This window comes from Chiloscyllium punctatum, chromosome 28 (assembly GCF_047496795.1).
Source record: "Chiloscyllium punctatum isolate Juve2018m chromosome 28, sChiPun1.3, whole genome shotgun sequence".
In the NCBI taxonomy this organism is placed as follows: domain Eukaryota; kingdom Metazoa; phylum Chordata; class Chondrichthyes; order Orectolobiformes; family Hemiscylliidae; genus Chiloscyllium; species Chiloscyllium punctatum.
Window position 1 is genome coordinate 54,421,332 of NC_092766.1, and position 72,089 is coordinate 54,493,420.

Here is a 72,089-nt window from a genome sequence, read left to right on the forward strand (position 1 = left end):
GTTACAGGTGGAGTTCTGCAGGGATTAGTTCTGGGTCCTCTGCTGTTTGTAATTTTTATTAATGACTTGGATGAGGGAGTCGAAGGGTGGGTCAGTAGATTTGCAGATGATACGAAGATAGGTGGAGTTGTGGACAGTGAGGAGGGCATTTGTCGTTTGCAAAGGGACTTAGATATGATGCAGGGCTGGGCTAAGGAGTGGCAGATGGAGTTCAACCCTGCCAAGTGTGAGGTTGTCCATTTTGGAAGAACAAATAAGAATGCGGAATACAGGGTTAATGGTAGGGTTCTTAGTCAGGTGGAGGAACAGAGGGATCTTGGGTTCTATGTACATAGATCTTTGAAAGTTGCCACTCAGGTGGATAGAGTTTGTAAGAAGGACTATGGTGTATTATCGTTCATTAGCAGAGTGATTGAATTCAAGAGTCGTGAAGTGATGTTGCAGCTGGACAGGACTTGGGTTAGGCCACATTCGGAGTACTGTGTGCAGTTCTGGTCGCCTTAATTTAGGAAAGATGTGGAAGCTTTGGAGAGGGTGCAGAGAAGATTTACCAGGATGTTGCCTGGAATGGAGAATAGGTGGTACGAGGATAGGTTGTGAGTTCTCGGCCTTTTCTCGTTGGAACGGCGAAGGATGAGGGGTGACTTGATAGAGGTTTATAAGATGATCAGACGAGACAGTCAGAAACGTTTCCCCCGGGTACAACAGAGTGTTACAAGGGGACATAAATTTAAGGTGAAGGGTGGAAGGTATAGAGGCGATGTCAGGGGTGGGTTCTTTACTCAGAGAGTGGTGGGGGCATGGAATGCGCTGCCCGTGGGAGTGGTAGAGTCAGAATCTTTGGCGACCTTTAAGCGGCATTTGTATAGGTACATGGATGGGAGCTTAATCTAGGATAGACGTTCGGCACAACATCGTGGGCCGAAGGGCCTGTTCTGAGCTGTATTTTTCTATGTTCTATGTTCTATGTTTTTCCCCTTTTACTGTGATTCTGCAGGTTCACATATTCTGTGAGTCAATAATGTTCAGTAACTGAACATTGATCGATTTTGTCTCGAACAGAGCAGTGGCCTTGTTTTCAGCTAAGTATTCACTTTCCATTTCCTGGTTGTATTGAATGTTCCAGAACCAGACTCTGAGCAATGTTTCCATTCACTTGTGTTGGATTCACTGCCAGCCACATGGTCAGTCAGTTTCAGCAGTTTGAATTCTATAATCATCTAGAATTATGGGTCTATTGATGAAATTATTCTCGATTGTCAGGAAACATCCAACTCGGTCACTGATGTCCTTTAGGGAATGAAGCTGCCATCCTTACCTGATCTAGTCTACATGTGACCCCTGACCCACAGCAATGTGGTTGACTCTTACCTGCCCTCTGGGTAATAAATGCTGCCCATAGCCAGTGGCATCTACATCCAGTGAATGAATTTTCAACAAAGCTCTTAGTCCTGTGTCATGTGAGAAAGAAACAGAAGGTGAAGTTTCAGCCCCTCAAGTCCACTCCATCATTCAATAAGGCCAGGCCTGATCTGTTAGTGATTTGTGTTCCATCTTCCCCCAACGTCCCTTAACAAGAACCTATCAACCTGAATCTTAAAATACTCAGTGAGCCCACCTTCTGGGGCAGAGAGTTCCAAAGTTGCACAGCCCTCTGAGAGGAAATAAATCTCCTCATCTCTGTCCTGAAAGGGTGAATCTAATTTTAAAGCAGTTCTCTCGAGTTCACGTATGACCCACAAGAGGAAACATCCTTTCCACATCCTCTTTAACAAACCATTCAGGAACTTAGACACTTCAGTCATGTCACCCCTCATTCTCCCAAACTCCGGCTGAAACAAATCCAGCCTGTCCAACCGATCCACATTTTATTACTGTCACACCGGGTTGAAATGTTGTGTTGTGTTTATTATGCAGTGAATGTGTTGTCCCACTGTGTGGGGTCTAAGAGTCAACGTGAGCCATACTAGCTTTCCTGTCTCACTGTGTTACATATATCTTACATCACTGTGGTGATCCAATCCCTCCCTACCTCATATAACCAAAAAGAATGGCAGAGAGAGATCAAGAAAAGTTGTTCGAAAATTTGTTGTTGCCTAAAATGTCCTTGGTCTATTTGTAGAGATTGCATTGTAATTGAAGTAACCAGTTAATGAAAAGTTACTGACAAAATATTTTAAGCGGAGTTGCTGCTGGTTATGGAAATGCTGCTGGTTGGTATAAGAGAGGGCTGGGGTGAATACTGTACTGATGAGAAAGTTGAGCAAGGTTACCTTTTATCTTTGTCAATAAGAAGAGGCAGAGATTGCAGCTCGGACAGCGTTGGAGCTGTTTTGATCTTGCAGACATTATTTTAATATTTATTTGATGTGATTTGGTTGTCACTGGCTGGGCCCAGCATTTATTGCCCGTCCCGAGTTACCCTTGAGAAATTGGTGATGAGTTGTCTTCTTGAACCGCTGCAGTCTACCTGCTGTGGGTTGACCCACGATGCCATTGGAGGGGGGATTTCCAGAACATTCCCCCACCGACAGTGAAGGAATGGCAATATTTTCCCAAGTCAGGGTGGGTTAGTACCTTGGAGGGGAACTTGAAGGTTGTTGTATTTCCATCTAGCTGCTGCCTTTGTCCTTCGAGATGGAAGTGGCCATGGGTTCCTTGAGTGTTGTTAGGGCTGCACTAATCCAGGCAAGTGGGGAGAATTCCATCACACTCCTGACTTGTGCCTGGGAGCTGTTGGGCAGGCTTTCAGGAGCCAGGAGTTGAATTACTCTTGTAACCACTGTGTTTGTGTGGTGAGACCAATTCAGTTTCTGATAAATGATATCCCCAGGATAATGTTGATAGTGGGTGTTCAGTGATGGTAACAGCATTGAATGTCAAGTGATGGTAGTTATGTCATTTCTTATACGTGATGGTCGCAACCTGCATTTGTGTGGCATGTATGTTACTTGCTCCTTGTCAGCCCAAACCTGGATATTGTCCAGATCTTGTTGTTCTTGGGGTTGGACTGCTTCAGTACCTGAGCAGTTAATTGGTTAACAATGTTTAATAAATTAAAAATTATGCAAATTCCTTTTTCTATCAAATGTCATGGACTGTATCTTGTGGTCACTCTGATATTAACTTTCGTTATCTCCTTATTTTCTTCCTAATTCAGACACAAATGTTTGAACATCGATCGGGATAAAATTAAATAATTTAAAAACATACGTTTCTACATGTAAACCAATTGAATGAAATACATTCCTTCTGTATTGTCTGCATTTTGAGCAAAAGTCATTTATTTTCAATAATTAATGAATGGCTCATTTATTGTCCTCAATCCATCAATCCAGCTCTTATATTTTAGTCTTCAGTTTACCGATCTTAATAATATCTAATCAACATCAGAGCAAAGTGCTTTTAAAATGTTGAGTCAACTTATTTGTTCTGATTACAACATTTATTATGAATTCATTATCCTTATAATAATTACATTTTTTTTGTCTTTCTAACATGTATAGTCAGATCCATATTTTAATTTAATCCATTGTTTCATTTAATCCTTTGTAACAATACTATTGTTTTCAGGTCAAGTATCGCACAATGGAACCAATGATTTTGTACCCAACATGCTTTGAAAACTGACGTTTGCTCATTTGAATAATCACAGTAATCTCAGCCTTATAAATTCAGAGAACTGTAATTACTTTTCACTGCAATGATTGTTGTTCATGTCTACACATTGCACAGTCACATAGTAACATTAAATATCTCCTTCTTTGAAGTGCACTGATATATTTTCAAAAGTCTATGTGTTGCTAATATGTAACTATTGTTCAGTTCAGTAAGGGGTATAAATGTGCAATAATAGCTCAGTAAGTGAACTGATGTGTATATATTGCAGTGTACCAACTCACAATCATTGTGAAAATCAATTTTTATTTTAACCATCGAAACACAGTTGAATTAATTCAATTATATTTCACTTTAGTGCTCGCATTCATTGTATTTCTAATCACAATAAGAGTGAACTATTTAATGTGACACAATTATTTAAAATTCATGTCACTTTTTCATGGACACAAAATAGCATTAATACCCGTTTTTGCTTTCCTTTACCTATCAAAGTCAAGTTTGAATTGTAGAAAGTTAGACTGATATAGCATGGAAACAGGCCATTCAGCCCAACTTGGCATTCCGGCCAGGTTTCCGAAACTAAACTAGTCCCATTTTCCTGTGTTTGTCCCATATCCCTCTTGATGTTTTCTATCCATGTAACTGTCCGAAAGTCTTTTAGATGTTGTAATTGTACCAGCCGCTGACTTTCCTGTCACAGCTCATCTCAATATGCCAAACACACGTTGTGAAAAGAGTTGCCCCTCAGATCCCTTTTAAAACTTTCCCCCTCACCTTAATAACATTCATACTTTAATCAGTGACCTGAAGCAAATAAATTCAAGATATTGTGACCATTATAATCAACAACAGATACAAGTTGAGAAAATGTTGGATTGAAAAGTAATTCAATTGACACTTAGATATTTTCTAATCAACTCTGAGGTGCTTTGACACATCTCTGTTTAAGGTAGGAATTGAACGCCTGCCTCATGGTCTATTAGTACAGACATTACCGGAAACCTCCATATTGTTCCCATGCAGGAATGGCAGGACTATAATCACATACTTACTGTGGTTACTAACAGGGAGAACTGCTCAGATATTTATCGTGATAATTTGACTAGGATTATATTAAACACTTCCAGTGTGGAATGGATAAAAAGAATTCCTAATTTCTAATAATGATGGAACGAAGCGACAATGATCTTAAATAAATATGTCTCATGCTAATCAAATAATTTAATATGTTTGAAGCAGTTTTCATATACATAAATTAACATTGACCTGCTTTGTAACGCACATGAATTGGAAATAAAGCATTCGCCATTCAACGTGACTACTCAGCGAAAGACAACTTTCCTCAGTTTCACAAAATTGTGATTTCCAAGAATTCAAGATTTATTGTAAAAGAATAGATCAAACATTTGTTAATTCAGGTTTGTGTACACAAGAAACACATGAAATTTAAATAATGTTTAATGTGAAAAATAGTTAGCTCTTTTGTAATAATCAAAAATATAGAAATGTTAACATTGAAGTGAAATACAATCAGTACAAGAACGCAAAAAAACTGTGGATGCTGGAACTCAGAAACAAAATCAGTAATTGCTGGAAAACAACACAGCAGGTCTGGCAGCATCTGTGGGAAGCATTCAGTGTTAATACTTTGGGTCCAGTGACCCTTCTTCAGAATGTATTTTTGCTCACAGCCAATTCAATCCAACTAAGCTTCCATACTGAAAATTATTTTGCTAAGATTAAGAGATTGTAGAGTGCAATATTGTTTGTCCGTTGATGTATTGAGCCATTGTTCCACATCGACAGCTGGATATATTGCATTTAAACAATGATTACCAGTTAGACATTAGCAATAATTAGTTTTTAAAATGGCTGAAACCAAATTTAAGGTTGATAAGAAAATCCTTATTGCAATGTAATTGTGCAGTACATCTGAAAAAACTGAAATATTGAAGTAAAAAATAATTAGCCATCTCTTAATTGATAAGGCTGATTAATAATCCTTCCATTAATACGAGAATTCAAATGAAAGAGAATGAGATAGTTACTATGAGTGTTGGGTGAGAAAACTCTGGTTGATTGCAGGTGTGTTGACCTGAAAAGAATGTTAATATTTCATTGTGATACTGGCACTAAGAAGTAATGGATTCAACTAAAATGTGAATCTCATGATGGTGTGAGAATTGAAATGACAATCAAATAATAATTAATGTTAGAACTCAACACTTAAAATGATTCAATGTATTCAAAGTACTGGATTTTCATTAAGATCAGTAAACTGAGAATTAAAATATTGGGTTAATTTAAAACAAAAATCACAACTTCAGAGATGATTCATCAGAATTGTTTTGTAATTGAAAAAACACATTTATTCAAGAAATTTCCCTTATTTTCTGTCTTTTTTCCACAGGGATCTGTACTGGAACTCTTCTGGTTACGATACAAATATATAGAAGTGACATGATTTAAAACCTAATTGGGTGAGTTAATAAGCTTGCAGATGATACAAAGTTCAGTGCTGTTGTGAATAATATAGAAGGTTTTCAAAGAATGCAGCAAGGAAAAAGATAAACTGCAGCTATGGGCAGAGAAATTAAAGGTAAAGCTTAATCCATACAAGTGTGAGGTGTCACACTTAGGGAGCTCAAATATTAAGGAAAAGTAGATAGTTAATGGCAGGACCCTGAACAGCTTTGTTGTTCAAAGGGATGTTGGTTTTGAAGACCATGGCTCCCTGAAAGTGTCCATGCAAGTTGATAGGGTGGTAAGGAAGGCAAATGGCATGCTTGCCTTTATTGGTCAGGGAACTGGTTACAAGAGTCAGAATATCATTTTGCAACTTTGTAAGACTTTGGTTAAGGCATATTAAAGTATTGTATTCACTTCTGTTCACCACATTACAGGAAGGGTATGGAGGCTTTGGAGATGGCACAGAGGGCGTTTACCAGGATGCTTTTTTGGAGAGGCTGCTTTTTTGTGGAGTGGCGGTGGCTGAGGGGAAGGATTGATTGAAGTCTATGCAATCAGGAGATACTTAGGTAGTGTTGTCAGTCAGGGTTTCTTCCCAGAGTTGAAACGTCAAAACTATGAGGCATGCATTTAAGGTTGTGGGGGGAAGTTCAAGGGGCATGTGAGGGGCATTTACTTTTTACACAGGGAGTGGTAGGTGTCTGGAATGAACTTCAAGGGTTGGTGGTGGAGAAAGATACATTAAGGCTATTTAATGTTCATTTAGATAAGTTGGACGGATATGGACCAAGGATAGGCAGAAGGGATGAGTTTCTTTTGCATTATATTCAGCACAACATTACAGGCCATAGGACCCATTCCTGAGCTGCACACATCTTTCAGAGAAAACTAATACCTCACTCATGTGACATTTAATCTAATCAATATTTAGCCACTGGTGTCAGAAATAGGAAGAAAATAAGTAGAGAACAAACTTGACTATAATCTAAAGATAGAGTCATTGACATTTACACAGGTAATTTTTTGATTTTTGTTAATTATAAGATTAATAACTTTGGAGATGTGTTGAAAATGTTTGCAGTTACTGATGTGCTGAGCCAAAATTACCCTTTTTAAATTGAAGATTGGACTAGAAACCTGTTAGAAAACTTGAAAATATTCAGTAAGGTGTGATGCGCATCATAATTTAATCCATTGATTTTTACTGCCAATACTACGTTAAAAAGAATTCAGCTCTACACCAAAAAGCATCGATTTTCCATCCCATGCTTATTGGAAATATTGTAATACTACTCATTTCATCAATCAAAGTAATCACAGCCTCATCGAGTAAGAGATATCTAATGACATTTCACCAATAATTACTGTTTATTTTGACACATTGCTCGTTCAAACGGCAATGTGATGTTTCTCATTAATATTCAGTTCACTGACAGCATATTAATAAATTAGTTATTGCTAATATCTAACCATTGATCAATCCAGTCAGGGATAGAAAAGTGGAAATATGGCTCAGTACGTCCACTGATGGAAAGATATTGCAGTGTTCACTCTGCCAATTATTGTGAATATCGATCTATATTTTGATTTGATTTGATTATATTTTTCTTCAACACAAAGATTTATTGTAATTCTGATCACAGTAAGATTATTTAAATTTGTGACTTTTTTGTAGACAAAAAAATAGAATTTACAGGTGTTTGCTCTTTCCTTTATCAATCAGAAAACATTTGGAATTGTTGCAAGTTATACATTTGTGGAAGGAAGAGAAGATGTCAGCAGCTGAATAGTCACAGTGAATGACCTTTTCTTCCGATTCCGTCCGACTGCTAAACATTCTCATTATCTTTTTCTTGATAAGAAAAAAACTGCTTTAAACGTATTCAGCAGTTTTATTTTTTATGAATTCACAATAAGGTCATGATATGTCGATTTATCTTTCTTCCAATTATTCTGATATTAATTTGTAAGTAAGAGCATATGTGCTTAGTACCATTATTATAGTGAATTACTATTTCATTCTCAGTCCATTACACAGAAACAGTCTAATTAATTCCCAGCCCAATTATCGGAATGAACACTGGTTAGTTTTCATTTGAGTAATCCCAATTGATTATAATCCCACCCTTCGTTGTTGGGAAGATAATGAAAGGAACTTGTGTATCTCGAGTCGTGTCTCTCCGAAGAGACCAGATCACCTGATGCAGAGCCACAGCCTTTAAAGCTAGTGCTTATAAATAAACCTGTTGGACTATAACCTGGTGTCATGTGATTTTTAACTTTGTCCACTCTAGTCCAAGACCGAGATCTCCAAATTATTGTTGCAGAAAGGAATTCTCGTAAGTTTTAAAAGAAAATATGACTTTAATTAAGATCTTTAACACACGATTATTAATCCCTTCCTATATTCTTAAAATATAGTTGTAATTGAAACAAAGTGCTCACTGAACACGTCACACACAGCTACACAAATGTCTTCCTGGTCATCTAATTACTGCTCCAGAGAAAAACCTGAGTAAGTATCTTATTGTTTATGAGAACATGCACCACAATAAACATTTGGTGAGCAGTTCCATCCAATAAATGCACTTGATTTCTCACATTTCACTTCAGTAATTGCACACGAAATATTTCACTAAAACCAATTACAATGCTTTATTACAAATGAGCGAGGACGCTAATGTCAGCATACATAGCAGATTTCCAATCCAGTTGAAGTATCGCAAAATAAAATGATGTATTTTGGCTTAGTACAACGGTAGGTGAAAACACATTGAGCTTGCACCTTAAAAATCTTTATCTGCTTATTCAGAGAAAATAATGAAAGATGGCACTGTAAATTTATTTTGACTTTCACTCATGAAAATACTCATGTGAATCGCTTCTCATTTTATTCCTAGTTCTGATACAAATGTCGAAATATTTATGATAATAAAATTTTAGGAAAAATAAGAGTGTTCTTTGCAAGAACGACATGAAGATGTTCAAGGTCCTTGAATTACTGTTGAGAAGAATACCCTTCACAAGGGTCTTATTGTCTTGTGCCGATGTTTTTTGTGACTGGTGACTGATGCATTTTCAAATCATGTGCACTGCAGAAGGATTTTTTTAATTTTAAATTTGTTATGAGCAAAAAAACTGCTTTGAACATGTTGATTTACTTTTTTTACTCCAAAGTTATTTATCAATGTACAATCATCACAAAATTATGGAAGTTCCCTGTATCTTACGTTCACTGTCATACGCTTCTACTTATTAACTTCTACTTATTAACTTCCTGCTTCCGACAGGAATGTCGAAACATTGGTCATGATCAAAAGTATATAAATTAAAAGTACATGTCAAGAAGCAAAACAATGGATGGTAACATGTCATTCTTGTAATCCTGCATGTTTGACCCAAAAACAATTCTGCTGAATAAGAACTGAATGGATCATTTTTTGTGAATCCATAAAGCTAGCCATTATATTGTATTCCTCAGTTTATCGATCTTAATGAATATCCAATAATCATCACAGCAAAGTGCTTTTAGAATATTAAATCAATTTATTTTTTCAGATTATACTGTTATTTTTCTAGTCACTGCTTTTACGATAATTGCACAATTATTGGAGTTAATCTTTCTAACAAATGTAGTGAGATTCGCATTTTAATTGCATCAATTGTTTCTCAGTACGAACCCTACAATATAAAAATCAATTTACTGTTCAGCTGAACGATCCCATAACGGAACCAATGACTTCCCATCCAATGCCTCATTGTAAATATTTGATGATTGCTCATTTGAATGATCACGGTAATCTCAGCCTGAAGCGTTCAGAAAACTGTAATTACTTTTCATTAGAATAATTCCTGGTCATTTCTCCACATTGTTCAGTGAAATAATCAACTAAGATTTCTCAGTATTCTTAAATTAACTGATAGAATTTTGACAATCCAATTGCTGCTATTATCTAATCATTGTTCAATATAGTTCGGGGTATATCTGTGGAATTATGGCTCATGCATGAAATAATGTAAAGATTTGCAGTGTGTGTTGTTAGTATCAATTTTTATTTTAACCCTAGCAAAAGTTGAATTGATTTAATTATGTTTCACTTACATGTTAACATTTACTGTATTTATAAACACGATACAAGTTAATCATTTTTCATGCAACAAAATAATTTAAAATTCTTGTGATGTTTTGAAGTACAACAAAAGGAGCTAACATCTCTATTGTTCCATGAAATAGTCACAGTACATTTTGAACTTTGGGAATTTGAAAATTTTGGGAAAGAAGGGAAGTTGTCTTCAGATGAATAGTCGTATTGTGTGACTAATTCATTTATTTTCCTATTCATTTATGTTGCAAAAGCATTTTAATTTTCTTTTCATTTTGTGAAAACTTGCGTTGAACATATGGAACTATTTTATTGATTTTTGTTCATCAGTGTACAATGATCAAATGATTAGGCTGTTTTTCCTATCATGGATCTTCATGAGATTCATATTTAATTAAAGTCATTATTGCTTTGTTACAACTTTAATGTAAATTACTAATTCATTTTGTCAGTTCATTACACACAGAAAATATGTAATTAATTCCCATACAAATTATTACAATAAACATGTGATTCGTTTTCATTTGTGTTGCCACAGTAAGCATGTGACTATGGTCCTACCCTTCCGGGGGTGGGGACATTATGAAGGGTCCGTGTGGAGCTCTGACAGTGTCTCTACGACAAGATTAGGAGGAATGATTTCAATTCCCACCTTCAGCAGAGATGTGTCAGAGCAGCTCCAAATATTCATGAGAAAATACCGGGCATAGATTGAACTGCTTTTCAAAACAACATGAAATATACTTCAATCTGCTGTGCATTTCAACCGTCACCATATCTACTACTTATTTTCTTCAGGTCACTAATAAAACGTATCATATCTGCTAGTTCAACATTCCTTGAAAAAGTAACTGAGAATGTTGCAATCTTAAAGTTGGAAGAGTCTAAGAAATGATACTCACTGATCTGTTTTTCTCTGTTTGAAAGAACCGAGTTCAGACATTTCAAGCACAAGAATCCTTATTCTCCAGGATTATAAAGATGAAAAAATAAACAGTTAAAATTCCTCTTCAGCAAAATAACCAAATGCAACTTCATATTATTCATTGGTCTGTTGATCACCTACAATTGTAACTAAATATTGCAATTCATCTAAATATTGTTATGTGCTTTGAACAAAATAAATTTCTTATTACTAATCATTCTTGAATTGTCAGGAATTTGTTTTTATTTTCCATCCACCAATTCATAAGATTAAGATGCTTTCAAAATATCGACGTGTTCATTTGAACATTTAATTTGTCTCTCTCTCTCACTTATCTCACTTCATGCACGATAGCTTCAATGCATTTTGCTAATTAACTCTACGAAACTTAAAAATGTTGTTGACTTTACTTCTTTTGGACGGAAGAAAACAATGCAGGTACACCCATTTGATCTTTAGCTCAAATAACACTAAATTTTAAATTATTGAAAAGACTACACTGGGGGGAAAAGAACGATTCTTCATCTCAAATATCACATTAAATAACACTTTTTCAAATCAATACAAAATGATTTGTATTTTAATTTCATTATAAGAAAAAAAACCTGCTTTGGAAATGTTAGAATCTGTTTCTTTTACTTCCAGCATTAGTTGTCAACGAACAATAATCACGTAATTATCAGTCATTTTGTGCAAAATAATTTTCTATACCAAATGTCATTTATTTGACCTTTTGTTCACAATAGTACTCACTTTACCGGTCTAATTATTTTCTTCCTTATTCTGACATAGATGTCTAAACATTTATCACGATAAAAATTTAAAAAATAAACATGACTCAACAAAAAAACCCAATGTTGAACTGTGTCAATTGTTGCTGAGTATTTTTTAGAATTATTAAAGCGACTTTTTATATATTAATTTTCTGTTTATCAATCTTAATTATGACGCAATCGATGTCAGAGCAAAGTGCTTTCAAAATATTAATTTAATTTATCTATCAATATTCTAGAAACAATTAACAAGTACAATAATTACACAGCACTTTGTGCTTGTTATGAAGTCTAAGTTAATGTGTTATTAATATTTTCCATATTTCTTATTGTGAATGCTACAATATAAAAACCTGTTTGGTCGGGCCAATACACCCAGAAAAGACCAATAACTGCCCTTGCGACATCCTTTGTAAATATCTGACTTTTGCTCATTTGAACGATCACAATCATCACAGTCATTGATATTCAGAGAACACCAGTTACTTTACACTGCAATATTTCTCTTCATTTCTGCACATTACTCAGTGGAATAGCAAGATGAGATACCTCATTATTCTTAAATTCATTAATAGTAGTTTTAAAATCAATTTGTTGCTAATATCAAATAATTGTTCAGTTTGGCAAAGGATGTAAGTGTGGAATTATGGTTCCATGTAATAACTATTGCAAGAACTTAGCAATGTAGAATCTCACAATCATTGTGAATATTGCTTTTCATTTTAAACTTGGAAACACTTCTGAAATGATTTGATTGTAATTCACTTCAATGTTAACATTTATTGTGCTTCTAATCACTATAATAGTTTAATATTTTTCTTGTGCACAATTATTTAAATTCCAATGAATTTTTTTTGAAGTACACAAAAAAGGATTGACATCTTTCTTGTTTCATTAAACACTCACGGGAAATGGTGACTTCTTAGAAATCATACATTTTCAGAAACAATGAAAGTTGTCTTCAGCTGAATAGTAACATTGACTGACCAATTCATCATTTTGTTCCAATTTACGTGTAGAACAAACAAAATTTACGTTGCATTTTATAAAATGAGAAACTATTATGAACATGTAGAATTATTGTATTCATTTTTATTTATCAATTTACAGTAATCACACAAATCTGTCAAGTTGTCATTCCACAAATTATCATAAAAATCATATTTAATTAAGACATCTGTTAACTCCCATAATTATTGTAAATTACTATCTAATTTTAAGTACATTACACACAGGATCCATCCATTTTATTCCAATCCAATTATCACAATAAACATCTGATTAATTTTTACTTGAGTAACCACAGTGAGCATGTGATTATAGACCTGCCCAGCCTCGTTGGGAACATTATGAAGGAATGTTGTGCAGCTCTGATAGTGTCTCTGTTACCAGACCAGGAGGTACAGTTTCAATTCCCACTTTGCACAGAGTTGTGCCAGAGCAGCTCTGAATGTTGATTAGAAAATATCTAAGAATCAATTGAATTGCCTTTCAATTCAATATTTGATATGTTTCCATCTGTTGTTCATTCGAATAATCACAGTATTTGCTATTAATTTTCTTCAGGTCACTAATAACAGAATGTATCTAATTCCACTCATTCAATATTCGTTGAAAAATATTTGAGAATGTTGCAGTCATACAGATGAAATATACAAAGTAATGATATCAATTTATTTTCTTCTGTTCTGAAGAGCTGAGTTCAAACAGTACATAGACCTTGATGCTCCAGTGCTATAAAAATGAGGAGAAAAAATACATTTCTTGTTCAGTCAAATAAACAAATGCCAATTCTTTTTATTTATCACTTTTTAATTATTGATGTTTATGAATTGTGTGAAATTTGTTTTTCATTTTCCACTCACCTATTTATATTGAATGTGAGATTGAACTGCTGTGAAAATATGGAAGTGCATTCATTTGAAATTTGACTTTGCACATGTGGGATATATATAAAGCAGTGTTACTTCTGCAATCATAATTGTTTATTCAAGGTAGATGAACTCGCACCAGTGTATAATTGTTTCAGCCAAGAGCTGAGTTAACAAGAATAAAAACTATGTGAAGGAAATATATTATTGCTTTTGTATTAGCTAAAATTTGCGTACAAGAATGAAATGTGTCTGCAAATAATGGTAGATGTTATAGACAAATAGTTAAGGTGCTGTGAATGGAGGGTGGTAGGTTAAGCTAGATATGCCTGTACAAACAGTTACAAGCATCTGTTTCCCGCTTCAGCAGGAACAAAATAACACCATCAAAAGGTCATAAGGCTCGGTGTAAATAAAGAATAAAAAGAAATTATGCTTTGGTTAGCAAGGAAATAGATGGCAGTGTAGAAGGACAAATAACAATAAGAACACAGAGGGAGGTGGTCAAATGGCCTTGTGAGGCCAGACATAAACATTATGTCAGGGACGACGCTGGATGAGTTCAGAGATAAACAGCCGGTTTAGATTAGAAATAGTTGTAAACAGTGAAGGAGCAATGGGAGGAGGGACGAGTAACGAATTACATAAATATTGTGTACTCGTTAAATTCAGTGTGTGTGTGTGCGTGTGCCTTGTGGACAGTGGACACCACACCCCTCTTGCAACAGCGTAATAAATGATATTACTGATTCAGGTCTTGTTCCGGACTGAAGTTATTGAAGTGACTGAACTTCATTTCACACAATCACTTATCTCATTTATTGCATGATGTCTGAAGTGTGTTTTGCTCAGCAATTCTATCAACTATTTAAAAAGTCTAATCTTAAATAAGATCCTTAACACCCAATTACCAATTTGTTGCTAATTCATGTAAATATCTCAATTTTCTTGAAGTCAATGTTCACACAAAACAGTGCACATAAAGCGACACAAAGATATTCATCATCAGCTGATTACTGTTCAGTGGAATAACCTGAGTATCTTATTGTTCCTGAGACTAATGACAACAGTAAGCATTTGTTTACTCGTCCATACAGTAAGTGCATTTGATATCTTATATTTCAGTTCAGTTGTTAACGGCGATTTATGTTGTTTAAAACAATAATTCTAATTTGTCATGGATATTGACTGTAGTACAATAACACTGGAAACATTTAAAAAAATATTCTAACAATCTTTAAGCTCCTCTTCTGTTGTGTGTGTGCAAGAGACAATTCAAATTATAACCATTTTTGTTGCAAATTCAACAAACGCTACGTTTTGAGTTTATGAACTTCTTACAGTTTTGCAAAAAGGTTAGTCTTCACTGTATGTCATATTAAAAGACTGCTTTTTCCAATCATGCATGCTACAAAATGATTATTGCTTTCATTGCATTGTAAGAAAAGAAGTGTTGAATTTTTTGTTGTTTCAATTCCAACATTATCCATCATTGTAGAATAATGACACAATTATTACAATCGCTTCATATACCACCCAGCAGTGACTTCATTGTTTGTTTATTTTCATGCTCATTTTCATGATCTATTAATTCTCTTCCTAATTCTGACACTTTGATTATAATAGTAATCAACGTACCATCTCTACAAGGAATCCAGTGGAAAGAAATTCGCAATTTGTATATTGCATAAATTTTTAAGTTCAGAAAAGAATTTTGTTCAATAATTACTGAATGTCTCATTTTTTCTTTAATACGTAAAGCTAGCTACTATGTTTTATTCCTTAGTTCACTGATCTTAATAAATACTCAATCGACATCACAGTAAAGTGCTTTTGAAATATTGAATCATGTTAATTCTTCATATGTATTGCTGTGTACAATCTCTCAATCATTGTAACAATCAATATTTATTTTACCTGTTGAAACATAGTTGTATTAATGTAAATATATTTATCTTCAATGCTAACACTTAAGACTTAAGCATTTTTCATGCAACAAAATCCAATGAAAAAGCATCAGCATCTCTTTATCACTTCATTAAACAATGACAATAAATTTTGAATTTTTGAAAGTTGAACATTTTTTAGGAAGAAGGAATGTTGTCTTCAGTTGAATGTTCGCATTGAATGACTCCTTCACAGTATCTGCTGTTTATTCTCTTCTTCGGGTTCCCAAGAAAAGAAATTAACTAGTTCTGCTGGTTCTAAATTCCTGAAAAATATTTGAGAATGTTGTGGTCTTAAAGGTGAAAAGGCTAACTGATCGTAAGTGATTAGTTTTTTGTTCGAAAGAGCTTGATTCAAACATTTCGGACATTCACATTGTTATTCTGCCGTGTTACAAGGAGAGAAAACAAGTCGCTTTCTTCGTCTGTAAAGTAAACATATGACACTTCCAATTATTCATTAGTCAGCTAATTACCTACATTTGTTATTAAAAATTGCAATTCATCTAAATATTGGAATTACATTTGATCAAATTAAATTTCTAATTATTTTTCATTCGTGAATTGTTGGAGTTTTCTTTTGTTTTCCATTCATCTATTCGTATTGAATGTAAATTTTATGTGCTTTGACAATAGCAGAGGGTGTTTATTTGAAATTTGTCTTTGCACACCTCTCACTGATTTTACTTATTGCATATAGTTGCACAGTGGCTCAGTCATTAACAATGCTACCTCACAGTGTCAGGGATCTCAGTTTGATCCCATCCTCGGGTAACAGTCTTTGTGTACTTTGCCCATTCTCTCCAAGTCTATGTGACTTTGCTGTGGTTTCCTCCCACAATCCAAAGACGTGCAGGTTAGGTGAGCTGGCCATGCTAAATAGCACATTGTGTTCAGGGATGTGTATATGAGTCAGCAGTAAATGTAGAGGGATATGGTTGGGAAAGTGTTTGTCTGGGTTACTCTTTGGAGGGTCACTTTATTCAACGAAATGACCTGTTACCACACTGTGCTAACAGGGATTCTACAGTAGTTTAATTGCGTTTCTCTAAGCAATTCTAACTTTTTTAAAGTTGACTTTAGTTAATACCTTTAACACTTGATTATCAGTGTTCCTAAATCTTGTAAAATATCTCAATATTTTTAAAATCATTGTTCACACAAAACACTAAACATGAGGCCACACAAAGGTCTTCATGACCATCTAATTACTGTTCAGTGGAATAATCAGAATAACTATCGGATTGTTCCTGAGATCAATCCCCACTGCCACAGTAAGGATCTGGTTATCATTCCCTCCAATAAATGCAGAAGTTGTCCTCTGGTATTTCAGTTCAGTAATTACAAACGATACTGGTTGTTCAAAGCAGTGGTTATTCTTTATTATGAATGGCAAAGGATTCTAACGGAAGAGGTGTTCATATGTCCTAATGTGTTGCATGATCACAAACAATTTTCAGTCCAAATATTGCACAAAAAAGTGTAAATTTGGTTTTGTTCAACTGCCGAGGCTAAAATTTTCAGTTCATGTTCATTACAAATATTTGGAGAAAGTGAGGAAAGTAGATGCTGGAGATCAGAGTCAAGAATGTGGTGCTGGAATAGCACAGAATGTCAGGCAGCATCTGAGGAGCAGGAGAAACCATGTTTCAGGCATAAGCCTTCATCGGGAATCTCCGGCTCTATGGATGCTGCCTGGTCTGCTGTGCTTTTCCACCACCACACTTTCGACACAAAAAAATATTTGCTTATTTGGAGCAAATACTCTCTGTTTCCTCTGTAATTTAAATGTACTGTGCTTTCTATTCACTCAAGTTCTCATTTTAATAGCTCCTCGTTTTCTTCTTAATCTGACACAAATCTCAAAACTCCGGCACAATAAAAGCGATATGAATTATAAATTAGCATCTGGACAAGAGAACCAATGAACAGCTACATAGACCTCTTGAACAACAAAGATATTAGAATGAAAAAGCAATGCCTTCCAAAAAGATCTCTGTACGTCTGTATCCTTTTTCAATTCAATAATCCTGCAAATAGCTTACAATTATCAGTTGATCTCTCTTAATGACTATCTACTCAATGTCATTGTAAACGACTGATAAAATTGAAACATTGAAACGAATTCTTTCTCAATTCGTTATTACAACAATAAGTGAACCATATTTTATCTGTCCGCTAAGGTCAAGTGACCTGTGGCCCAAAATGTAACATTCTAAATATTTCTACAGCTGGGGAAAGCAGAGCTAAAAAGGTCAAACTAAAGGAAACAGTAGACAAAGTAAGCAGCTCCAGAAAACAGTGGAAAGCCCGGTCAAAGAGCTCACAAAGGTTCGGGAGACTCTGTGACAACCAGCCCAAGAGCTGTGTTTTGGAGAGGTTGAAGCAGACTTCCTGGCACCTTGACTTGCAGCCAGTGCCTGAGCATTAGACACCTCACTTGAGAATGACGACAAGTGAAGGGTGTTTGCACGAAACCCATTGAATGCTTAGAATCCAGAATTTTGGTAAAATGTTGTGAAACATTTCCCAGGTCATGGAAATCAGCTCAACATTATTGAAATCAAAGTACTTTTAACGGTCTTCAAGACCACCTAATTACTGTTCGGTGAAAAACACTTTGTACGTGCCTTATTGTTCTCAGGATGAATAATCATAGCAAACATCACAGTCTCACCAGATCCAAACAGATGGAGGAGACACCTTATTATAATTTACACACTACATCTTTACCAGATCAATGATAAAACCTTATTACTTATGCCTGAGGATACTACGTGTAACATGTATCGAGATGAAGCAAGTCCTGAATATAGGATTTTTTTTTCTGATTGATTTCCAAACCAAAAATTATGACAAAAATGATATTGTGGTTCATTACATTGTCAACAGATCCCCATTAAACGTATTTAACCGTTTATTCAGAGACAATATTGAAACAAATACATTGATAAATGCTGTTGACTGTATGCTTCTGTGAAAATAAATCTTCCTTATTGACTTATTTTCATTATAATTCTGACTCAAATGTCTAAATATGAAAATATCCATGAATTAAATACAATGCAGAATTTGTGCTTATTATATATTATATTTCTCCACAAGAAAAGTAGAGAAACCAAGTATAGAAATCTTGAAGATCTGAGAATTTTGAATGACAAACCATTTCTGATCAACGTTCACTGAATGTCTAATGTCTTTCCATGTCATCATGCCAGAATTTGCATTCTCAGCTGACAGATGAAGAAATATCTCGTCAACATCAGAGCAAATCCATTTGGAAATATTGAATCATTTATTTTGCCAAAGTTCTAAAATTAATTATCAATTCATTGCCATTACAAAAATCACATAGTAATTCAGTTTAGGTTTTGTAACAAACATCGTCAAATTCACATTTTAATTTAATCCATTATTTCTTAGAGTCAATATTAAAAGAAGAATAATAGTTTTCTTATTCCAAGATAACACAAACACAAACTAATTAATGATTCCCTATCCAACACTCACAGATAATATCTGTTGCCTTCTCATTTGAACGTATACAGAAATCATTGGATTAATATTCGGCCTTACATATTAAGAGACGTCTGATTATTTTACACTCCAATAAGTGCTGCTCATTTTTACACAAGACGGGCAGCTATATGAGATTTCTAATCATTTTAAAGTTTGCTATGAAATGTTTTTAAGATTAATTGTTGCTTATATCTAATATTGAAGAATTGATCAAATACAGTATATCTAGTTTTTAAGTGTGAAATTAAGGCTCAGTGACGTAAACGTATTGCATTGTACTGAAACCAATGGTAGCGAATGGTGATTTTTATTTCAATACTTGAATCTTAGTTGATTTGCTGTTCTGGGCATGACTTGCCCCCACCTGGAATAGAATGGTCCATATTGGCTCATACAAAATGCCTGACAATCAAAAACAGGCAGCCTACCTTAGAACTAAAATACAAGGTGTCAGGGGGGTGATAAACTAGACTAACATTCTGTTCCAGCCTTAAATTAAAATAAATCACACTACCAATGGACCTACTCCAACGCCAGGACTACAGCATTCCTGACATTTCTTGATAAGAGCATGCTGACATACAGACAAATGACCAATCCTGATCTTCATAAATGAAAGGATAATTGTCCCAGTAAATGAATAAACAGCAGCTGCAGGGTGCAGCCCAGTTAACTCACTAAGCAGCAATCATGACAACAGAAGAGCTCATTTGTCAGATATAGTTATTATTTTACAGTTACTCAGAATATTAAACAAAGGTGCTAATTACAGATTATTGAGTATAATAGGGGAAATCTGCAACATAAGTTTGATATATGTAACCAATGCCTACTAAAAGCATTATACAAAAGCATTTCGACAGAGATTTGAAGTTAGCTAGTTTTAACTTCACGGTATGATGTTGATTGCTCATCAAGAGTAGCTGTATAATTTTACACAATATAACAAACTTTATAACACAAGTCATATTACTAATCTTATAGCAAGTAAGCTAAAATTAACTGTCTTTTCTATTTCTTTGTACATATATAATTAAGATAGTGAATGATATGAGGGGTAATTGGCTTTGATAAAATATAATGAATAGCAGAGCGCAAAATGTCCCAGCTGATAAGGTATCCTGAGAGGCCCGAGGGAGTTCAGGAATAACTTTGGAATCTAAGTCAATAAGATGCATGGAAAGATCCCAATAGGAATCTGAGGATGTCCATTACAATGCCCATCTGCGATTATGTGTTTCAATCGGGTGGCTGGATGAGGAGGGAAGGGCTGTAACCACATTGCATGTGGCCATTGAGATGCAGAAAGTCCATAAAAATGCTGCTTTTTACTGTACATGTTAGAGTGTGTTATGGATCTCCCTTCCGAGATTGGTCTCGGGGGACGATCCCTTCATTAACTGATTGCTGCATGAGTAAACATCTTCCACATGCCTGAGCTCAGATTGCCTCCTTTGTCCTCATTCCCTGCCAGGTGAAAACAATTCTACAGCTATGATGACATTTCAATTCAACCATACATTTATTGTGTGTGAAATGATTACATTCAGAGCGATATAATTTTCATGATAAAATTGCTTTACATTTACTTTTTTTGGTGTACAAGGAAACATTTCGATTATATCCATTTGTTCTTTCGTTCAACCAACACTAAGTTTTAAATGATTGTGAAGACTACAATGGGGGAAACGGGAACGAGTCTTCAGCTCAAATGTCATATGAAATGACTGTTTCCTTCTTTCAAACAAATTGCCCTACAAAATTATTTTTATTTTCATTTCATTAGAAGAAAAAAATTGCTTGGAAATGTTGACAATTCTCCTTTTCCTCCCATATTAGATGGCAGTGAACAATAATCACACAATTATGAGAATACCTTTCCGTATCAAATGTCAGTGACCCTGCATTTTGTTCACAATAATAGTCACTTTGATGGCCTAATTCTTTTCCTCCTAATTCTGAAATAAGTATTGGAACATTTATTGTGGTAAAAATTACATCAACAAAATTGACATGACTCTTCAAGAAAACTATTGGAAGCATATAAATCTTGCATTGCCTGCATTTTTAAACAAAATCTTTTTTTTCAATTGCTGCTGAATGATTTTTTCACACCATCCAGCTAAATTTTATGCTTTAATTTTCAGTTTCTTAATCTTAATGAATATCCTAGCAACATCAGAGCAAAGTGTTTTCAAAATATTAAGTCAATTTATCTGTCAGGATTCTAAAAGCAATTATCAATTAGAATAATTGCACAGCAATTTAACATAGACTTTGTAAAAATGTAGTGTTTTTTTGAAAATTCCATTCATTATTTCTTATTGTCAATGCTACTATATTAATACCTATTTGTTCAGGCCCATGCACATACCAAACGACCAATAATATCCCTTGCAAAATTCTTTGTAAATGTCTGATTTTTGCTCAGGTGAAATATGGCAATTATCTCAGCCTTTGAAATTTAGAGAATTCCAATTACTTTTCCCTGCAATATTACTCTTTATTTCTACATATTACTCAGTCTAATATCAAGATGAGATATCTCATTATTCTGAAATTCACGAATATATATTTTTAAAATCCGTTTGTTGCTAATATATCTTATATCTAATAATTGTGGAATCTAGTAAGGGCTACAAATGTGGAATTATGCTTCTGTACAATAAATACTGCAAGGTCATTACAATGTACAATCTCTCAATCATTGTGAATATTGTATTTATCTTAAACTTGGAAACATTTTTGAATTGATTTGATTATAATTTACTTTGATTCTGACACTTACTGTATATCCAATCACAATATCAGCAGATTATGTGGAGGTATCATCGTCCATTCCAATAATCACAGTATTCTCTATATACTTTCTTCTAGTTAGTCATAGCAAAATGTATCTAATTCCACTCAATCAATATTCCTCAGAAAATATTTGATAATGTTGCAGTCATAAAGCTGAAATATGCAAAGTCATGATAGTCATTAATTTTCTCTTGTTCTGTAGATCTTGGCCAATCCTGAGTATGTGTTGGCTGTAAACTCCCCAGGCTTTAAAGCTTTTTGTACTCACCATTGAGAGCAACAATTTCAGACTGTACTCTGCCCTCTATGCTTTTATAATCTGTTTTTAACATATTTCTCTGACAGCTGTACACCTTGTTTCCTTGTTTCTTTCCCAGCCCTAACTCTATTCACCGTGGCTTTGAGGGACGAGCATTTCTGCTGTTTAATCTCTCCTGCCTTCAGCCGTGTGACAGACTGTCTTTATGTCCTTGTCTCACCCCCACCTTGCACACAACCTGTTACATTTCTGATGGTTCCCAGACCTCTGTCACTATCACTACGCCCCCTGGGTCAATGGCACGAATTTTGAATTCTCTTCCTCCTGAGATAATCAGAAATCTTTCCAGTTGCAGTTTCCCCCAGATTTTATTTTGAAAAGCAGAGCATTTGTGTCAGAGTCAAGTATTTGTGAACCTTCATCCACAATTCCGAGCATTTGGATGTAATTTGTGTCCCTTCCACAGATGTGTAACGTTACTGGATTGGCCATACTAACATGGCTGCAGTGTGCAATTTATGTGGGTTGGGCTAGCCATGGTTAATGTAGGGTTATGGGAAGGGTGGGTGAGCAGGTCATTGCAGACACGATGGGCAGAATAGACTCTTTCTGCACACACGGGATTCTGTGATTCTAACTAGTTGCGAGTGTTGTCCCATTTTCCTCATGCCAGGTTCATTCAACTCACACATATGATTCTGTGGGTGCTCACTCACTCATTCCCTTCAGTTTTACATCAATTTCACACTGTATGTGAGGGTGGGAATGGATTTGTAAATATAAATACTCCAACCGAAACCCCGCACAGGTCAGGAACTGTTTCTGCTCCTTTCATCACTCACAAGGAACAGGAAAGTAAAGGTTCCGTCACAAATCTTACAGGAACATAGCGGTTATAATCACCAGGAAAGGCTGAACAGCTCAAAACGCTTTTCCCAAGAAAAGAGGAGGCTCAGAGACCGCCTGGTACAAGTAGAAAGCTTTGCGTCTGTGTTTTCAGAGATTTGTGGTTGAAATCATTGGGTTGGAAGCATGTTTCATTGCACTAGATCATCAAAGGTGCTATCTAAATGTGCACTTTTCTTTCGATCTATCTGAGTTAACAATCAGATGGACAGGTCACTGTCTTAGTGTCTTACCAAATCCCTGATTGAATCTGCCTCCCCCCACAATCTCAGGTGCCTCGCCAATCACTGGGTCACGGAGAAACTCTGCCGTTACAATGAGAACTGTGTTTGCTGTCGCCTCTCCTCATGCTTCCTGCTAATTCTCACTTCCCTTCATTAAATCCCTGCTACCTCTACTCCACCCACATGGACATGTTGAAGAGCATGACAGGAGAAAGGATTGAAACCGAGAGTTCAATGCCAGAATGAAAGAGGAAGAAGGAAATAAACTGTGATTGTGGATCCCAGGGGATACAGACTCCAGGATTAGTCCTTGTGGGCATTCCCGCAGTAACACGAGACAGCATTCCATGATGAGAGTTAAACCTGGGTGGCAGGAGAGGGAGCCACTGAACATGAGCAGGTTTAGTTCAAACACAGGAGGTTTGTTCAGTCAGTAACAGTGTGTTCGACGTGGAGGTTAAGTGAGCATTGAGGGGAAATGTTACCACAAGCTGCCGATGGATAACTTTCATTGGAACAGGAGGAGGCCATTCAGCCCCTCAACTCTGCTCTGCCATTCATGATGATCAAAGCTGATGTGTGACTTAACGTACAACTTTCAAAACCGTCTACTTTCATCAATAAACTACTCTGCAACACACAAGATGAGTATTGGAAAACTAAACATCTGCAAATGCTGGGACATCAGAAACAAAATCAGAAATTGCTGGAAAACCTCGGTAGGTCTGACAGCATCTGTGCAGACTGAACCGTCCGTGTCCAGTGATCGGTCAGGTGACCAGTTGCAGCTGACCATTCTGCCGTTTCTGTAACACTGGAACAGGTTGTGGTGCGAGGGGAATGAGATTGTCAATAATAACTGAAAAAACAGGAGGACATACTCAATCAGAATAAGGAATTCACTCACCCCTCCTAGTGAGACACTCACCGACACAGTCACACTGCGGAGAGGCCGTTCACCTGCCCCACGTATGGGAAGGGATTTACTCGATCTTACAATCTGCTGAGGCACCAGAGATGGCACAGTGGATTTAGACCCTTCACCTGCTCCATGTGTGAGAAAGGATTCATTCAAATCTCTCACCAGCGGAGACATTAGTGCATTCCCACCGGGGAGAGGCCATTCATCTGCTCAGTGTGTGGGGAAGGAATCACTCAGTCCTCTGACCTGCTGAAACACCAGCGAGCTCACTCTGGGGAAAGGTCATTCACATGTTCCCAGTGTGGGGGGAGATTCACTCAAATGCCGCACCTGTGGAGTCCCCAGTGAGCCCACACAGAGGGAGAGGACATTCAGGTGGTCAGTGTGTGGGAGAGGGGATTCAGTGATTCATCCTGACTCCCTGAGACCCCAGTGAGCCCACACAGGGGGAGAGGACAATCAGGTGGTCAGTGTGGGAGAGAGGATTCAGTGATTCATCCTGACCCCCTGAGACCCCAGTGAGCCCACACAGAGGAGAGGCAATTAAGATGCTTAGTGAGGGAGAAGGGATTCAGTGATTCATCCTGACTCCCTGAGACCCCAGTGAGCCCACACAGGGGGAGAGGACATTCAGATGGTCAGGGTGGGAGAAGGGATTCAGTGATTCATCCCTCCTGCTGAGACCCCAGTGAGCCCACACAGGGGGAGAGGACATTCAGATGGTCAGGGTGGGAGAGGGGATTCAGTGATTCATCCCTCCTGCTGAGACCCCAGTGAGCCCACACAGGGGGAGAGGACATTCAGATGGTCAGGGTGGGAGAAGGGATTCAGTGATTCATCCCTCCTGCTGAGACCCCATGGAGCCCACACAGAGGAGAGGCAATTAAGATGCTTAGTGAGGGAGAAGGGATTCAGTGATTCATCCTGCCTCCGAGACTCCACTGGGTTCACTCTGGGTAGTAGCTGTTCAACCCTCTGTGTGACAAGGCATTTGCTGCGTCTTCAACACGATTGAGAGACCAGTGAGTGCTCACAGGGAAATGGTCATCCCCCTGCTCCATGTGGACTGCAGGACTCTGATTCTGATGTTACTGTCCATCAGAGTCAGGAGTGGACCTTGTACATGATGACACTGTTGGAGTATTGATGTTGTTAATCACATTAACTGGGGTGGAGGTGACTGAACTTACATTGCCACTTTCTGAACCTCAGAATGTCTCTCTGGGCAGTAAGTCTCCATAAACAGCAATGTGACAATGAGCAGGGACCATCTGTTTTGATTTAAATTGTGATTGTAGCATGGCTGCTTCACAGCATCAGGTACAAGGTTAGAGTCCAGCCTTGGTCAATGGCCTGTGTGGAATTCCCACATTCTCCCCATGATAGTGTGGGTCCCCTCCAGGTGCTCTAGTGTCCTCCCACAGGCCAGAGATGTGCAGGTCAGGTGGATCAGTCGTGCTAAATTGTCCACAGTATCCAGGATTGTGCAGAGTAGGTGGATCAGCCATGGGAAATACAGTGTCACAGTGATGGAGTGCTCTGGGCGTGATGTTCTTCGGATGGTCGGTGGGGTCTGATGGGCCAATGCTCTCCTTCCACACTGTAGGGATTTTATTCTATGATTTTATTCTAAGGCTACAGAGCAGGGTGTCCTTGGAGAAGTAGCATGTAGTGTGGATCACTGCTCTCGATACCTTTAGATAGAGGTGGGCACCGCAGGAGATATAGTGCTTTATCTCCACCGCTGCCCCCTCCCCACAATTCTACTTTGATTTAGTCCCTTCTCACTCTGTCACTTGTAATTGTTTGCTTGGCCTGTAATGGGCTTTGTTTGGAAATATTCAATTGGTTACACAAATGGTTTACTGCTGGTGATTATCTGTCTAGATTAGAGTGGTGCTGGAAAAGCACAGCAGGTCAGGCAGGATCCGAGGAGCTGGAAAATCAACGTTTTGGCAAAAGGCCATTTCCAGCACCACTCTAATCTAGGCTCTAGTTTCCAGCATCTGCAGTCCTCACTTTTGCACTGCTGGCGATTATATGTTAACCAAAAGCAAAATGGTAGAATGATGATTTTGATGGTGGGAAGGTTGCTGTGATAACATTTCTGAGTCAGAGAAATGGGGAAAAAGAACGCTTCACAGCTCATAGAACAACAACTGAAAAGCTGTTAAATCAAACCAAAGGTTCAGACAGGGAGGGAATATTTCCCTGGAGTTTGAGTAGCTGGAAAGTGATGGTGACTGGGAATAGACAGGATTTTGTTTTACAGGAGGTTGAAAGCTTTAAAACTGTTATATTCAAACAGTTCAATTTATTTTCTTTAATTTTACTTGCGGTGCAGAAAGCTCTTACAACATTTTAAAACCAAAATTTACAAACCTTGTGTTAAAGATAAATGTTAAATAAAATCCATCAAACCATCCCTCACTGGAAACTGTTGTGGAAGTGTAATCTCCTGGAGAATCCCTGCCCACTTCTTCCTATCCGGGCTCCATGAATATATACATACCTGGGAGATAACAGCAGGAGGAGACCATTCGGCCATTCAATCCTGCTCCACCATTCAATGGGAAACAGCTGACCATCCAGCTCAATCTCAAGTTCCTGCTGTGTTACAATCCCCTCTCATGGCTTTACCTCGAAGAACTATATCCAAGTCCTCCTTTGGTTTCACTGCCTTTTGTTCCAGTGACGTTGTTGCGTTACTGTGTAGGTGTAGGCAGGGGTAATGTGATGGTGCTGCCTCCTGGAGGATGCACTCAGCGTCCCTCCTCATCCTGCAGTAACATCAACTGGGTTTCAGCAACTAGAGATAGAAACCATTTCCAGGATATGGGCATCACTGGCTCAGCCAGCATTTATTCCCCATCTCTAGTTACCCTTGGGAAGATGGTAGTGAGCTGCTGTCTTGAACCATTCGCAGTCCATTTGGCACAGATAGAACAAGAATGCTGGGAGAGAGAGTGTTGCAGGATTTTGGCCCAGTGATTCTCCATCTTTGGTTCTTCAAATGTTGTTTAACTTAATCATGATTTGCATGTGATTTTGAGATTTCAGTCTGCAAATCTACACCATCTAGCACCCTGTATAAAGGAATATGTACAGATTAGAAATTAAGAGCAGACAATTCTAGTTTCTCTGGACTACCCTTTTCCCCTTTCTTCCCGCAAAGCTGTAACCCTCCAGCCCACTTACTCTCTCCCACCATTCTAACTCTACTACCCGCTAACGTACACCGTCTACATTCTCATGGTGTTACTGATAAACAGATCCATGCCACCACTTCCCATCCCTGGTTAGACTCTGCACCCTTTCTGGGTTCACTTCCTTTCCCTTCAATTGCTGCAAGTCAATAATGTAACGGCAGAATGAAACAAAAGGAAACAGAAAGGGAGATGGCAGATCCTGGATACAACTGATCAATATTATAGGCAGATGCGTCCCTTCTCCTGCTAATCACAGTGTGAAATGCTTTCCGCTAGTTACTCCAAAGAACATGCTCCAAAACCCACCCATATTCTGTACATGTACAGTGGTGGGTTTCCATACACACGTGTGGTCCCTGCCTCAGGGACTGTGGGAGTTGTAGCCCCCATGAAGCCTCTGGAGACCTGTCCCTGGAAAGTGAGAGAAAGTGTGGGCTGGAGGGTTTTGTGTATAGGATATCTATTCAGACACACAGGACATGTGGGCTGTCACGGGGATTTACTAAGACATCCGCTTAGACACCTCGATTTCTGACGTAAGGAATATACATTCAGCCAATTTCGGGGTGGGGAGGTTAATAATGGGCAGCAGATTTTAAGTAGAGGTGGCTCAGTGACTAGCACTGCTGTCTCATAGCGTCAGGGACCCGGGTTTGATTCCAGCCTAAGGCAACTGTGTGGAGTTTACACATTCTCCCCATGTCTGCATGGTTTTGTTCGGTGCTCCAGTTTCCTCCCACAGGCCAGAGATGTGCAGGTTTGGTGGATTGGTCATGCCAAATTGCTCACAGGGTTCATGCTTGTGCTGGTTAGGCAATTAGCCACGGGAAATGCAGGGTTACAGGGAATGGCTGGGTCTGAATGGGATGCTCATCATAGGGTTGGTGTGGAATTCATGGACGAATACCCTGTTTCTGCACTTTAGGGACTCTATTCTATTCTCATGAAGAAGAATGTACCTATCTCAATGTGCTGTGAATCTGTGGAATTTCCTATTAAAAATGTGGTAGATGCCAGGACAATGAGCCAATTTAATGAAGAGATACAGATGTTGAATTTGCAATGGGTTGAAGCGTGAGAGAGAGCAGACGGGAAAATCCAGCTGAGACCGAGGTGAGCTCAATCATCATGGTATTAAATGGTGGAGCTGGTTCGAAGGGCTGCATTGCCTCTCCTGTGCCCAGGGCTTATCTTCTTACGGTAATAACCAGAAAGATGAATCCAAAAATCACCACCTTCACCAAAGGAGATTTTCAGAAACAGCAGGATAGTCAGGTGGATTAGCGTTCCAAACTTGGGTAGTGAGGAAGCGTGTAGGTGATAATGATTTTGCAATTTTAAACTGAGGGGAGACAGTGATTTATGGTTTTAGTCTGTGTAGTACATTCACACCGTCCAGAATAATCTGTTGTGAATATCTATCCTATACTTTATTACAAAGCCAAGGTCGCTGACAATGAAACCCAAAACGCCCAGGAAACATCGCCTCCCCTCGTAATCTGATAAAAAGACTTGTCATAAGTCTGATAGAATTTAGAACACAGTTGGAAAGCGGGAAGATTAAATCCAATCCAAAGATCCTGTGCTTAAACAAAGGAGACTACAATAGGAGGTGGCAGGAGTTGGCGAATGCAGAATGCAAGTAAAGACTTACTGTGGGACAGTTCTCAGACAGTGGAGGAATATCAAAGTAATTTTTCAAATTTCTCAGCAAAAGTATATATCAGTGAAAAGGAAGGACTTTAGGAAAAAGAATAATCTGCCATGTGTAAGGAAATAAGGGAGTCTATCAAATTGAAGAAGAAGGCATACAAACTGTCAAAGACCAAGGATAAATTCGGAGATTGGAAAAACTTCAAAGATCAACAGAAAGCATGATGGAATTGAGATAAAAAGTGAAGAGTAACTATCCCCAGGGACAGAATAGCAGATTACAAAAGGATGAGGCAGGAGTTGGCTAATGTGGACTGGAAAAAAAGACTTTATGGTGGGATAGTTGACGGACAGAGCGGGAATATCAAAGCAATTTTTTGAAGTGCTCAGCAAAAGTATTTATCAGGGAAAAGGAAGGATTGTAGGAAAATGAATAATCTGCCGTGGGTGGCTCAGGAAATAAGGGTGTCTATCAAACTGAAATAGAATGCATACAAATTGGCAAAGACCAAGGAGATTAGAAAAAATTTAAAGATCAACAGAAAGCGAGATGGGATTGGGGGAGAAAAGTGATTAATAGCTATGCCCAGGGCTTGAATAACAGTTTACCCTGCTAGAGGGGAATCTATTGTGTGGGGAACATATGGCCTCTGTAATTGTTGAAGCACTGAACTGTTACCATAGAGATAATTCTGATCAAGTTAAAAATCACAGCACACCCCAAAAGCTTGTACTTCCAAATAAACCTGTTGGACTATAACCTGGCATTGCGTGATTTTTAACTTTGTCCACCCCACCCCAACCCCGGCTCCTCCATATAAGAATCCCGATAGACAGCTCCACTGAAACTGAACCGCCTGTCAGGTACTTGAGGGAGCCACAGGGCCGTGGGGGGAGGGGGGGGCGGGGTGTGGTTTAACCACAAAGTGCTGAACTGAACTAGACTTTCTAATTGCAGTTGCCATGGAGATAATACTGAGAGACAGTCTCTATTCAAGGTTTAAGAATGGGAGTGGCACATCGGACAGGCGGGGAGATACCAGATGCTGCCTGGAGGTGTTTTGCATGCACACCATCCAAATAACTGCCGTGTCTCATCAATAAAAGACTCAAAGAAGACCTCTCAGAGTTCTGTGCCTGGTTATTCCTATCCAGCAGGGTTCAGGAATATGAGTACACAGCAGTCAGTCTTCACAGTGGAGGATACGACGAACATGCCAGTAATTGATAAGGAGACTGAGGAAGGTGAGGACCAAGAAACAACCATTATCACGAAAGAGTTAGAGCTGGGCAAGCTAATGGAGCTAAAGGTAAACAAGTCTCCCTGCCCTGATGGAATACATCCCATGATACCAACAGAGTTAGGGGGAGAAATAGCACATGCACTTAGAGTTATAGCGTCCTGCAGCAGAGACAGGCCCTTTGGCCCAAACTGGCCCACGCCAATCAGAATGTCCATCCACGCTAACTCCATTTCCCTGCACTTGGCCCATCTGCTTCTGAAACTTTCCTATCCATGTATTTGTCCAAATGTCTTTTACATGTTGTTAATATACCCACCTCAACCACTTCCACTGGCAGCTCATTCCATATACATACCACCTTTGTGTAGAACAGTTGCCGCTCAGTTTCCCATGTATTCTTTCTCCTCTAACTTTAACCGGATGCCCTCCAATCCTTGAGTCCCTGGGAAAAAGACCGAGTGCATTCACCTTACCCATGCCTCTCATGGTCTTATAAACTTCTATAAAATATTCCCCCTACTCTACTCTAAACAAAAAAAGTCCTCACTTGTCCAACCTCTCCCTGTAACTCAGACCCCTGAGACCTGGCATCATCCTTGTAAATTTCTTCCTCACCTTTCCAGTTGAATAACTGAAACCTACACTGCATTCATCACATTTCCCGTGTTTCCCTGCGGCGCTGGAACTGATGTGACAACACCAATGGATTACAATCAATGATTGATAATTCACTTCATTACAACAATCCCATTTTCATAGCTTTTTCCATGATGCAGGAATCCTTTGGTCTTTCTGGTTTCATGGCTAATTGTCCTCATACAAAACCAATCCGTGACTTACCTGTTTCATGGAAATGTGCCATGATTTTTTAGACTTTCAAAAACCAAGTCCCCATACTAACATGGACTTCACTGTCTCAGTACTTTTATCGTCACACGGACATTTGAAATATTCGCCCACGGACAGAATGCAAACCTTTCCTTCCAGATGAAAAGGCCAATGATATTCAGATCAGCACGGATCAAGTAACGTGAAGTTCAATTTGAATTTCTCAACTGCAAATCTCCCCTTTCAACACTCTACAGCAGAGAAAACAAAGCGCTGGAGATCCTCAGCAGGTCTGGCAGTATCTGAAATGGTGACAGATGCAGGAAACATTGCAGCCTTGAAGAAGGGTTGAGATGATCACACCAGGCATGTGTGCTTGATGACCATCATGGATAAGATGGGGGCAGGGATCCCTTTCTGGAAGGGCCTTGATGAGACCACACCTGGAGTACTGTATACACCTTTGTTCCCCTTTTCCAAGGAAGGCTCTCCTGGTTATTGAGAGAGTAAAGGAGGATCAAAAGATGACTCCTGGGATGTGAAGATAGTCAAGGACTGCAGATGCTGGAAGTCAGAGTCTGTACAATGTGGACCTGGGGAGGTGCAGCAGGTCAGGCAGCATCAGAGAAGCAGGAAGGTTGATGTTTTGGGTCGGGACCATTTGTCAGTCTTGATATATAACCCTGACCCAAAACGTCAACTTTCCAGCCCCATCGTATTCATGCTGGTCATCAAGCACCTATTTATGCTCGTCCAACGCTCTGGCACTCAGCGTGTAATCGATATTGTAGTGCTTGGTGTGATCATCTAAACACTTCTTCAAGGCTGCAATGTTTCCTGCATCTGTCACCATTTCAGATGCTGACAGACCTGCTGAGGATCTCCAGCGCTTTGTTTTTTTTTTGTAGATTTCCACCATTTTGCTGAAGCACAGAGTCATAGACATGTACACAGCTCCATATTTTGTTGACTCACCTTCCTGGGATGTCAGGACTGATGGCTGAAGAGGGACTCAATCTTCGTTTAATCCTCCTTTCCTTTGGCTTTCTGAGCCGCTAACTACATCACTAATGTTCTACCTCCCATTCCCTGTCCTGAATCTGACCCATCTCAGCCTACATTTTAGTTCCCATCCCCCTGCCAGACTAGTTACAAACTCACCAATAGAACTGGCAAAAGCCCCCACCAGATTTGTCTCAGCTCTGCCCAGGGGTAACCGGTCAGGCTGGTACAGGTCCCACCCAGAAACAGTCCCAGTGCCTAAAGAATCATAACCTTTCTCTGGTACACCATTTCCCCAGCCACACATCCAGCTGATCTACCTTCTCATTCCTGCTCTCGTTAGCACATGGCACTGGGAGTAAGTCTGACATTATTACAGTTCAGGAGCTACATTTTCATGCATCTCTGCTCTCCCTATGTCCAGCTTCCAGGCCCTCATCCCACTGTTTAGCGATATCGTTGGTATCTGTGTGTTGCACGACCACGGCCTGTTTACCCTCCAGCTCCAGAATGTCCTGCAGCCACTCCATGATATCATGGATCTTGGCACCAGGGAGATTACATACCATCCTGGATTCATGTCTGTGGGCACAGAAGTGCCTGGCTGTACCCCTGATTATTTAATCCCCTGTCAGGATAGCCCTGGCACTCTCATTCCTCTTGTTCTGATCAGCAGAGCTCTCTGTGGTGTCGTGAACCTGGCTGATGCTGATTTCCCGAGAAGCCACCCCATCCATTCAGCCATCACAGAATCCCAAGTGGTATACAGTGTCTGTATGAGAAGGGGATAACAACAGGGGACTCCTGTACTCGCTTCCTGAGCCTTTTACGCGATCTGTGTAACCCTTACCTGCAGTGTGACTAGCTCACTAAACGTACTGTCCATAACATTCTCAGTATTGCAGATGCTCCACAGTGAGTCCACTCTCAGCTCCAGCTCTGAAAGGCAGTTTCCCAGTAGCTGCAGATGGGAACCCTTGCTGCACAAATAGCCGTCAGGGACACTGGAAGCGGCCCTTATTTCCCACATTGTGCAAGAAAAGCACACCACGGGTCTGAGGGCTCCTGTCACAACGTCTCTCTACATTCACCTAGTTACTCCCATTAAGAGAATTTAAATGAGTGAGTAACCTTCCTTCACTTCAAACTCGTCCATTATAGGAACAAAAAAAAACTTTACTTAAGCTGATATGTCATACTTTAAAAACTTAAATACTCCACAGGTATCACTGACAAATTGGCTATTCCCATTGGACTGTGAATTTCTGAAAGGCCTGAACTAAAAGTGAGTTTCAGCTTCACCTTCTCCCTGTCTCACCTCACCTTTTACACCCAACTCCAAAACACTCTCATTGAGCCAAGCAGTATTAAAAGTGCAGCCCTGTCATTTTCATTGTCTGCTCACACCTACACTTCCCTCATCCTCCTGTGCTGTTCCAATGCACCTCAATGGGAGCTCACGACCAGCATTGCATCTTTCAATTCAGCCCTTTGTAACCCCAGAGTCAAAATGGACTTCAGCAGTTTCTGAATGAACAGACAGTTGTCAGAATCTGGAAAGTTCCACCTGAAACGGTGCTGGAATTTGAGTACACGAGAACTTTGCAGAGAATTGGAAGTAGGGAGTTTACAGATTAACATTATAAAGTGGATGATTGAGACTAAATTGCAGTTCCTGCAAAAAGACGAGGTGCAATTTGGATAAATCTGTGCTCTCTCTCAGGCCAATACCTCCCTCCACAGCTAGAGGGCCAAGAATTGAACACATACCCCAAGGGTGATCCAACCATGAACTTGAACATCTGTCTGCTTTTGGCTTGACAAAACTATTGAAGATATTTTCCCACAGACAGAACAGACAAACCTTTCTCGTTCCACAGTTAAATGCCAATGATATTCAGATCCTGATGACTCCGCTGACTGTAGAAACTTGTTTATTGAGATCCCAGTCTCAATTATTCTCAATTAATATCCTATAAAATGAATTCACAAAACAAAGCTCACAGTCAGTGCAAGATGAATAGTGAAGGCAAACACTTCTCTCGGTATGTGTTTGATGTGTAAATGCTCCTCTTCAAATCACCCCGCCCCCACCCAGGAAGAGGACACGTGCATGCTCCTTGCTGTACCTTGCCCCAAATAAAGATGGTGGCCATAACCCAGGACCTCTCATTGCCTGAGGCCCAAGCCATCTTCCCCTTTGCTGCAAACGTGGGATCAAGAGTTTCTAATTCAGACTAATACCTGCACAGAGTGTAACTAAACCCTCCCAGTCTACACTGATACATTTCATCTGGTTCCTGCTGCCACTCTCCCCTTTCCGCCTCCTGCACACACCATGGGTCATGACGGGTTCAGTGACCCTTCCTCAGAACCGATGGCAGCTGGGAAAATTAGAATCCCTTCAGGAAACAGACCCTTTGGCCCAACAATTCCACACCCACCCTCCAAAGTTTATCCCACCCAGACCCATTCTCCTATTCTATTACTCTCCATTTCCCCCGAACTAATGCACATCCCTGAACACTACGGGAACCTTAGCTGGGCCAATTCACCTCACCTACAGATCTTTGGACTACAGGAGATAGGGGTTAAAGAGTAAATAATAGGTGGGGACAGAGCCCAAAGAGACACAGGAACATTTGGAAAAATAAAGGAGTGGGAAGTTGGAAAGCTGTTAATGGAGGAGACAGGAACCTTCCAGCATCTCAGTGGCGGTGGTGGAAATGGCAGCTGATGATCTACATTGTGCCTGCAAAAAAGACCCTGAGCTTCCAGTTGCCTGCTCTTTAACACACAAGACTGTTCCCTGTCCAACATCTCTGTCTCATGCTTACTGCAGTGTTCCAGTGAAGCTTGATGCAAGCTGGAAGAACACTTCAGAACATACCAAATGGCTTCCTATTTCAAAGACTGCAATTTCCCCTCACATGTGGTCACCAATGGCCTCCAGTGTATCTCCTCCACTTCCCACACCACTGCCCTTGAACCCCATCCCTCCAAATGCAACAAAGATGGAATCCCCCATCCTAACCTTCTACCCAGATACACTGCATCATCCTCTGCTCTTTCCACCATCAGATCCAACCCCCTGAGATATATTTCCCTCCCCACCCCTTTCAGCATTCCACAGATACCATACCTTCTGTGACTTCCACGTTAGATCCACAGTCCCCACCAACCCACCCTCCACTCCAGGCACCTTCGCTTGCCACTGCAAGAGGTGGAAACCTGTGCCCACACCTTCCCCTCACCTCCATCCAAGGCACCACTGGATCCTCCCACATCCAGCAGAGATTTCCCTGCCCACCCAAACACCTCACCTATTGTGTTCCTTGCTCTCAGGACACCAAATTGTGGAATATTTCATGGAACATTTCTGGGACACATGCACCAACCATCCCGGCCGACCACTTCGGCTACCCCCCACCCCCTCCGTCACCACACTGCCAAGGACATGCAAGCCCTCCATCCCAAATCCGAGCCACCCGACACCTGGAGGAAGAACACCTCATCTTCCACCTTGGGAACTTTCAACCACACGGCATCAAGGTTTCCTCATCTCCCATCCCCCAACTTATCTCAGATTCAACCCACAAACTCAGCACTGGCCTCTTGAACAGTCCCACCTGTCCATCTTCCTTTCCAATTGTCCATTCCACCCTCTCACCACGACCCTCCATCTACAACCACCTATTGCCACCCTAGCTCCCTTCCCTCCAACTCCAAACACCCCTCTCTATTTATTTCTCAGCCATATTCCACCACCCACATTTCTGATAAAGTGCTGACATGCCCAATACGTCAATTCCCCTGCTCCTTGGATGCTGCCTGACCTGCTGTGCTTTTCCAGCGCCAAACTTGAACACAAACCGGAAGAACAACACCTCATCTCCCACTCGGGGACCCTGCAACCCTCTGGCTTCAACAACAAATTCAATAATTTTAGGTCCTGAACTCTCCCACGTCTTAGTGTCTTTGCCCCCTACCCCACATACCAGGCCTTGTTATTACGTAGCCTGCCACTACACACTACCTATTGTTAGCCACAAAGAGTCCCCATAAACAGCTATTCACCCTCCCCCCGTCCGATCGTCATCCACTCCTTTGTCCAACTGCTCTTATCTCTCTCTTTGGACTCTATCCCCACCTATCATTTACTCCTTACCCCCTACCTTCTGCATAAAAACAGACTTTTTTTTCTCAGTAAAATCAGTTCCTGAGGAAGCATCACTGAATCGAAAATGCGAACTGATTTCTTTTCACAGATGCTGCCAGATCTGCTGAGCATTTCCAGTACCTTCTGGTTGTTGTGTGTGATTTACAGCATCCGAGGTTCTTTTGGTTCTAATTTACCCGGAGTATCTAATTCAGGTCCAGCAGACGGAAACAGTGTTTATCAACCTTCCCAGTCCACACTAACTCCATCTCTCTCCCAGTATCTGCTGTCTCTCCCACTCCTTCACATTCAGTCCCCCCTCACAGTGACACTGCGCCTGAAAAGCTGATGGTCATGTGTTGGCCTGCTGGACCCACCCCTCATTCACTCCCATTGGCTGGAGGATCATGCCAACTCTCCTATTGGTTTGAAGCTGTGTCAATCAGCCAGGCCCCATTGTGACATGATTGGTGGGATCCTCCCAGATGCATCAGAGGCTGAGGGGTGACCTCATAGAGGTTTATAAAATCATGAGGGGCATGGGTAGGATAAATAGACAAGGTCATTTCCCTGGGGTCGGGGAGTCCAGAATGAGAAGGCATAGGTTTAAGATGAGAGGGGAAGAATTTAAAATGGATCTGAGTGGCAATATTTTTCCCCACTGATGTTGGTTCGTGTCTGGAATCTTCTGTCAGGAAGTGGAGGATGTTGGTACAATTAAACCATTTGGCATTTGGATGGCTTTATGAATAGGAAGGGTGTAGAGTGATATGTGCCAAGTGTTGGCAAATGGGTCTAGATTAGGTTGGGATATCTGGTCAGAATGGACCAGTTTAACCAAAGGGTTTATTTTCATGCTGTACATCTCTACGGCTCTGCCCTGTGATGAGCTTCATCATTCACAGTGAATGGGTCAGTATCACAGAGCACAGGGACTGGAGGCTATTCTGCCCAATGGGGCTGTACTCTCTCCCTCTGGAGATGGTGCCAGTCAGTCCCAACTCACCTTCCATTTGGACATAGCCCTCAAAATCCTTCCTTAAAAATGTTAAACTTCAAATTTGTATTGACAATAACTACTGAATCTGCATCCAGCTGTCGGTCAAACTGTTGCAGATGCTCAGATCTTAGTGAGCAAAATAATCTTCACATTTTTCTTTGCATTATTTGCCTGTTACCTGAAAATAGTTAATAAAAATTGTGACGTTAAAGATTTCTCACTCTGTCTCTCTGTAAATGAAATACCCTGGAAACAAATCAACTCCTGGTCGAAATCACTGCTTAACCTTCTCAGCTCCAAGGAGAATTGTCTGACCTTCTGCTAACTCTCCATAAAAGAGAAACCTATCTTAATTTTAATTTATTAGTGCCATAGAGATGTACAGCACTGAAACAGACCCTTCAGTCCAACTTGTCCATGCCGACCAGATATCCTAAATTAATCTCGTCCCACATGCCAGCCCTTGGCCCATAGCCTTCGAAACCTTTCGCAATCACATATCCAGTGAGATGCCTTTTAAATGTTGTAACTGTACCGGCCTCCACACTTTCTCTGGCAGCTCATTCCATACACATACTACGATCAGCTTGAAACTTTGCCCCTAATATCCCTTTACAATCTTTTCCCTCATGCCTGTGCTTTCTAGTTTTGGACTCACCTAAACAGGAATAAGACCCTGGCTGTTTACCCTATCCATGCCCTTAACGATTTTATCAACCTCTATGGTCACTTCTCAGCATCCGATTCTCCAGTGAAAACAGCCTCAGTCTATTCAGCCTCTCCCTATGGTTCAATCCCTCAACCCTGGCAACATCTTTGCATCTTTTCTGAATCCTTTCAAGATTCTCAATATCATTCCAATAGCGGGGAGACAAGGACTGAAAGCAGAATTCCGGAAGTGGCTGAATGAATGTCCTGTACAGCCGCAAACTGACGTCACAACTCCTGTACTCAATGCACTGACCAGTAAAGGCAAGTACACCAAACACTCTCTTCACTACCCTCCCTATCTATGATTCTACTTTCAAGGAATTATGAACCTGCACTCCAAGATCTCTTTGTTCAGCAACACTCCCCAGGACATTCCCATTAAGTGTATAATTCCCACCCTGATTTGCTTTTCCAAAATGCAGAACCTCACATATATCTAAATTAAACTTCATCTGCCACTCCTCAGCCCATTTGATCGGAGTCTCATTGTACTTTCAAGTAACTTTGCTATCCATTGCACCTCCAATGTTGGTGTCTATTGTAAACCTACTAACCATAGCTCCTATATTCACATAGAAATCATTTATATCAATGGCAAAAAGCAGTGGACCCAGTACCCAGCCTGACAGCATATTGCTCATCACAGGCTTCCAGTCCAAAAAGCATCCTGCACTATGACACTGACTGCTCATCAAGGTTAGAGCTCATGGCATACAGGGAGATCTAACCATTTGGATACAGAACTGGCTCAAAGGCAGAAGACAGAGGGTGGTGATGGAGGGTTGATTTTCAGACTGGAGGCCTGTGACTAGTGGAGTTTTACAAGGATCACTTCTGGATCCACTACCTTTCGTCATTTATATCAATGACTTGGATGTGAACATAGGAGGTATAGTTAGTGAGATGACACCAAAACTGGAGGTGTAGTGGACAGTGAAAAAGATTACCTCAGAGTACAATGGGATCTTGATCAGATGGGTGAATGGCTGAGCAGTGGTATTTTGGGAAAGCAAATCTTAGCAGGACATATACTCTTAATGGTAAGGTCCTGAGGTGTGTTACTGAACAAAGAGGCCTTGGAGTGCAGGTAGATAGGATAGTGAAGGCAGCATTTGGTATGCTTGCCTTTATCGGACAATGTATTGAGTACAGGAGTTATGAGATCATGTTGCAGCTGTACAGGACATTGGTTAGGCCACTTTTCGATCGTTGCGTACAAATCTGGTCACCCTCCTCTTGGAAGGATGTTGTGAAACTTGAAAGGGTTCAGAAAAGATTTACAAGAACGTTGCCAGGGTTGGACGATTTGAGCTAGGCTGGGGGTTGAATAGAGGTTGAATAGACTGGGGTTGTATTCCCTGCAGCGTCGGAGGCTGAGAGGTGATCTTATCTATGTATATAAAAACATGAGGTGCATGGATAGGATAAATAGACAAAGTCCTTTCCCTGGCGTGGGGGATCCCAGCACTAGAGGGCATAGGTTTATGGTATGAGGGGAATGACTTTAAAGAGACTTGAGAGGCAACGTTTTCACACAGAGGGTGGTACGTCGATGGAATGAGCTGCCAGAGGAAGTGGTGGAGGCCATTACGATTGCAACATTTAAAAGGCATCTTCATGTGTATATGAATAGGAAGGAAATGGGCCGGGTGCTGACAGGTGGGACTAGATTGCGTTGTGATATCTGATCAGCATGTACTGGTTGGACCGACGGGTCTCTGTTTCTGTGCTGTCCATCTATGACTCTTTGACCTTCCAGCCAATTCCGTATCCAAACAGCGAGTTCTGCCAGAATTCTATGGTATTGAACCTGCTAACCAGTGTGTTATGTGAAACCTTGTGTCTTTCTCAAGTCCAAGTTAATGATTTCAATGCACAAAGCTATGCTGACTCTCCCTAATAATTTATTGCTTTTCCAATGACATGTAAATCCTGTCCCTGAGAATCCCTTCCAACAACTTCTCTGCCACTGACTTCAGGCTCACCGGTCCATAGTTCCCTAGCTTTTCCTTACCACCTTTCTCAAATAATGGCTCCAGTCTTACCGCACCTCACTTGTGGCGATCGATGATACAAATATCGCAGCGAGAGGCCCAGCAAAAGCTTCCCTCATTACCCACAAAGTTCTGGGATACACCTGATCAGATTCCAGGGATTTATCCACCTTTATGCGTTTTAAGACATCCAGTACCTCCTCCTCTGTAATATGAACACTTGCCAAGTTATCACTATTTATTTCTCCAACATCTCTAACTTCCATATCCCCTTTCAGTACAAACTGACATGAAATACTTATAGAATCTCTCCCACCTCCTGCTGTTCCCTTATAGTCCCCTAGGGACTTACTCAAACCCAGTGTTTTGTACCTGCCATATCCTCCCTTCATTTTCTTGAGCAGAGACTCAATTTCTCAGGTCATGCAGCATTCTCGACGCCTCCCAGCCTTGGCCTTAACAGGAACATACTGTCTGTGTACTCTCATTGTCGCAGGCCTATGGAGGCAATGGCAGATGAGGACAGAGAAACAATCATTATCAGTAAAGAGGTAGTGTTGGGAAAGCGAACAACTCATCCTTATCTCTATAATTCCTCTCTAGCCTCAGAACTATCACTATCTCTGCATCAAAATCATCTCAATCTCTGCAACATCCTCCAATCTCTAATCTCCTCTAGTCTCAACACACTCTCTATCTTTCATCTTGTCCACCCTCACAAATCTCTGTGATGTGCCTTTCTTTAATTCCAGCCTTCAGGATAACCCATTTTTATTTCAGATTCCTGCACCCAGAGCTCCACAATGTCCCACTTAACCTCTGTCACATTTTCCTCCAAAAATGTTAATTAATCACGTAACATCTATTCTAATATCACCTTCTCTGACCTGGTTTCTATTGTGGCTTGTCACATTCCTATATTACGCGTCTGTTGTCTACATGACGGAAAACGGTTTTGTGGTCCATTGGGTTTATGCTGTAAAGAAATCTTCCAGCTGACTATTTTAATCGCATTTTCCAGCACAGACCCCATAGACCTGTCAGCCTTGGCCTTGCAAGCGTGTTCCTAAATAGATTTTAAATGCCTTCTGGATTTCTGTCTTTCACTCTCTTCCAGACGGTGAGGTTTAGTGCAACTGTTGCTCTATGCTATCACCCACAGGTTTCAGAGCAGCTGGGTCTGTGTGAACCACAGATCGCCCACACATTGTGAAGGATGGCAGGGTCCCTGAGACGGGGCACAGGATATTTACCAGAATGGTTCAAGGAATGAGGGATTTTAGTTGCAGAATGTGTGGGGCTTTTTTAACTTAATTGTTCACGTGAAATGTGTGTTGCTAATACACATCAAGAATAACCATCCGCAATTAATGGACTCTCATTTTCAACCTCTCCCCTTGCCTGTGCTGTGGTAATATTCAGGTTAACCACTACTAGATATCTCTCTCTAATGAGAGAGCAGTCCTATGGTCGGGTAGGACAATGCTGACTTCATCTTTTACACAGTGATGCCACTGTGCCTCGAGGGTGGGGAAAGGGAATGCTGAAGGTGGTGGATGGGAAACCTCTCAGGTACAGCACATTATCCTGGAGGATGTTCACTTTGTTTAATATTGTTGGGGGGGGGGGGTGCACTGATGCAGGCAAGTGGAGAATGTTCCAATACAATTCTGATGTGAACCTTATAGAGAGCAAACAGACATTGGGGAATCAGGGGTTTGGGGAAACTGAGGAGTTCTCCTTGTAGCAAAGGAAATTTGGGGAGCTGTGACAAAGCGGTTTACAAAAGTTACACATTATAATAAACCTTCGACCCTTCAGCTCAATATACAAGGATTACAGGACACATGTTGAAGATTTGGGAAGATCTATTGAGAGGATGGTTTGATTCAAAGGAGAACTTTTATTCAGCAAATGGTATTGATCTGGAACACAATACTCTCACACAATATGAATATCCAGGGCCTGATGTATTGAGTAATTCTGTCAGAGTTTGGCGTTACAGTGACTGAGATTACCATCTGAATATCTGCCTGTAATACAAGTTTATAAAATCCGTCACTGTCAGTTCAAGTTTGAAACTCATACAATCCCCTCCTCCTGGCCCAGGAGGACTGTACACATTACCCCTGGTGGAGGTTAGCAGGCAATTCAGGGGCAAATCTGTGTGGGTTTCTATGAGTTTCCACCTTGGGACTTCATGTGACTGAACATGGGACAGAATATCCCAAGATTCAGTGAGATATGGAGAGCAGAATTTCCTTCCTTTTCTTTCCTTCCGTGCTGACGCTGTGCCTCCTCAATGAGACATGGGGTGTGAAAGTCTTATGCACCTTGATGGGCAAGATGTCTCCATTCTGACCAATGGGCAACAAGCTCCTCCCAGTCATTAAACAGGGTATCCCTGAAAGATAACAACCGTGCATGCTTGCCACTGCCCAGTGCTCACAGTACATGTTTCGAATAATGAGGGGGTAAATCTCCTAGAAAAGGCATTACAGGAAAGTTCCAAAAGGTTATAAACAGTTTACATAGAGATATTCACAGGAAACCTAGGCAACAAGTTGGCAAATAGACTATAACTTGGGATAAACTGTAGAAAGCTGCATCACAAAAGGGACTGGGGAAAATGAGCAGGAAACACAGAAAGCGAGCACACAGTTACAACAGGGAATCAGGAAAGGGGAATGGAATGCTGTCCCTTATTTCAAAGAGTTTGCAATATAAGAGTTTGGAATATATACCTTAGGGCAACTAAACAAATGGCAAGTGAGACCACATCTGGAGTAACGTGAACAGATTTGGTCACTTTAGTTCATGAAATAGAGAAGTTTATTGGAGGCATTTCAGAGAAGATCCATTGGGATGATCCCTGTTTTGAAGGGATTATCCTGTAAGCAAAGGCTGAATAAGTTGGGAATATACTCACTGGACTTTGGAAGAATGGGAGATGATCTCTTTGAAACATACAGGATTCTGTCAAGGTTTGACAGGGTAAATATGGAGAGGATGTGTCCCATTACGGGTGAGTCTTGAACCAGATTCTGGGTCAGTCGCGGAATCAAGGGTTCTGTTTCTGATTTGTCAAGTTAAATGCAACACCGACACAGGTTAGGGTTTCAGTCGCAATGGAGCTGGGGTGAAAAGGAGACAAGCAACGTTTAAGAGATTGGAATTCCTGGTGTTTGTGATTGTGTAGATGCCTGATCAGAAGGTCACCTTGGGGTCAGATATGAGAGCAATATTGTGAAGAATGTAGTTCTGCCTCAGACATTTCCCCGTGAGAGGGAGGGACACAGCAGAAAGGGAAATGAATTTGGAATAGCAACTGAAGGCAATTGGTTTAACAATTACAGTGTTTCATTGGATTCAATTGCAGCTAATCGAAGCGTGGTAAGCAGTTTGATAACTGAGTAATAGTGGAGTAATGGAGAGGGATGATGGGGAGGGAGAGCCGGGCATTGTCAGTGTACATGTGAAACCTAACACTGTGCTTTTGGGCGACGTTACCTCCTGGCAGTGTGTAGGGTAGAAACAGGACGGGCCAAGGATAGATCCTGGAGGGACACCAAATACAATGAACTCAGAAAGGAAAGGGAGAGTGGAGATGGAGCAGGATTTTCCAATGATGGTGAGGTCAAATATTAGGTTTTAGCCGAATGGGAGAGAAGGACATAACCAGAAAAAACAGACAGACAGATCATGGAACAATATTGCAATGTTGGTGTGTGTGTGTGGGGTGGTGGGGGGGGGGGGTGCGGGGGGGGGGGGGGGAAGAGCGCTGACAAGCAGGAGGATGAGAGAGAGATTTGGAATGTCCATGATTTAGCTACACTAGTGTAAATGGTCAAGATGACCTCTAATAAGGCTCGACAAGGGACTTGAGGAAATGCAAGTTTAGGACTAAATTGAGGAGCACCCTTGTGAGGCAGTTTGGCTCGGTGGGCTAGTGGAGAGGGAGGAAAGAAGCAGAGGCAGCTGATCAGATTGTTTCAATGTTATGGACAGAGAAACTCCATGTGCTCCTCACTCTTGTTGTTGGAGGGGAGGATGGAGGAGACATGGTAATGGACATTCTTTTTATTTCCAAAACAATAAACAAAACCTGTGATAGTGATTCTAAAAATAAGTGAACAAACCTGTCGTATTTATCATTTATCAAGAATATTAAAATATACAACTGAAGTTCAGGTTTGAATCCCAAATCGGTAGAGGGTGGCTCTGAAGTCAAGAAAAAACAACTGTAATGAAGAATCTACTGTTTGCCATGGAACCATTGGGGATGTTTTTCTGCTATTGACAATGTCCTTAAGGGAAAGAAACCCGACAGTAGGCCCATCAAATCACTCATTGTATTAATCACTGCACAGTCTCAACAAAGGAATGAAACTGGATGGACCACATTACATCTACCAATGCACTGGAAAATACAACAACACAATCAGCCCTCTTGACCCTGCAACTTCCACCTCACTGTGGGCCAACAGCAGCAGCAAAACTGTACTCCAGCCCAATCTGAAATCTCATGGCCTGATATCCCCCACTCAACCATTAACATCAAGCCAGGGGAATCAACCCTGGTTCAATGGTGAATGCAGGAGGGCATGCCAGGAGCAGTACCAGGCATACCTAAAAATGAGGTGCCAACCTGGTGAAGCTAACAAACCTGCATGCCAAACAGCACAAGCAAAACTAAATAGAACTAAGTGATCCCATAGCCAATAGATTAGATGTGAGTTCTGCAGTTCTGCCACACCTCGTCAAGAATAGTGATGGACAATTAAACAACTCACTGGAGGAAGCATCACAGATATCCCCACCCTTACAGATGGAGAGGTCTCACACATTCATGCAACAGATAAGAGGACTGCAATAGCAGCGATTTTCAGCCAGCAGTGCCAAGTGGCTGAGCCTTCTCCATTGGTCCCTGACATCACAGATATGAATCGACTTGGTTGAAAACTCATTTCAAATCAGATCAAGAAATGGATAAGCAGTGTAAAGGTATGGGCCCTGCCAATATTTTGGCAATAATACTGTTGGCTGTGCTCCAGAACCTGCTGCCCACCAAGGCAAGTACTGCTCCAGCAATGGCACCTACTGACTTTGTGGAACATTACTCAGGGATGTTCCAACACAAAAACACAGGGCAGATCCAACTCAGCCAATTCCCCTCCATCAGTCCACACTCGCTCAGCAGTGAAGTGATGGAAGGTGTCATCAACAGTGTTGTCACGCAGCTGCTCAGCAATAACCTGCTCACCGATGCCCAGTTTGGGTTCTGCCAGGGCCAATCAGCTCCTGAGCTTGTGACAGACTTGATTCACAAACTGACAAACAGCTGAATGAGGTGAGGATGACAGACCAGCCCCCCTCCAAGACCACTATTTCGACTTCAGTGATATCACCTGACCTCACCACAGTCTCAGCTCATTCGCTGAAACTCTCATTCATTCCATTTAGTAACTCTAGATTTCATTATCTAAACCAGCATCCCACATTCACCTTCCCGATAATCTCAAGAATATTGAAAACTCTACTGCTGAAGTGCTCACTTGTACCAAAACTTGCCGATCAATCAAAAGACTCCCATTTTTAAGCAACAACAATTTACTTTCGGACATTTGAAATAATTCCTGGCTGTAATCATTCCTGTCTCCCTGCACCACACACCCTTTCATATCTCAATAACTCATTTTAGTTCAGACTCTCAATGATGTTCACCTGTGTGACGGTTTCTATAGACTGCAAAGGAACATGGTCTGGAATCCCCACTCTAACCCTCTAAGATCTGCTTTCTTTCTTTAAGGCATTCTTGAAAAACTGCTTATTTGGCAATGGTTGTGGTCACTGGACACAATATTCGCCATCTGTAGCCTTATGTCAAAAGTTCTCAATAATATTTTTTGTGAAATTAAAACCATGATGATTTGTAAGGATATCTTCTACTCTTCAATATCGCTGAGTGAATAATCTGTAATGTCTCTTACCCAACCACCTTCACCTTACAAATTGCAGCAGTACAAGGAAGTCAAACATCACCCTCTCCACAGGCAACAAGGCTTTGGCATTGATCACTGGTTTCTGTGGAAGGAGAAATACACAGTTGATGTTTCAGGGAGTGCAATATGAATTATAGGGAATGAAAATGGTGCAGAATTTGACTGTCAGAAATGGAAGGAAAATGCACTCGCTTATTGGAAAAAAGAATTCTTGACTGTCAAAGATATTGTGGAAAAAATAACCTGATAATGGAACAGCATATGGTCAGGAGCCGGACAGCAGTGGACAATTCATTTACATTCCTGAAGAAGGGCTTATGCCCGAAACGTTGATACTCCTGCTCCTCGGATGCTGCCTGGCCTGTTGTGTTTTTCCAGCTCTACATTTTTCAATTCATTGACAAAACAGCTGTGAAAGTAATAGTAAAATACTATACAGAGCAAAAATACACCCATGAGAGACTGAGGAAGCTAGATAATGAACAAGTGGACATCAGAGAACCCAGAGTTGAACCAGAGCAGAGTTCACTTTTATGATCCCACAGTCAAAGATGTCTAGCACAGAAACAGGCTTTTTCGGTCCAACCTATGCCAACCAGATATCCTAACCTAATCTACCTAAATTAAATCCTTTTTGCCACTCCTCAGCCCATTGGCCCATCTGATCAATATCCCACTGTACTCTGAGATAACCTTCTTCATTGTCCACAATACCTCCAAGTTTGGTGTCACCTGCAAACTTAATAACTATACGGCCTCTATTCACATCCAAATCATTTAAATGAATGACGAAACAAATCCAGAAAAAAATCCATTTCTCTGGGTTTGAATGTGCTCTGTGTAAATCCTGCCCTATGACTCTTTTTTACCAGGGAAGGCTGTACAAACATCCCTCTGAACTTTGCCCCTTACAAAGCTGGCGGCCGCGCACGTGTCCAGTGAATCATTGCCCCGAATAAAGATGGCGGCACTCACTCGGGCCGATTACTCAACAAGGCACATTCCCATTTGCTGCAAAAACGGGACTGTAAGTTTCAAATTTGTATTTTCCGATGTGCAGCAAATGATTGTAAAACCTCTCAGACCATACCAATACCATTTCCCTCCCACTTCCTGCTGTGTATTTCTTTCCTTACCAACAGCTCACCGCGCACACACATTCCGAACATCCGCGCCCACCGCGGAGGATGATCACGTGGATGATCACGTGGTATAGTCTAGTACCCCCCCCCCCCACCCTCATTCACTGATTGGCCGGAGGACCAACTGCCCCGCCAGGTCCTCCAGCTCCTGCCCTGTCTAGGCATTGGTCCGCCGCTGACATCAATCACTTCTTCGGTCCAACCTGTCCGTGACAACCAGATATACAAACCTAATCTATCTAAATTAAATCCTATCTGCCTGTCCTCAGCCCACTGGCCCATCTGATCAATATCCCATTGTATTCTGAGATAACCTTCTTCATTGTCCACAATACAACTGTTGGCTGGAGCTTGCGCACGGCTTTTGTTGCTGTTTCTCAGTTACAAGAGTGAGAGACAAAGTTAAAAATCACACAACCACTTGATGAAGGACCAGCAAAGAAGTGCTTCCAAGTAAACCTGTTGGACTATAACCTGGTGTTCTGTGAATTTTAATTTTGTCGATCCTAATCCAACACCTCCAAGTCACGAGTGATGGAGGCATGCATAATACAAGAACAAAAGATCTAGGAAAAGGAGAAGGCCGTCCTGCCCTTCGAGCCTGCTCTACCATTCAATAAGATCATGGCTGATCATTTTGTGGACGCAGTACCATTTACCCACGTTCTCACCGTATTCCATAATTAATTATTTCTCTTTTTTAAAAAACTAATTTAGCTTTAAAAACATTACTGAACTAACATCAACTACTTCCCTGGGCAATGCACTCCATCGAGGTCAAGAAGTTCCTTCTCAATTCAGTCCTAAATTTGCTGCCTGTAATCTTGTGGTGATGCCCTCTTGTCCTAGCTTCATCTGCCAGTGGAAACATTCTCTCTATTTCTATTTTATCCATTCCATTCATTATTTTATATCTTTCCATTCTTCTGAATTCCAATGAATATAATCCCAATCTACTCAGTCTCTGTTAAACCAAACTCCTCACCTCCGGAGTCAACATAGTTAACCTCCTCTGCACACCCTCTAGTGCCAGTATATCCTTGAGCAAGAAAGGAGATAAAAACTACATGGAGTACTCCAGGTGTGGGCTCACTCGCACCCACTATAGTCCACCTCTGCTTTTAAACACAATCCCTTCAGCAATGAAGGACAATATTCCATTTGTCCTCTGAATTGATTGTTGTACCTGGTGACCAACCCTCATACAGAAGGATGTTCAGGTGCCTCTGCATAGCAAATAATGCATTTTAAAAAAATTCAAGTAGTAATCTTTTTACTAATATTACTCCAACCAAAGAGTATGACTTTACATTTATGAACATAATATTCGACTTGCCAAACCATTGCCCACTCACTCAATGTATCTCGTTTCCTCTGCAAAGTTTCCCAGTCCTCCGCACACATTGTTCTGATACTCATCTTAGTGTCATATGCAAACGTTGACACCCTACATGTGGTCCCCAACTCCAAATCATCTGTCTCAATTCTAAATAATTGCAGTCCCAACACTGATCCTAGAGGCACGCTACTAGTTACTGATTGCCAGCCAAAATAAGGCTTATTTATCCCCACTCTTTGCTTCCTGTTAATCAACCAATTTTCTATCCATGCTAATACTCTATCCCATGCACTCTAAGACAATGCAATAGCCTCTTGTGCAGCACCTTGTTGAAGGCCTTTTGGAAATCCAGGCACGCCGCATCCACTGGGTCCCCATTGTCCACCTTGCTCGAAATGTCTCCACAGAATTACAAACGATTTGTCAAGCATGACCTGCCCTTCATGAATCCATGCTCCGTCTGCCCAATGGGACAATTTCTATCGAGATTCCCTGCTATTTCTTCCTTCATAATAGACCAAAGCATCTTTCCAACTACAGAAAATAAACTAACTGGTGTAGAATTCCCTATCTTTTGTCCACCACCTTTTCTTACAGTCCTTCCTTTTCACTGGAATATGTTTTTGCTGAGCACTTCCTAAAAGGTCTTTGAAAATTTTTCACTGCTCATCAACTGTCCCACCATAAAATCTTTGTTTCCAGTCTACTTTATCCAGGTTCTCCATCATTCTATTTTAGTTCCCCGTGTTCAAGCACAGGACCAAGGTATTAGATTTTATCTTCACACTCTCCATATGTGTTCTAACTTCAACCTTACAGTGATCACTTCTTCCAAGAGGATCCCTAACTCTGAGGTCATTAATTATTCCTGGCTCATTGCACAGGGGCCAGATTTTGGATAGCTTGCTCCTTGTCAGTTCCATTTCATACTGTTCAAAAAAACTATCATGGATAAACTTAATGAACTCCACATGGCTACCCTGACTGAGCTGGTTCGACCAATCTACATGTAGATTAAAATCACCCATGGTAATAGACATGCCATTTTTACAGGCATTAGTTACTTCTTTGTTTATTGCCGATCCCAATGTGACGTTATTATTTTACCTACACACTGTGCCTATCAGTGACTTTCTTGTTAACAATTTGAAAGCATCATTCTTGTTTCTCCTAATGTATGGCAATAAAAACAACTACTTGCATTGTATGGAATCTTTCAGAATAGCAAATCTCCTAAGGTGCTTCATGGATGATCAAAACATTGATTAAAGAGAATTATTTTAAAATACATCTTAAAAGAGGATAGAGAAGGTTAGGGAGGGTATTCCACAGACTTCTGTCCTTGGCAGCTCCAATTGTGGAGTGATGCAGGTGTGGTGGGTTGGAAAGGGAACATGCAAAGGGGAAATCGAGGAGTGCAGGCAGTGCATAAAGTCTTAAGGACAGAGGAGATTCTGGACTGAGTCTGTCTGTCGTAGACAGTATGGCTGCCTCATGGAATTTGAAGCACCGCAATGGGCCCATGCATGTCATGTTAGTCAAGGATAGTATAACGGTGGCTGAGAGAACATTTGATGAGGACTTCTCTACTGAAGTAGTGTGGGCTGAGGTTAGAAACAGGAGAGGGGAGGTCACACTGCTTGGACTTTTTAATCGGCTGCTGCAGAGGTCCAGGGAGGGGGAAGAGAGGATTAGCAAAATTACACTGGGTAGGAGTGAAAGTAACATGGTGGTCATTATGGGGGACTTTAACTTCCCTAACATTCACTGAAAATGCTATAACTCTAGTATATCAGATGTATCAGTTTTTGTCCAATGTGTACGGGAGGGTTTCCTGACACAGTAAGTCGAAGGGCCGACAAGAGGGAATGCCACATTGGATTTGGCGCCTGGTCATGAACCGGACTAGGTGTTTGGTTCAGTTGTAGGTGAGCACTTTGGAGAGATGAGTACAATTCAGTTATGTTTAGTTTAGCGATGGAAAGTGATAGGTACATGTCACAGGTGAAGAATTATCGATGGGGCAGTGGCAATTATAATGCAATTCAGCAAGAATTAGGATGCATAGAATGGGGTAGCAAAATGCAGTGGATGCAGACAATAGAAATGTGGAGCTGGTTTAAGGAACAGATATTGTGTGTCCTTGATAGGTATGTCCCTGTCAGGCAGGGAGGAAGTGATAAGGTAAGGGAACTGTAGTTTACGACAGAAATTGCATCTCTTGTGGAAATTGGAGAGTTGCTAAACGAATATTTCTCATTGGTTTTCACTCAGGAAAATGAGAATATTGCAGACAATAATGAGGTAGAAGATGTTAGACGAGAAAGGATCGAGGTTAGTTACGAACAGTTGTTATCAATTCTAAAAGGATTGAAAGTAGACAAGTCCCCTGGGCTGGATGGGATTTATCCATGGATTTTCTGGGAAGCTAGGGAGAAGATAGCAAATACTTAGGCTTTGATATTGAGTCGTCATTGCCTACAGGTTCAGTACCAGGTGACTGGATGATTGCAAATGTTATGCCCTTGATCAAGAAGGACAGTCGAGATGACCCAGGTAATTATATACCAGTGAGCCTTACTTCTGTTGTGGGAAAGGTTTTGGAAAGGATTATGAGAGACAATATTTGTAATCATCTGGCAAACAACAATATGATTTCAGATTGTCAATATGGTTTCGTCAAGGGCAGGTCGTGTCTCACAAACTTCAGTGAGTATTTTTGCGATGGTGACCAAGCATTTTGATGAGGGTAGGGCAGTTGACGTGGTATACATGGACTTCAGTAAAGCCTTTCATAAGTTTCCAAATGTTAGGCTCTTAGAGAAAATGCAGCGACATGGAATTGAGTGTGATTTAGTAGTTTGGATTAGAAACTGGCTTTCTGAAAGAAGGCAGCGACTGGTGGATGATGGAAAATAATCAGCCTCCAGTCCGGTTATTAGTGGTGTGCCACAAGGATCTGTTTTGGGACCACTGCTGTTTGTCATTTTTTATAAAAGTCTTAGACGCAGGCATAGGTGGATGGATTGGTAAATTTGCATATGACACGAAAGTCAGTGGAGTAGTGGACAGTGTGGAAGAATATTACAGGTTGCAAGGGGACTTGGATAAACTGCAGAATTGGGCTGAAGGGTGGCAAATGGAGTTCAATGCAGCTAAATGTGAGGTGATACACTTTGTGAAGAATAACAGGAAGGCAGAGTACTGGGTCAATGGAAACATTCTTGGTAGTGTAGATGTGCAGAGGGATGTTGGAGTCCACGTACATAAATGCCTGAAAGTTGCCACCCCGGTGTACAGTACTGTTAAGGTGGCATACGGTTTGTTAGGTTTCATTCGTGGATGGATTGAGTTCTGGAACCACAATATGATGCTGCAACTATACAAAACACTGGTGCGGCCATATTTGGAATATTGTGCGCAGTTCTGGTGCACATATTTCGGGAAGGATGTGGAAGCATTGGAAGAGGTGCAGAGGAAATTTACCAGGATGTTGTGTGGTCTGGAGGGAAGGTCTTATGAGGAAAGGTTGAGCAATTTGAACGTGTTCTCATTGGCAAGAAGGCGGCTAAGAGAGGATTTGATAGAGACATACAAGATGATCAGAGGCTGAAATAGGGTAGACAGTGAAAGTCTTTTTCCTAGGATGATGACATCAGTGTGTATGAGGGGGCATAACTACAAATTGAGGGGTGATAGATTTAAGACAGATGTCAGAGGCAGGTTCTTTACTCAGAGACTAGTAGGTAGTGGATTCCACGCCCTAACCAATGTAGTTAACTCAGCCACTATAGTGAGATTTAAACAATCCTTTAGATAAGCACATGGTTGATTTTGGGATAGTGTAGGGGTATGAGCTGAGAATAGTTCACAGGTCGACGCAACATCAAGGACTGAAGGGCCTGTTCTGCACTGTGTTGTTCTCTGGCTATTGTGCTACAAGAGTTTTTTACTGTCTTAAACAGAGTGATGGATCTTGTATTGTGAGCTTACGAAGTGTCACTGATCTCTACCAAACATGTTCGAGGTAGCGAATGCTGCCTGACATGCTGAGCTTTTCCAGCAACACATTTTTCAGCTCTGATCTCCAGCATCTGCAGTCCTCACTTTCTCCATGTACGACATAGAGTCAGGGCAATAATAAGATGCTGCAACAGGAGGGGGACAGGTAGCTCCATACAAAACCCGACTCCTTCTCAACTGTTTTCACCACAAAATCCGAGCACCTTCCAGAAAGGCACCACTATATCCCACCACAACATTTTACCCCACAATGGTGGTATCTGGCTGTGCACTAAGAGGAGTGCAACAGCCTGGACTGGGACCCTGAAACGCTTGGTAAAGAGCCAAATCATCTGAGCATTGAGAGCCCCACCACATTGCATGCATTTTCTATTGTTTGCTCTCTGTTCCTGACTTCCCTTGTTTTTTCCTAATTAACCTGCTAAAAGTTGTTGTTACACACACCTGCACAAGCTGCGAATTGAACCCAGGCCTCTCGGTCCAAGATTCGGGATATTTTCACCGCGTCACAAAACATCGAATCGAACGTCCTTTGTCCCTTGCCTGCGAAGTCACGCCTGAATCAACTCTGCAATTGGGAGGAAGGGGCGGAAACAGGAGGACCGAGTAGCGGCCGGTCCTCCAACCAGAGTGAGTGAGGAGTGGGGCTAAAGCATTCTCGGGGAGTGAACGCTTCAAGATTGGTCAGAGAGCAAACAATTTTACAGGATTGATCATTCTCACTACATCGTGGAGCATTAAATCTCTCTCATAAATCAATGTGAGATTTTAAGAAATCCTGTAGTTGAAATGTAAATCTGATAACGTACATATTTCAAATCGATTTGCACAACTCGAGTAAGAAACTTCTTTTCAAACTCCCAGAACGATTGGTAATTTACATAACTGGCCGTTATGGTTGATTTGGACCGGACAATCTATTTGCATGCTAGACATCTCTATCACTGTAACTCGGCAAAACAATTGTTAATGACTAATATTTTGCCCATCAGTCTGTGCAGTTATGAATATTCTCTGTGAACCCACTGATAACCTCCGGCGCACGCGCAGTTTGGTTTCTATGCAGAGCATGGGCAATGTCACATTGGTCAGGGTAGAGAGACATGGAGCTGCTTTCTCCGGCAGCGACTGCGATCGGCTTCAGAGAGTGACGTTCAGAGCCGGTGTTCGGGACCCTCGCTGGGAGAAAGGAGCGGAGAGAATTCACAAGTAAAGGTTAAAAAAAAATCGAAAAAGACGCTCCAGGCTCGGGTAAAGAGGTGGCGGTCTCTGATCAGGGAAGCGGCCCAGGGTCACGGCCGCCATTTGTTTGAGGGAAGAGGGAGCGCGGACCTGAGGACCGCCATCTTGAGAAGGTCAAGGTGCAGGAGGGCGGGGCTCTCGGGGTCTGTCGAACAATCAGAGGAAAGGGCAGACCCGTTGTTATTGATTAATTCCACGAACACAGCGTCACTGGGCGGTCCTGCAGGAATATCCTCTCTCAGTCCTGCTGGGATGTTTCACCCAATCAGAACCAGCAGCTCTCCTCCTCTCTCAGCTCCCCTTCTGTCCTTCCTGCAGCATCTGTCCCCTGGAACATTGAGCTGCCTGTCCTGTCCCTCCCTCAGCTGTTGTTTCTGTAATACCTGTGATATCCCAGTCCCATCTTCGATTACTTCACTAAAGACAGGAATGCACCCGATGGATTTTTCTTAACATCAGCAATTGTTTAATACTCACTTGCAGGTTTTTAATTACATCGTTTTTGAAGCATTTATTTCACATTCAATCATTTGCAATGGTGGGATTTGAACCTGTGTCCAGAGAACACTTGCTGAGTTTCTGGATAAATTGTCACACAATAATGCCACTAGGCCATCACTTCGCTTGCTCACAGTTTGTATATCCCAGTGCAACATGAATCAAAACTCTTTCATCCTGCACAATTGTTTGACCCGGCACTCTGGTGATGTGACTCAGTACCTCTCCATGTGGTATCCCTCAATGTGTGGGTCTTATTGCTGCCTCTGTCAGCGTCTCTCACTCTTGAAGCGACTCCAGATCATGAGCCAACAGAATTCTCCACTCCAGAGAGATGAGGCAGCATAGGTCAGGAATGGAGACTGGGAAGTTCCAGATCTCTGTGGGCTCAGTGCCATTCGACATGTGTAACCCTCACAGCATCAGTCTAATTTCCCATTCTGCCTATTTCTGTGTCTTCTACAGGTAATCAGGGAGTTCCTGACTCAATAGACTTGCCAACTGCTGGTTGGTACGATGGTTGGTCAGCCAGAAAGACAAAGTCAGGGAGGTCGGGAGTCTTCAATAAATCCTGCTGCCCGGTAAGATCATTCCAGTGCACAGAGCAGAAAGTAATAAGGGGGATCCAAACATCAGCTAACAAGACATGACATAGAGAAAGTGCTGGAGGGGGAGCACAGTGCAGACACAACCCAGGCTCAATCACCAAGCCTGCTGCAAGTTTTGTTGTAATGAGACAGCATCGGGAGTTCCCAGTTATCAGTCCAGGCCTGTGCTTTCTTAGGGAGCATCAGAACAACTGAGGGGAAAGCAGGCCTCCCACGAGAGGGTGGTAATGCTGCCTGGGATCTTTCTGTTCCCTATTCCCTCTCCAACACTGTATCTATGGCTTGTATTGAGGACCAGTGTCTTCAATCATTCTAACTCCTATAACAGTTCCTATCTCTGTCACCTCCTCCCCTCTCACCAATTATTTCACATATTTGAAACCTCCAGTCCAGATGACCATCCCTATCGCTGTAACTTGCTTCAGTCTCTACAACATGCCTTGTCTCGATAGTCTCCTCCTCCAATAACTGGAGACAGAGGGTCTGTTTCTGTGCGGCATGACTCTTCGTCCGAGGTTTCCTAAATGGACTGAGTCGCGTTTGCCTGTGTTTGGCTCATATCCCTTCAAACCTTCTCCTCTCCATGTACCTGCCCGAGTGTCTTTTCCATGTTGTAATTGTCCTTGTTATGACCATTTCATCTGGCAGTTCATTCCATCTATGCACCATCCTCTGTGGATAATGTTGCCCCTCAGCTCCCTCTTTAAATCCTTGCTCTCTCACCTCACGTTTATGCCTCTAGCTTTGGACTCACTTACTCTTGGCAATTCACCTTACTTAGACCCTACATGGTTTCATAAACCTTTATAAGAAATGTTGACGACAGTGTTACCAATATGTCCAACTCATGTACTCAATGCTCTGACCAATGAAGACAAGTGTGCCAATTACCATTTTCAACACCCTGTCGCACTGTGATGCCAGTCCAAGGAACAATGTAACTGCACCCCTTGGTCTCTCTCTTTTCTACAACACTGTCCAGGGCCCGACCATTAACTGTGTTAGTCCTCCCTGGTTTGTCTGAACTAAACCCAACACCTGAATTAAACTCCATCTTTCATTCCTTGGCCCACTGGCCCAGTTGATTACCATCCCCTTCGATAACTCTATTCACTGCCCACTCTTCCATTAATCTTGGTATCCACAAACATACTAACAGGGACTGCTATATTTTCACTCAAATTGTTTATGTAAGTGGTGCACAACAGTGGTCCCAGCACCAATCTTTACAACACACTACTGGTCAGAGGCATCCAGTCTAAACAACAAACCTCTCCCACCATCCTCTGTCTCCCACTGTCATCCCATTTTGTATCCAGTTGGCGAGCTCTCCCTGATCCCTTGTGATCTACCCTTACTAACCAATGTATCATGCTACATCCTGAACAAGGGTTTTCAGAAGCCAGAAACAATGTCTGTTGCTCTGCCTTCGTCTATCTTTTTGGTCACATCTTGAGCAAACTCCAGTCAAGTTTGTGGGACATGTTTTCCCATGCACAAAGCCATGCTGGCTGTCCGTAATCAGGCCTTGTCTTTCCAAATGCATGTACGGCCTACTTCTCAGAATTACCTCCAACAACTGACCCACCCTGATGTCTCGCTCATCAGTCTGTAGTTCCCTGGCTTTCTCTTGCAGCCTTTCTTAATTAATGACATAACATTATAATCATAGTCAGAGAGTCATACTGCACTGTTCGGTTAACGCTAACCATACTCTAAAACGGATCTCATCTCACCTGCCTGTTCCTGGATCATATCCCTCCAAACCTTTCCTATTCCTGTACTAATCCTAATGTCTTTTAAACATTGTAATTGTCCCCATGTTCACCCCTTCCTTGGGAAGTTAATTCCACACACAACCCACCCTCTGTGTAACAATGTGCCTCATGTCTTTTTTTTTAAATGTCTCTCCTCTAAACTTAAAAATGTAGTGCCTTGTCTTGAAACTCCCCTGTCCATGGGAAAAGACAACTCCCATTAACTCTATCTATCCCCCTCATGATTTTATAAACTGTTATGATGTTATCTGTCAACATTCAGGTTTCAGTGAAAAATACCAACCTATTCAGCCTTTCTTTATACTGAAGCCTTTCGTACCCAGCCACATCCCAGTAAATCTCCTCCCAACCCTTTCCAGCTTAATAATATCCTTCCTATAACTGGGCGACCAGAACTGGACACAGTATTCCAGAAGAGGACTCACCAATGGCCTGTATAATCTCAATATGACTTCCCAACTCCTTTATCCAAAGGACTGAGCAATGAAAGCAAGTGAGGCCAGCACCTTTTTTAAACTATCCTGTCTCTCCATGTTGCAAACTTCAAAGAATTATGTATCTGAACCCTGAGGTCCCTCTGTTCTACAACACTACTGAAGGTCTTGCCATTAATTGTATAAGTCCTGCCCATGTTTGTTGTACCAAATGCATTACCTCGGATTTATTCAGATTGAACTCCATCTACAGTTTTTCAGCCATTCACACATTTCATCAGGATCCCTTTGTAATCTCAGAAAACCTTCTTCACTGTCCACAATGCCACCCTCCAGTCTAACAGCCTATCACACATAGCTCTCTATTGTCCAAATATCTCTGCTTGGCGCCCGACAATTTCTTCACCAGCTTCCCACAATGTCCTGAGATCCATTTGATCAGGTGGTGGGGATTTATCTACCTTTGTGTTTTAAAACCTCCAGCACCTCCTTTTCTATAATGTGGACTCATTTCAAGATGTTGAGACATCGAGATGTACAGCACGAAACAGGCCCTTCGGACCAACTCCTGCATGACGTTTCTAGTCACATTTGCCACAATTTTGCCAATATCCCTCTGACCCCTTGCTATTCATCCACCCATCCACATGCCTTTTAAATGTATTTCTATCAGCCTCCACTATTTGCTCTGGCAGCTTATTCCATCCACTCTGCGGGAGCCAGTTGTCCTTTAGACCCCTTTGAACAGTTTCCCTCATCTGGGGAAATGACCTTGTCTATTGACCCTGTCGATGACCATCATGATTTTAAACACCTTTTATCGGTTAACTCCTCAGTTTCCCATGTTCAACTGAAAACAGCCCCAGCCTATTCAGGCTTGTCCCTGAAGTACAAACCCTCCAACCCTGGCAACATCTTTGGTCATTTCTTCTGAAACCTTTCATGTTCCATGACATCCAGAATTGCAGACCAGAATTGCACACAGTATTACAATAGTGGTCAGGCCAAACACTGTTTAGTTCCCTGAGCGCCCCAGTCTTTATCCACAGTAAGTTCCAAAGTGAAATATTTATTTTGGATCTTGTAGTTTCACACATTGTTGCCTTCATTGATAATTAAGGAGACCGGGTTTGTCCCGAGCTCTTCTTTTGCTCTTAATACACTTGTAGAGTCTCTTTGGATTCTCCTTAACTTTCTCTGCCAAAGCGATCTCGTGTCCCTTTTTACATTCCTGATTTCCATTCTAAGTATATTTCTACAGCCCCGATGCTCCCGAAGGGATTCTCTTGAGTCAGCCAGTTATATCTGACATGTGACCCCTTTTTTCTTAACCACAGCCTCGAAACTCAGCCAGTGTTTCCTAATTCAGTCAGCATTGAGCTGCACACTAACAGGAACACGCTGGTGCTGAACACTCCTTCTATCTCGGTTTTAAAATATTCCTACTTGCCAGACTTCCCTTTACCTGCCAATAGCCTCCCCAGATCTACTTTAAAAATTCCTGTCTAATACTATCTTGCTCCATTGAATAACTTTAACTTGTGGACCAGGCCTGTCCTTTTCCATCGCTATTTTCAAACTAATACAATTGTGGTCACTTTCCAAAGTGCTCCCCCACTAACACCTCAGTCCCGTTCATGACCTTGTTTCCCAAGGAGAGGTCATATTAGCCCCATTCTCCAGTTGGGCAATTTACATAATGACTGGGAGTTTTCAGAACACACTTAACAAATTCTTTCCATCCAAATGCTTAATTTAGCAGCAATCCCAGTCCAGGTTTGGAGCAGTTAAGGTCCCCTATCATTACAACCCTATTATTCTAAGAGATATCTGAAATCTCCTGACATGTTTTCTCCTTCATCTCCCATTGCCTATCGCTGTAGTCCGACCGTAGAAAACTAATGACCAATTTTTATTTCTCAGTTCCACTAATATCGTTTAACTGGGCGATCCTGCATGAATACTCCCTCTAGGTACTGCTGGGATGTTTCCCCCAATCAAACCCACCAGCTCTCCTCCTGTTTTCCCTCCTGTTCTACCCTTCCTGTAGTATCTGTCTCCGGAACATTGAGCTGCTGGTCCTGTTGCTCCCTCAGCTGTGTTTCTGTAATATCTATGGGATCCCAATCCCATGTTCCCATCCATGCTCTGGGTTCATCTGCCTTATCTGTCTGGCCCTTTGCATTGAAATAACGTCAGTTTAATCCACCAGTTTTCCCTAATTGTCTGCTATGTCTTGCCTGTTTTGTCTACTTATATTCCTCTCTTCAACATTTGTACCAGCCTCAACTTTCTTTCTGGCCTTACAACTCTTTGGGTTCACACAGACCTGCCAGACGAGTTTAAATCCTCTCGAGCAGCTTCAGCAACGTTCCCCACCAAGAACGTTCCCAGTTCAGGTGTATTCCCCACCCTGTCTACCTGTGCTGACACCTTCAGACATCCAGGGACTTGCCCACCGAGGTCCCTGTATTCCTCAGTACTCCAGAAGGACCGACAATTCATGATGTATATCATTCGTTTCTTAGACTTCCCACAGTGCATTACCTCACAGTGATCAGAAGTAAACTCTGTCTGACATTACTCTGCTCAGTTTATCATCTGATCGATATCAGACTGCAGCCTGAGTCCACCCCCCTCACTGTGGACAACACCCTCACCTTTCATGTTATCTGCAAACCTACTAATGTTAACTTCTGCTTTCACATCGGAGTGATTAATGTCCATAATGAACAGCAATGACTCCTGCACAGATCCCTGTGGTACACCCGCTGGACAAAAGCTTTCAATCACAAAACCAACCCTCCACCAATTGCGGACCCAATTCACCAACTTACCTTGGATCCCATGGGATCTTCCCTTTTGGACCAGCCTTCCGTGTGGGACCTCGTCAAAGACCTTAATGAACTCCATATAAACCACATCATCTGCACTGCCCTCATCAATATCAGAGGACAGTCGTCTAGCAGATCCATACACACAAACCCTAATGAAATTGCGGGGTTATCCGTTTTTGGCGAATTCCTTGTATAGGTGTTCTTCTTCCTCTTTTTGCAGTTCTGATGTACTGCAGCGTGTTGTGGCCCTTTTGAACAGTGTCTTGATGCAACTTCTTTTGTGTGTGTTGGGGTGGTTGCTTTCGTAGTTCAGGACTTGGTCTGTGTGTGTGGCTTTCCTGTAAACCTTTGTGGTGCATTCTCCGTTTGGTGTTCTTTGTACCATCACGTCTAGGAATGGGAGTTGGTTGTCCTTTTCTTCCTCTCTAGTGAATCGGATTCCTGTGGGTGTGGCGTTGATGAGCCGGTGTGTGTTCTCTATTTCTGTGTTTTTAATTATTACAAAGGTGTCATCTACATATCTGACCCAGAGTTTGGGTTGAATTTGCGGTAAGACTGTTTGTTCTAATCTTTGCATTGCCGCTTCTGCTATGAGTCCAGAGATGGGTGAACCCATGGGTGTGCCGTTGATTTGTTCATATATTTGGTTGTTGAATGTGAAGTGTGTTGTGAGGCACAGGTCTAGTAGTTTGAGTATGCCGTCTTTGTTGATAGGTTCAACGTCCTGTTGTCTGTTCTGTATGTCCAGCAGATTGGCTATTGTTTCTCTGGCTAGGGTTTTGTCGATAGAGGTGAACAGTGCCGTTATATCGAATGAGACCATAGTTTCTTCCTTGTCTATGTGTATATTTCTGATGATGTCCAAGAATTCCTGTGTTGACTGTACAGAGTGTCTGGATCCACTGATCAGGTGTTTCAGTTTCTGCTGTAGTTCTTTAGCCAGTTTGTGTGATGGTGTCCCTGGGAGTGATACTATGGGTCTGAGTGGGATGGCTGGTTTGTGCACTTTAGGTAGTCCATAGATTCTGAGGGTGTTGTTACTTTCAGGTTTCATTCTCTGCAGGTCAAACCTGGTTATCTGTCCTTTTTATTGTAGGTTTCTGAGTGTGTTGTTTTTCCTATTGGTGAGCTGCGGGGTGAGGTCAAACTCTACGCAATTTCATCCACAGATGCCTCGGGGAAAGACAACAGAGTGAAGACATGTCATGACCCAAAGGACTAGCCACACTACCATACATCAAGAACATTTAGGAACTGACAGCCAGACTACTGCGACCACTCGGACTCATAACAGCACACAAACCAACAGCCACTCTCCAACAACAACTCACCAGAACGAAGGACCTGATACCCAGCATGAGCAAAACCAACGTAGTGTACAAAATCCCATGCAAGGATTGCACAAAACACTACATAGGACAAATAGGAAGACAGCTAACGATCCGCATCTATGAACACCAACGAGCCACGAAACGACACGACCAGCTATCCTTAGTAGCCACACACGCAGATGACAAGCAACGTGAGTTCGACTGGGACAACACTACTATTATAGGACAAGCTAAACAACAGAACAGCAAGGGAATTGCTGGAAGCATGGCACTCATCCACAGATTCAATCAATAAGCACATTGACCTGGATCCAATATGCCGGCCACTGCAGCGGACAGCTGGAACTAACAACCGGAAGCGGCAGATACAAACCACTATAAATGCCGGAGGAAACATCACAGAAGCGCTTCACAGGAGGCTCCCAAACACTGAGGATGTCACCTAGACAGGGGACGAAACGTCTGCAACACAAATTCCCAACTCGGTGAACAGAACCACAACAACGACCACCCGTGCTACAAATCTTCTCACAAACGTTGAAGCCCTTTAGACTCTTCAAAGCTCCGTCATAAACAAGCAACCATCTCTCTATTTCCTTTGCCTTCTTCAGTGTCTGCAACACTCTCTGTATCTTCCAGTAACGTTCTTTATTAATGCAGTTCTGCCTAGCTCCCCAGATAACCTGTTTCATTCCCTACAGCTCCTCAATCACTGTAACACCCTCTGCTCTGTCTAATCCTCCTCTTTCCCACTATCTTCCAGGCACAACGGCGATCCTGTAAGAGAGCAGTGCGGATTGTGATGTTATAAATCTCAGCTGAGGCTTGATGCCTACCATTACCTGGGAGTCACAAGGGGAGAGAACCTGAGAGAGTACAGCACAAAGCGGGAAAATATAAATCAGCAGCGAGGGTCAAGGCCGACTGGGACTTGGATTTGGATAAAAAGCAGAGCAGGAGGCTCGAAATCAGCACCGAGTCACAGAGGGAGGGACCGTGTGAGGGAGCAACTTGGAGCAGGATCTTGAGGCTGACTCACACCTGGGAGAATATACATCAGCACTGAGGATCTAGGCCTAGTTGTACCTGGGAGTCACAGAGACAGTGACCCTGTGAGGGAGCAGACTGGAGTGAGAGCTGGACGATTACACGTCCGAGGAGACACATCACTGTGTGTGCACGTGTCCCTCCATTGTTCTGTGTGTGTGTGTGTGTGTGTGTGTGTGTGTGTGTGTGTCCCCTTCCCTCGCTATGTATGAGCATGTCCCTCCCTCACTGTGTGTGTGAGCATGTCCCTCCCTCACTATGTGTGTGTTTGTGTGTGCATATGTCTGCGTGTTTCCCTCCCTCACTTTGTGTGTGTGTGTCCCCTCGCTGTGAGTGTGTGTGTGTGTCCCTCCCTCGCTGTGTGTGTGTGTGTCGCTCCCTTGCTGTGTGTGTGTGTGTGTCCCTCCCTCGCTGTGTGTGTGTGTGAGTGTCCCTCCCTCGCTGTGTGTGTGTGTGTGTCCGTCCCTCGCTGTGTGTGTGTGTGTGTCCCTCCCTCACTGTGTGTGTGTGTGTGTCTGTGTGTGTGTGTCCCTCCCTCACTGTGTGTGCGTGTGTGTGTGTGTGTGTGTGTGTGTGTGTGTGGCCCTCCCTTGCTGTGTGTGCATGTGTCTCCTCCTCGCTGTTTGTGCGCGTGTCCCTCCCTCGCTGTGTGTGTGTGTATGCGTGTGTCCCTCCCTTGCTGTGTGCGTGTGTCCCTCTCTCGCTGTGTGTGTACGTCCCTCCCTCGCTCTGTGTGTGTGCATGTCCCTCCCTCCATCGCTCTGTGTGTGTGTGTGTGTGTGTGTGTTTCACTCCCTTGCTGTTTGTGTGTCCCTCGCTCGCTGTGTGTGCGTGTCCCTCTCACGCTGTGTACGTGTGTCCCACCCTTGCTGTGTCTGTGTGTCCCTCTCGCTGTGTGTGTGTATGCCCCCTCTCAATTTCTGTGCACATGCACTCCCCTTGACATGTGTGTGTCCTTTCATTCTCTGTATATATGTGTGTGTGTGTGTGTGTGTGTGTGTGTGTGTCCCTCCCTTGCTCTGTGTGTGTGTGTTTGTGTGTGTATCCATCCCACGCTGTGTGTCTGCGGGTAACCCCCTCACTGTGTTTGTATGTAGCTCCCTCGCTGTGTGTGCACTTGTCTGTCCCTACTCTGTGTTTATGTGTGTGTGTGGGTGTGCATGTCCCTCCATCGCTTTGCGTGTGTGTCCGTCCCTTGTGTGCATGTGTGCGTGTGCATGTCCCTCCCTTGCTCTGTGTTTGTGTGGTGTATATATGTATGCATGTCACTCCCTCGATTTGCATGTATGTGTCCATCCCTTGTGTGTGTGTGTGTGTGTGTGTGTGTGTGACCAGCTTGCTGAGTGCATGTGTCCCACCCTTGCCATGTCTGTGTGTCCTCTCTCGCTGTGTGTGTGTGTGCCCCCTCTCAATTTCTGTGCACATGCCCTCCCACTCGACGTGTGTGTGTGTCCCTTCCTTCGCTGTATGTGTGTGTGTGTCCCTCCCTCGCTCTGTGTGTGTGCATGTCCCTCCCTTGCTGTGTGTGTGCGTGTGTGCGTGTGTGTGTCCCTCCCTTGCTTTGCGTGTGTGTCCATCCCTTGTGTTTGTGTGAGCGTGTGTGCATGTGCCTCCCTTGCTCTGTGTGTGTGTATGTATGTGTGCGTGCCCCTCCCTCGCTTTGCGCGTGCGTGTCCATCCCCTATGTGTGTGACCACCTTGCTGAGTGCGTGTGTCCCACCCTTGCCATGTCTGTGTGCGTCCCCTCTCGCTGTGTGTGTGTCCCACCTCTCAATTTCTGTTCACATGCCCGCCCCCTCGACATGTGTGTGATTGTCCCTACTTCGCGATGTGTCCGTGTCCCTCCCTTGGAGTGTATGTGCGTGTCCCTCCCTCACTGTGTGTCTGCATGTCTCTTCCTCGTTGTGTGTGCGTATCCCTTTCTTGCTGTTTGTGTGCGTGTCCCTCCCTCTGTGTGTTTGTGTTTGTGTGTCTTCGCTGCGTGTCTGTGCGTGTCCCTCCCTCGCTGTGTGTGTGTGTGTGTGTGTGTGTGTGTCTGTGTGTGTGTGTGTGTGTGTGTGTGTGCGCGTGTCCTCCTCGCTATGTGTGTGTGTGTCCCTCCCTCGCTGTGTGCATGTGTCCCTCGCTCTGTGTATGCGCATGTCCCTCCCTCGCTGTGTGTGTGTGTGTCCCTCCCTCGCTGGGCGTGTGTGTGTTCCTCCCTCGATTTGCGTATGTCTCTGCGGGTATCCCCCTCACTGTGTGTGTGCGTGCATGTCCTTCCCTCGCTGTGTGCCTGCGTGTAACGCCCGCACTCTGTGTGTGTGTGCATGTCCTTCCCTCGCTGTGTGTCTGCGTGTATCCCCCTTGCTGTGTGTCTGCGTGTATCCCCCTCACTGTGTGTGTGTGTGCATGTCCTTCCCTCGCTGTGTGTCTCCGTGTATCCCCCTTGCTGTGTGTCTGCGTGTATCCCCCTCACTGTGTGTGTGTGTGCATGTCCTTCCCTCGCTGTGTGTCTGCGTGTATCCCCCTCACCTCTGTGTGTGCGTGCATGTCCTTCCCTCGCTGTGTGTCTGCGTGTATCCCCCTTCCTGTGTGTCTGCGTGTATCCCCCTCACTGTGTGTGTGTGTGCATGTCCTTCCCTCGCTGTGTGTCTGCGTGTATCCCCCTTGTGTGTGTCTGCGTGTATCCCCCTCACTGTGTGTGTGTGTGTGCATGTCCTTCCCTCGGTGTGTCTGCGTGTATCCCCCTCACTGTGCGTGTGCGCATGTCCTTCCCTCGCTGTGTGTCTGCGGGTATCTCCCTCACTGTGTGTGTTTGCGTGTCGCTCCCTTGCTGTGAGTGTGAGTGTGTGTGTGTGTCCAAAATTTGCACCATCAGTGGATTGGCCATCATAAATTGACTGTGGTATTCAGGAATGTGTGGTTTAAGTAAGTTCACCACGAGAAATGCAGGGTTTAATGTATAGGTAGAGGGGTGGGTCTGGGTAGGATGCTCTTCAGAGTTTTGGAATGGACTGGTTGGGCCGAATGGCCTGGTTGCACACGATGGCGAATCTATTCAGGTTATTGTCCAGCCCTGTCAACCATCCCCGTCTCTTACACCTTGCCTTATCCCCAATATTCTCCTTAACACTGTAATCTCCTCCAGACTCTGAAACATTCCTTGCCTATGTAACCTTCTCCAGTCCTTACAAAGATCGATATGTCTGTCACCTCTTTCTGCTTTTAGAACCCTCACTATAACTATTACCATTTGGTACAGCACTCCCAATCATTGTTCCCTCTTGAAACTCCCATAAACATTTGTATCTTTGAAAACTCATCTGGACTGTCTCAACTTCCCTTTGACAGTTCCGTGCTGAGACCTGCTCTATTTCAGTGAAGTAATTAAGTCTTGGCAACACTCACTGTTATAATCTCCCTCCAGCCTTACAGCACTGAGGATCTGTAGAAGGTCTTTTCACCCCTACAGCCATCTCTGTGTCTGTAATCTCCTCCACTCCCCATAATACATTCTCTCTGAGCTCCTCTCTAGTCCACTAAACTCTCCCTAACACTGTCTGTATCAGTGTAACCTTCTCCAAAACACAACCTTCCCTATCTGTGTAAATCCCCACACCAGTCCCTATCCCTCTCAGCTCCGTCTAACAATACAACCCTCCATGTCTGTGTATTCACCTTCAGTCCCTACTCACCTCCATATCTGTGTAACCTTCTCCATGCAATTTTGCTTCAGTCTCTTCAACTGTCCCTGTCAGTGTAACCTCTTCCAGACGCGAAAACTCTCCTCTTTTTGACTAACTCAGACTACACAACCCTCACTATCTATAACCTACTCCTGTCTGAGAAACCTACCTCTGCAAATTGCTCCAACTCTCCATAAGCTCCTGCAGCTCTTACATCCCTCCCTATCTACCAAATCTCTTCCAGTCACTAAACACCAACAGTCTGTGGAGACCCGACCACCATCCCTATCAGTGTAATCCTCTCAGGTTTCTGTAGTAATCCTGATCTGTCGAACTCACTCCATGCCTGTTCCTCTCCCAATCCAGTCCCTACAAAACCCACTATCTATTTAACACCCTCCTGTCACGATCACCCCCATGTCAATTACCCGCGTGCGTGCTTTCTGGCTCGTTGGTCTAGGCGTATGATTCTCGCTTAGGGTCTGTTACTGCGCTGATTTGCAAGAGGTCCCGGGTTCAAATCCCGGACGAGCCCGTGTTTGGGCGGCACGGTGGCACAGTGGTGAGCACTGCTGCCTCATAGCACCAGAGACCTGGGTTCAATTCCTGCCTCAGGCGACTGACTGTGTGGAGTTTGCACATTCTCCCCGTGTCTGCGTGGATTTCCTCCGGGTGCTCCGGTTTCCTCCCACAGTCCAACGATGTGCAGGTTAGGTGAATTGGCCATGCTAAATTGCCCGTAGTGTGAAGTAAGGGGTAGATGTAGGGGTATGGGTGGGTTGCGCTTCGGCGGGGCGGTGTGGACTTGTTGGGCCGAAGGGCCTGTTTCCACACTGTAAGTAATCTAATCTAATGTAAGCGCCTCCTGTGTTTCTCCACCATCTACCCATCTCCATAACCTTGTCCAGCTCTTACACCACTATTTGTTTCAACGTCACCTTCCTCTACAACGTCCTCCTGTTTGCGCTATGCTCCCTTATCTGTGAAACTGTGTCTGACCAAAATTGTTATCCCAGTGTCTGAAAAGAAATCCAGATTCCACAGCCTCCATAACCCCCAGAACCTAAGCCTTCCTATGTCTACAAACATCTTCAGTCACGACTCCTGTGAATATCTCTGTTTGTTCTTACAGTCGATACAAACATCTTTATCTCTGTAATCTGCTCAGCTCTCTAAAACCCTCCCTGCCTGTGATCCAGCCCTGGCCTACAAACATCCTTATCCCTGTAAACTTCTCTATCCCTCCCAACATTCCCATCTCCATGAACCCGTCAGCCCTACAGCTCTCCACATTTCTGTAACCTCCTGTGGGTCTATGGTCCTCCCACCCTGTGAAACTACCTTTCATCCCCATATTCCTCCTAATCTGGGTCCTCTGCTCCAGATCAGGCCGTTGCTGTCTCTGTAAACACCTGCACTCCTGACAACTCTTCCCATTTGTGTAACCTCGTTCAGACCCCATACTCTCCAGCTTCCTGAATCCTCTTCCTGCATTGCAACCAAAACCACATGTTTCTGTAATATCCACCAGTGCTTACACCTTCCCCAACTCAGTAACCACTTACAGTCCTAACAAAGCACCTAAACTGCGAACCCTCTCATTTCCCTACAATCCTCCATAACTCCCTCCCTCCTGAAATGCCTTCATCACCATGAAACCACAAAATTACTGAAGCCTACTTTTGGCATTGCAACCCTCCGAATGTCTGCAAAATCCTCCTGTCCTGATATCCCTCCCTATCTCTGTAACCCCCACCACCCTCCAGTGTCCTTCTGGGGAACATGGCAGAGGAGGGAAGATGTGTAAAGTCCGAGCCATGTTAAGGAGGTAGAATTCTGGGAATTTCAGATTTGGTCAAATGTCTGTGGTGTGAAGATTATTGGCGAGGACTCTAAAGACAGGATTTATGACGACTTGGAAAACGAGAGTTAAATTAGCCAGTCAGTTATGGGTTTGTGAGGGGTCAGGTCATGCCTCACAAACCTTATTGAATTCTTTGAGGATATGGCAGAATATGTTGATGGCTCATTCAGAAAAGAAGGAAAATTGGGATACAGGGAAATCTGTCTGTCTGGATTCAGGATTGGATGGCCCAGAGAAGACAGAGAGTGGCCGCAGATGGACAGTATTGAGCCTGGAGCTCAGTGACCAGTGGAGTTCTGTAACAATCGGCACTGGGACTCTGCTCTCTGTGATTTGTGTAAATGACTTGGATGTGGATGTTGGAGAGTAGGTTAGTAAGTTTGCCAATAACATGAAGGTTGGTGGAGTGGTGGGGATTGTGGAGGGCTCTTGTAGGTTGCAATGGGACATTGACAGGACGCAGAGCTGGGCTGGAAGTGGCAAATGGAGTCCAATCCGGAAAAGTGTGAAGTGATTCATTTTGTAAGTTCGAATTTGAATACAGAATACAGGGTGAAAGGCAGAATACTTGGCAGTGTGGAGGAACAGAGATCATGGGGTCGGTGTCCATAGATCCCTCAAAATCGCCACGCACGTTCGAAGGGTTGTAAAAAAGGCATATGTTGTGTTGGCTCCCCTTAGAAGGGGATTGACTGAAAGAGCCGTGAGGTTTTCCTGCATCTTGATAGCGTCCTGGTGAGACCACACTTGGAATATTGTGTTCAGTTCTGGTCCCCTATTTACAGGAAGTCTGTGCACGTTTTAGAGAGTGTACACAGGAGATTTACCAAGATGCTGCCTGAAATGGAGAGCAGTTCTTACGAAAAAAGGTTGAGGGAGCTAAGGCTTTTTTCATTGGACTGAAGAAGGGGGCGGGGCGACTTTGTGGAGGTGAACAAGATGATGAGAGGCACAGAGTGAGTGAATAGTCAGAGACGTTTCCTCCTGTGGCATAAATGGTTATTACAAGGCGGCATAATTTTAAGGTGAATGGAGGATGGATAAGAGGATAGAGAATGGTAGGTGGTTGGATGGACTGCCAATGGTGGTAGTAAAATTACATTCGGGACATTTAATGGAATCTTGGACAGATACACGGATAATAGTAAAATGAAGGGTATGTAGTTTACTTTGATCTTACAGTTGGATAAAGAGTTGGCATGAAATCATGGCCGAAGGGTCTTGGGCTGAACTGTTCTGCGTTCTGTGTTCTGTCTGGTAAACTGGGTAATAAGCTCAGATCAGTGGAAGAAGGATATGGCATTCAGGAGGAGCTAGTGAACGGGATACAAAATTTGCTTGTTGGTTGTAGACAGAGGGTGGTGGGAGACATGTTGTTTTTCTGACTGGAAGCATGAGACCAGCGGTGGAGTGGGTCCACTGTTGTTTATCATTTGGATAAATGGTTTGGATGGAAACATTGGTTTCCTGGTAAGTAATTGTTTTGGGTGACACTGAAATTGGTGGTAAAGTGGACAGTGAAGAAGGTTATCTATGATACAACAGGATAAACAGTAGTGCTGGGATAGTGGGCTGAAGAATAGCAGATGGAGTTTAATTCGATAAAGGTGAGGTGCTGCATTTTGGTGAAACAAACCAGGGTTGGGCCTGTGCAGTTAATGTTCGGGCCCTGTCTATTGTTTTCAGTCAGAGACCCAGGGATGCAGGTACACAGTTCTTTGAATGTGGTGTCACAGGTAGACAGGCTGGTGAAGCAGGTGTTTGGGATGGTTACCTTCATTCAGGAGAGCATTAAGAGTAAGAGTTGGGATGTCATGTTGTGGCTGTAAAAGGCATTGGTGGGGCCACCATTAAAACATTGTTGATCAGTAGGAAGAACTCATCTCGTTCACTAACCTCCTTTAGGGAAGGACATCAAATATTCTAACCTGGTCTGGCCGACATGTGACTCCAGATCCACAGCAATACGGCTGACTCTGAGCTACCCTCTGGGAATTAGCAGAGGGGTCAAAGAACGTTGTTCCAGGCAGTGACACCCACATCCCATGAATGAATATATAAAAATACCTATGTCCCTCCGTACCTCTGCAAACACCTTCAGCTGCAGCAATCCGTCCTGGCTTTGTAACACCCTGACCACTCTCTGTAACACTCTCACGACCTCCAGCACCTTCACCTCTCCCTGTTCCAATTGTGTCAATGAACCCTGACCGTTGCTCCCCTTCCCGCAGCCCTCCTGCAAGCAGACCCATTGCAATCCATTAACATTTACTCCTAAATCACTCGATCACTTCAGGATTTTAAGTACTGATTTGTGATCTTCTCAGCTTCATAATCTAGTATGATCCCTTTTGTCCTGAGTGAGGGATCAGTGGGAATTTCTTGCTGAGGTTTTTACTGTTTCAATGGAATGTCCTTTTGTTGAGTATTTTGCGTTGTCAAATGTTTTCCACTGTTCATTAACAGGCACATATTTCAGTCTGTTTAGCCTATTTACCTTGGTCAGTTCTCCTCTCAACTTCATGTCATTGGCTATTTTTGTTTCTAGTTGTAGCTTGTCCTTTCTGTGATTCACTTTAAAACTTTATATTTCTTTAAATTGCACTTTATCACAATTTCCCAGAGGATCTCTCCAGGTGACATTACTCATTAACTAAGTTTCATTACATGGTCCCTCTGCGATAGTTATGTCCCTTAACAGTTGCACAATGTGTTTTTCAAAGAAACACTGAAAAAAAATAACCGAACTCCTCTTCCAATATCAATGTTGACCGTGTGATTGTCCCAGATTATACAAATAATAAAGTTTTCCAAAATTATCACAATACCTTTGTTAAAAAAATCCAATGAGTTCCTGTTTAATGCAGTGACGAGCCATGAAATGCTGTTCGGTGGCTAAAACTGTCCTGCTGCTTGAGTCCTTGGCAAGTAGTAGCCAGAATTTATATTCAGACTGACTCTACTTCATGATCTGAGGCTAAATGATTTCTCTGTAATGCCTTTGGTATCCATTATTGTTAGCGTTGCCCATTTTGCCTGAGTTTGCACAAGATTACGAACCACTGAATATTTTTGTTCACCCTGTATCCATGTCTCCCTGGTGTCTAAATCTCTTTTATCGCTGTGTCACAAATCCGTCGACCTTATTGCAGCAACGTTGTCCATTAAAAAAAAACATAATATACTCTCTTCCACAATTTTCTGTCACAAATCTATTTGCTGATGTACAGTTTTAGTTAAACTCTGTCCCATCCTGTTCCGAATGCTTGTCTTCAGCCACATTCCCATGCTATTCCATTGCTTCACCTTTCCCTTTGGATTTGGAAAGCTCCTTTCACCTGCATCCTCTCTGTCAGTTCAATGCCCTGTCCATAAACCTACCGACATGATTGGCCAGGACACTGCTCCCAGCACAGTTCCAGGGGTACCATCCTAATAGTTTTTTTAAAATCAGGTATAGGATGTGTGAGTCTCTGGCTGAGCAGCCTTTCTTGCCCAGCCCTAGCTGCCTTTGAGCTGAGTAACTTGCTCGGCCATTTCAGAGGGTCATTGATAGGCAAACCCTTTGCTGTGGAGATGTCGTGCAGACCACGTGAGGATGGGCAGATGTCCTTCTCGAAAGGACAAGTGTTTGGATTTGTTTTAAATCAGTAATGGTTTCATACTTATTTGTGAATTGTTAATTATTATTTTTAAAATTATTGATTTCAAATGTCTCCTTTTCAGATGGCGGGATTCAATCCTGCCTCCCCTGAACATTAGCTGAGGTTTTGGATACATTCTTTCGCAATAATACCACGAGGCCATCACTTCACCTGCTCACTGGGTGCTCATCCCTGAGCACTGATACCAGGGCATCATGAAGCTAAACCCATTCTTCCAACACAATTGTGTGATCCTGACATCTTCCAGCAATCTGGGACTATTTCTTAATATCGCTCCATTTTCCAGATCTCTGTGGGACTCAGTGCCATTCTCCATGGGTAATCCTCACTGCATCTGTTTAATTTCCCATTCTGTCTATTTCTCTGTCTCCCGTATACTCAGGAAAGTCCTGACTCAATAGTCTTCCCAGCTGCTGGGTGGATCGTCCATCACCTCATTGAACACAGTCGGTGGCCATCAACAGGTCCAGG

The 72,089-nt window shown here is 42.3% G+C and overlaps 1 long non-coding RNA gene across 1 annotated transcript; it reads right to left on the reverse strand.

Annotated features, from left to right (window-relative positions):
• Positions 1 to 13,633: 13,633 nt before the first annotated feature.
• On the reverse strand, positions 13,634 to 53,159 carry LOC140454076 (uncharacterized). Its single transcript, XR_011952610.1, has 3 exons — positions 53,091 to 53,159; positions 46,131 to 46,224; positions 13,634 to 16,133 (listed from the first exon to the last, which is right to left on the reverse strand). It is a non-coding gene; the product is annotated as an uncharacterized lncRNA (long non-coding RNA).
• Positions 53,160 to 72,089: the final 18,930 nt, after the last annotated feature.